General features: G+C 37.4%; 2 protein-coding genes across 4 annotated transcripts; both read right to left on the reverse strand.

Annotated features, from left to right (window-relative positions):
* Positions 1 to 12304: 12304 nt before the first annotated feature.
* LOC133304433 (probable E3 ubiquitin-protein ligase RHC1A) lies at positions 12305 to 15433 on the reverse strand. 3 transcript variants are annotated; one of them, XM_061504470.1, is made up of 2 exons: positions 15289 to 15433; positions 12305 to 13556 (listed from the first exon to the last, which is right to left on the reverse strand). In XM_061504470.1, exon 2 carries the CDS (start codon positions 13451 to 13453, stop codon positions 12530 to 12532), a length of 924 nt encoding a protein of 307 aa, XP_061360454.1. In that variant the 5' UTR covers positions 13454 to 13556; positions 15289 to 15433; the 3' UTR covers positions 12305 to 12529. The 3 variants fall into 3 exon arrangements, with proteins under 3 accessions (XP_061360454.1, XP_061360456.1, XP_061360455.1); XM_061504472.1 differs by having other exon boundaries at positions 15219 to 15305; XM_061504471.1 differs by having other exon boundaries at positions 15192 to 15305.
* A 13540-nt stretch (positions 15434 to 28973) lies between these two features.
* On the reverse strand, positions 28974 to 60074 carry LOC133304436 (uncharacterized). The gene is made up of 14 exons (XM_061504476.1): positions 60047 to 60074; positions 59118 to 59622; positions 59000 to 59034; positions 58801 to 58879; positions 58601 to 58679; positions 56678 to 56758; positions 56420 to 56565; positions 56012 to 56062; positions 55166 to 55325; positions 36573 to 36774; positions 36234 to 36341; positions 30352 to 30477; positions 30165 to 30216; positions 28974 to 29687 (listed from the first exon to the last, which is right to left on the reverse strand). Exons 2-14 carry the CDS (start codon positions 59604 to 59606, stop codon positions 29535 to 29537), a joined length of 1761 nt encoding a protein of 586 aa, XP_061360460.1. The 5' UTR covers positions 59607 to 59622; positions 60047 to 60074; the 3' UTR covers positions 28974 to 29534.
* Positions 60075 to 66908: the final 6834 nt, after the last annotated feature.

The raw sequence follows: 66908 nt of genomic DNA on the forward strand, positions 1-66908 counted from the left end.
AGGCAAGGCAAGCCGGTAGGCAACAGGTCCTACTCTGCCAAGAATCTGGTATGGCCCAATAAATCGCGAGCTCAGCTTCCTCACTCCGAGTGCCCGTCCAACACCGGTGACAGGTGAAAGTCTCACAAACATGTGCTCACCCTCACTGAACTCCAGTGGACGATGCTTGACATCGTAGTAACTCTTCTGGCGATTATGCGCATGCTTCAGCTTTTCCCTGATCATCTGGATCTGCAGGGTGGTATCTTGGACAAAGTCCAAGCCAAACAACTCACGATCTCTAACCTCAGATCAGTAGGTAGGAGTCCGACACCTCCTACCATACAACGCCTCGTAGGGTGCCATGCCTAGGCTAGCATGGAAGCTGTTGTTGTACGAAAACTCCACCAATGGAAGGTACCTATCCCATGTCGAGCCCTGCTCCAATGTGCAAGCCCGTAACATGTCCTCCAAGGTCTGGATAGTCCGCTCAGTCTGTCCATCAGTCTGAGGGTGATAGGATGTATTCAATCTCAACTGAGTATCGAAAGCTCCCTGCAGCGCCTCCCAGAACCGAGATGTGAACTTCGGGTCCCTATCACTGATGAAACTCTCGGGCACCCCGTGAAGCCTCACGATCTTGCGAACATATAGTTTGGCCAACAGCTCAGTAGTGAAGCTCACTTTCATTGGAAGAAAATGGGCATACTTCGTCAGTCTGTCCACAATGACCCATATAGAGTCACAGCCAACCCGAGTCTTCGACAAACCCACCACGAAGTCCATGGAAATGCTCTCCCATTTCCATTCCGGAATCTCAAGAGGTTCAAGTTTACCAGACGGCTTCTGATGTTCAATCTTCACCTTCTGGCAGATCAAACACTTGGACACATACACAGCTATGTCCTTCTTCATTCCTAGCCACCAAAAATTCCTCTTCAGATCTTTGTACATCTTTGTAGCACCAGGGTGAACAGTGAACTGTCCCTTATGGGCCTCCGCCATAACCTCTTCGGTCAAAGGACCTCGAGGAATCACAACACGCTTCTGAAACAACAGAAGTCCATCCTCATTCCAAGACACACTGTCTTGGTTCTTCACGTAGTCGAGACACTCTCTCTGCACTTGCGCCTCGTGGATCTTCTCCATAAGCTCATTCCTGACTCTCACAGTCTCCATCTCGAGAAGTGCACCCCCAAACAAGGTTGTCACCTTCAGATCGCGAAACTTCTCTATGAGGTCGAAGTCACCCATAGTCAAACTGGATAGACTCACAAATTTCTGACTCAAAGCATCAGTTACCACATTGGCCTTGCCAGGATGGTACTTCAACTCAAAGTCGTAGTCCTTCAGAAATTCCATCCATCTCCTTTGCCTCATGTTCAGTTCCTTCTGATCAAACAGATACTTCAAGCTCTTGTGGTCACTGAACACCGCAAACTGCATACCGAACAGGTAATTCCTCCAAATCTTGAAAGCAAAAACAATCGCAGCCAACTCCAAATCATGAGTCGGGTAGTTCTCCTCATGAGGCTTCAACTGCCTCGAAGAAAAAGCAACAGCTCTACCAGACTGGATCAACACACAAATGGAGTCAATCTCTCCTTCAACTCCTGAAAGCACGCCTCACACTCGTGAGTCCACACAAATGGAGTCTCCTTTCGGGTAAGGCGAGTCAAAGAGAGAACCATCGTGGAGAAACCCTTGATGAACCTCCGATAGTAACCTGCCAAACCTAAGAAGCTCCTCACCTCCGTAACTGTCTTGGGCCTCTCCAATCCAGCACGGCCTCAATCTTGTTGGGATCCAATGCAACTCCATCCGCTGAAATCACATGCCCTAGAAACTTGACTGATTTGAGCCAAAACTCACACTTAGAAGGCTTAGCATAAAGCTTTTTCTCCTTCAGCACTTGCAGAACAATTCTCAGATGCTCCGCATGCTCCTCCTCAGTCTTGGAGTAAATCAGAATGTCATCAATAAAGACAATCACAAACTGATCCAGATACGGCTGGAAAATCCTGTTCATGTAATCCATGAACACTGCCGGCGCATTGGTGAGTCCAAACGGGATCACCAAACACTCAAAGTGACCGTATCTCAAACGAAACACGGTCTTAGGGACACCCTCCGGCTTCACCCGAATCTGATGGTATCCGGATCGGAGATAAATCTTGGAATACACACAAGCGCCCCTGAGCTGATCCAACAGATCATCAATCCGAGGAAGGGGATACTTGTTCTTGATCGTCACCTTGTTCAACTGCCAGTAGTCGGTGCACAATCGTATTGTCATATCCTTCTTCTTCACAAAGATGACTGGTGCTCTCCAAGGAGACATACTCGGTCGGATGAAATCTTTCGCTGAAAGATCCTCATTATGCTTCTTCAGCTCAGCCAACTCCGGTGGCGACATCCGATATGGAGCTAAAGAAATAGGCTGCACACCAGGCAACAAATCAATGAAGAACTCTAACTTTCGCTGTGGCGGAAACTCAGGAATCTCCTCAGGAAACACCTCGAGGAACTCCCCCACCACAGGAATGCCAATGATATCCTCTTGTGTCCCACTCACCAAACCTCCCAACATGACATAACCAAATGCCCCTGCTCTCAAGGCCTTCCTATCATGCAACAATGAAATATATGGCGAGGAACTAGCTGTGGAATCACACGGAGACATCACCACGCGCTTTGCACAGCAATCAATCAGTGCACAGTTTCCAGACAACCAATCCATGCCCAGAATAATCTCCAAGTTGGCCATCGACAATCCTATCAGATCCACCGAGAACTCACGGCCGTCCCACTGAAACGCTACATCGCGATGTACAGTGGTAGAATCACATATTTCTCCGGTGGCGGTAGTCATCTGCAATGGTGGAGAAAGCACAGATATGGGCAACTCAAGCCCCAAAGAATCGGGGTAGCAACAAACGAATGCGTAGTCCCGGAATCAAACAATGCATCAACAACAATACCACCAATAGACACAGTACCTCTAACAAGGTTCGGAGCGCGGCCCGACTGCTGCCTATCGAAGGTGTACACACGCCTAACATAAGGTGGCACCGCAGGTGCCGAAGTAGAAGCCATCGGAACCATCTGCAAGGGAACTTCCTGAACAGCTGTAGCTCTCGCCGTAGACGACGGACAGTCTCTAGAGAAGTGGCCCTCCTGCCACACTGGAAACAGATCAACTGACCCGAAGCACAACGACCAACATGCTCCTTTCCGCACCCCGCACATCTCGGAGTGGAAGGAGGCCTAGCAGAACTCCCCTACTGTGAAGCATCCCTCTTGAATTGACCAGGCGCCTGCCTAGTCACCAACTGTTTACCTTTGCCCTTCCCAGTAAACTTCTTGTCCTTCCAAGAAGTAGGAGCAGGAGTGGAACTAACAGTCCCCTTGGTCTCGTCGACCTTGGCCCTCTTGGCCTTGCTCTCAATGCAGACATCCTCAATGTCTTTACACTGCTGAACCAGTGTACCAAAATCCCTCGAAGCAGCTCCAGCAATATGCTCAGCAATCACCTCACTAAGTCCTCTGTGGAACTTAGCAGCCAGAAACATCGGAGTAGGAGGAACCATCCGGAAGTGCGCAGACTTCACAAGCTCATTAAACTTGGCCAGGTACTCGTCAACAGACATCGAGCCATGAACCAATCTATCAAATTCCCCCTGCTTCCTCTCCTACGCATCGTAGGGAAAGTACTTGCCCAAAAACCATTCCTCGAAGAATGGCCACGTCATGACATGACCCTGCATCTCATAAGCACGAGAGGTGTTCGTCCACCACTCATGGGCATCGCCCTCCGGCATGTAAGTCGAGAACATCAGCTTCTGCGGGTCTGTACACTGCATGACCCGGAATATCTTGTCCAGCGCCTGTAGCCATCTCGCTGCAGCAATAGGATCCAAAGACCCATCAGACACAGGTGGTTTATGCTTCCTGAAAGCATTCAGCCGGCGATCAATCACGTCACGATCCTCAGCAGGCTCCACAAGGGTCTCCATCGTCTCAACGACATGAGTAGCACTGCCAATGTGACTCAGATTCTCATCCTGAACACTAAATGGAGGCGGCGGCGGCGGCGGCGGTGGCAGTGGAAACTGACCTACAGTAGGACCAGCCCTCATCTCCTCCAACATGACTCTCATCATCGTCATGTTCGCCATCATGTTCGCCTCGAGGACATCCTCTGTGGTCCTCCGGTTCGCTTCACGAACCTCCTCTGTGGCTATCCGGTTCGCCTCGCGAACAACGTCCATCATTGCCGCGTTGGCCAATCTAGTGGCCTCCTGATCGACTAACCTAGCCGCCTGCATCTCAGCCAATGCAATCAGGATAGGATCGGGTTGATCCTCAGAAGTCTCTCGTGTTCTCCCGAACCTTACCATGACTCTGCACAAGTTACACAAATTATGAGTTGATCAGGCCCACGCAATGCGATCACATATGCATTATCATAATAAAATTCGACCGAGTAAACACACAAGACAGACTCAACCAAACATCCTAGCTATTGCAATACATACAGGCTTTTCCCTCGAACCATTGCTCTGATACCATAAATGTAATACCTCGTATATATCCGGTAATGTTATCATGTTATCGTATTAAGCTGCGCTTAATTAAAATTGCGGAATATCTTTTTCTTTTCAATTATGATGTCATTAATCATTACCAACTTGATTACTTAACCATTTTCAAAACATCGCCTGTATGTATATTGCAATAAACAGCTGACTGGAATACCTCATTAATTAAATAACATAAGTATGTCTCTAGTTACAGAACTACCACACGTAGACCGGACCAACTAGCAGTATATACAACTCAACTCAAAAGTACTAACAACATGGTGGCATGGACAACTCCCATGCTCACCCCAAATAAGGCAACAAAGCCCACATAAGTCTCAACTCAATAGCAACATAATGATAAAGGCGGAAAACATAAACAACATCCAATCCAGTCATGCCAGCATAGAGAGGTGGACTCATGTCATGCGATTGAACTACATGTAAGTGTAGAATATGACTATTTTTGGATACTCTTTATGAAGAACTCCATAGTTAAGCGTGCTTTTTTTGAAGCAATTCTGGGATAGGTGACCTCCTGGGAAGTTTTTCCGGGAAGTGTGCGAGTGAGGACAAAGACAGCTGAAAAGTCTCGTGTTAGTGTGTGGGGACAGTCGTTGATCCTTGCAAGTTGTCGGGCATTACAAGTGGTATCAGAGCAGGGCCTCTCATCCAGTACGGTGTGGTTCGAGGAAGAACCAGACAGAAGCTGGTGGGCATGTAACATTCTGAGCGCTGACGAGGGCGGGGAGTGATCACCGGTGCAAAGAGGCACGAACAAGGAGCGACTCCTGACAGGCTTCCAGCGGGGGGTTACATGCATGAATGAATCGAATCGACACCCGAAAGAGAGGGATTCCAAAGGTTGTGCAGGTATAACACTGCACAGTTTGGGATAGCTTATAAGAATTAATTGGTACTACCTATGCTAACAAGATGCATCTGCTTTTCAGTAGCCCGGATCGGAAGAACTCCATAGTTAAGCGTGCTTGACTTGGAGCAATTCTGGGATGGGTGAGCTCCTGGGAAGTTTTCCCGGGAAGTGTGCGAGTGAGGAAAAATAACACTGAAAAGTCTCGTGTTAGTATGTGGGGATAGTAACATATAACATCAATAATCATCAGCTAAGCTCTGGCCTCCTGCCGCCAGAGGCATCAGTCACCATACTACCTGAACCTGAAATAAGCATTCCCCAAACGTGGGGTGAGATCTCTAAACAAGAAATCTCAGTAAGGCAAGGGGTCCTCAAGGATCCTCCACCCCAAGCTCACTTACATGTGCAATATAAGTTCAAAAGCAGTTTATCATCATCAGTTCTAAAATAGTGCAATACAACAGATAATCATGCCATGTGTGTCAATTCTATTCTACTGGCCAGAGAAATGCAAGATTTATATACGTCTAATACCCACAAATAGTGCAAGACGCTACTTGCATCCACCTCGGATCACCGTCTTGTATGACGCCACATACTCAGGCTTACCGTCAAGATGGAACAACACATGCATATTAAAAGCCATTACACATAAAGCTCAACAACATTTCAAATATCCAAAGCATATAACACAACATGCATATAACCATACCCCCATGTGACAGGGTGGAACCACAACATGGCTAAACCGAGGACACGAAAGCTCACCTCTTAGGCAATCAATCCAAGTCAAGAGTCCACAGCTCAAGTCCAACACACAGCAGATCACAATCTGATTTAGGACCAGCAAGCATATCAATATTCATAGCTCATAAGCATAAACATAAAGACTACGTTTTCCTTTTACGAATTATGTCTTAAGGCTTCACTCAAAGCCACAAGCCCTTAACCACTTAGGTTCTGACTTAGATAATTTATTACAAAAGAACCACTTCATCAAACTAGGGTCCACAAACCCATACAACACCTCTGTATGAACAGTACCTTACTGTTCATCGAAAACACAGAATATCTGGATATTCCTCGGGAGTATATCCGGATATCCATATTCGGATATCAGAGACCCCATATCCGGATATCCATATTCGGATATTTCACGACAGAATGCAGTTCTGCATTTCGTGAAGATATCCTTCAAAGGTACCACTTTTACCCATTTACATTAGCCTAAACATGCATTTCTAGGTGTTGTTAATGTTACCCACCCTTAAGTTATCAACTTAGCTCATTACATGCATCAAGATTCTATTTTTAAGCATTAAACTCAAGGTCAAAGGTTGGTATAACATACCCAAGCTCCAAAACTCATAAGCAAAGGCTCATGGAGCTCTCCAAATAGCTCTAAATATGCAGACCAAGAAGGTGCACGAAAATGCCACACCAAATGTTGGTTCTTTCTTCACAAAGGTGACACTTTGAAGCTCAAAATGCCATAACCATGGCTTCACAACACCCAACCACCCAAGGTCAGCACCCACACCCACTCACAATGGCTGAAAACTCAGAATGCACACTCACACTCCCTCACCTTGCAAGCTCTCACAAGCCCAAGGTATTTTGGAGAAGAAACCAAGAAGAAAAGAGGCTCATTGGCTCCCAAAATGGAGGAGAAGGTGGCAATGGATGGCTGACTACAAGGCTCAGCAAAAACTCACGTAGAGGCAACAATATGGCCTAGGGTTTTGTGCAAAAGTCATATATATAGGCCACTTAAAAATTAAACACACAATATTAACATTAATTGCTACGCTTAGCATTTTAATCCCAAACTCAGGATTCTTAACCTACTCAATTTTACAATTTTAATCCCAAACTCAGGATTCTTAACCTACTCAATTTTACAAGAATTATCATATTTTTCTTATATTTTTCGGAGCACCTTTCCGGTACGTGCTTTTCATAGCCAGTATCGGTTTCTGGCACCAGTTCTCATTATTTTAACTCGTTTTACAAGTCCTACATAATATTCTAGTAATTATCATGTACTTATTATAATTTTTTGGGATACTTTTTCGGTACGCATTTATACCGACTAGCAGAATCGGTATTTGCACTTTTCGTCAGAAAAACGACTTTCAGCATTATTACTCACTAACTATAATTATTAGAGCCTCATAATAATTATTAGGGTCAATTATGGATTATCTCATTAAACTCATAATTAACTGATTATTTTCCTTAATTAACGGTGCAGGTTCTTACATTCCTAAAAGCAAGGATTCGAATCCCTTATGAAAAAGATTCAAATCCTTACTGTCCAAAATGCATATAACGGCTATAAATGACTAGTTTTAAATAGAAACACTATATATGCATTCCCAACGGCTCTAAAACGATTTGGGTATCTTTTTTACACATCTTAAGCATATTTTGAGAGCTTCTACACCATCATTTGCATATTCATTCATATCTTTCAAAGATCACACATATTTGAGCTCATATTGTGAGAATTCACATACCCATAGTGCTTCAAATTGTATATCCACAATTTGAGTGTATATTTATTTCAAACCATTTCCTTTTGTATTCTTGAACTTAGAGGGTTGTGAGACCCATTGTATTTGAGAGGTCAATAAATACCTAAGTAAATTTGAAGTGAAATTGTAAAGCATCAAAGAGCCTGAAGTCTTAGAATGTTGTAGCGGTTTGTCAAGCACCCGTGAAGCTTGACCATTAGTGAAAAATTTGATCGAGCGGCTTCAGTCTGGACGTAGGTCACAAGTGGTGGTGACCGAACCAGGATATATCAAGTTTGCATTCTTCCTAACCCTTAACTATTTATTTCTAGCACTTTAATTGCTTCTTTGATGTTATGTATGTGCTAATATAAATTGTTAATTGTGGTAGATTGTGTATATTGATTTGATTTAATATATTGAAAATCTTCTCAAACATCAAAGTGTGGATGAAAAGGTAATTTAGAAATAAGAAGGGTGATTTTACGAAATTTTGTAATACTCAATTCACCCCCCTCTTGAGTATAGAAGTCGCATTCCTAACATCAAGTCAGTGTTTCCTATAAATATAGAAGCTCATTCACATATAAAAAGATTGCAATCATTGAAGAACCATTCCATGACTTCGTTGCGAGGAATCCAACAGGTCAAAAGGGTGAAACTAAGGTCCAATTGAGAGATCATTGGATCCGGTTGATCCCAAACACTTTTCCAGGAGTTAGAGACGACAAAGAGTGGCGATGCATGGAGTTGGACTGGAGCTACTGCAACACGTCTATTTTACTTTATCTTAGTTTCTATAGAGTTTTCTTCTTTATTTTTTTTCTTTTAAATATGAGTTAAATCATCTATGATTGGGTGATAGAACATCTATATTGTAATATAACCATGGATTCATATACTCTGTTATTGTTATTTTTCATTAGTTGTTTAATAAAGTGCTTACTTATAATATTTTTGACTAACTGTGAAGAAGTAACAAGTGTCTTGCGATTTGGGCTATAGGGATACATGTAAATTCAGATTCTTATTAAATAATGTAGATTAATCAAGTTAATTGAATCTAGTTAAGTTGTGGGTATATGGATAGTCCACACCATCTAGTCGTAGGGAACTTGCACTTAATTGAATCCAATAAATAATTTTTGCATAGGGATATTTGGATTAGTTGTTAGGTTATACATATAAAGTTGGTGAGAGCCCCTACATACAGTTGTGTTCTGGTTACTAATGGAGGATTGCTATAACATTGTTTTAACATTTTAGTGATGTTGCAATATCGTAAAATTAATCCCAAACACCCTTAATACTTGAATCTTATATATTTTAGTGGATTTTAATCTTAACCATTAATCTTAACTTAGTTTTATCATTAGTCTTAGTTTAGCCCTAGTTTTGTCCTTAGTTATTATCATTGTCAGTCTTATTTAGGGCTGTACGTGGGTCAGGTCGGGTCAAGTTTTTGTCCGACTCAACCCAACTTGATTTTTATAGGTCAGGTATTTTGACTCGACCCGCTTTAATTTGATCCAAGTCAGGTCTGACTTGGTTTGGATTTTGTTGAACTAGTTCAAAACTGGATCGGATCTGACCTGAATTGGTTTCTGAAGTGGGTCTGACTTGGTTTCTGAAGTGGGTCAAATCTGACCTGACCCGTTTTTGACTTGGTTTCCTAACAAAATTTCGTCAAAATTTCTACATTGCAAATGACGAGAATTTCGTCACAAAATTATTTTTTCGTCGGAATACTTTTTGTCGAAAAGCAACGAAATTTTTTCTCTAATGAAAATTTTTACAAAAATAAATTTTCTATCGAAATTTAGTTTCCCTCAAAAGTTTTGACGAAAATGATTTCTTCCATCAAATGTTTTAAACGAAAAAAAAATTCTATCAAAAATTTTGACGGAATGTTTTTCGTTCAAAATTTCGATGGGGATGTGTTCTGACGAAAATTTCAACGGAAATTATTTTGAGAAAAATGTTTCATTCGAAACTTTCGACGAAATTTAGATTCTCTAAAGAATTTTGACAGAATATTTTTTCCGTCAAAATTTTTTATCGAATTGTTTTTAACATAAATGTTTTCCGTAGAAAATTTTGATGGAAATAATTTTTATCAAAAAACTTGACGAAAATATTTAGTTGAAAATTTTCGATGGAAATGTGTTTCGCTAAAAATTTTGACGAATTTTTTTTTTTTGTCAAAAAGTTTAACGAAAATTTTCCGTCGAAAACGTTCGCCGAAATTTGAAATCTGTAAAGAATTTTGATGAAATTTTTTTGATGGAAATGTGTTTCGTCCAAATTTTCGATGGAAATTGTTTTGAGGGAAATGTTTCATTCGAAACTCTCGATGAAATTTATATTCTCTAAAGAATTTTAACAGAATATTTTTTCCGTCAAAATTTTTATCGTAATATTTTTTGTCAAAATTTTTTACGAAATTATTTTACAGAAATGTGTTCCGTTAAAAATTTTGATGAAAATATTTTTTATCAAAAAACTTGACAAAATATTTAGTTGAAAATTTTCGATAGAAATGTGTTTCACTAAAAATTTCGACCAATTTTTTTTTTTGTCAAAAAGTTTAATGAAAATGTTTCCGTCGAAAACTTTCGCCGAAATTCGAAATCTGTATAGAATTTTGATGAAATTTTTTTCCTTTAAAAAATTTCGATGGAAATGTGTTTCGTCAAAAATTTTGATGAATATATTTTTTTGTGAAATATTTTGACGAAATTTAGATTCTGTAAAAAAATTATTCTGTCAAATTTTTTTATAGAAATGTTTTTAGTCACAAATTTTGTTGAAAATATTTTTCGTCGAAAAATTTTGCGAAAATTTTTTATGGAAATATTTTTCGTAAAATTTTTTGACGTAATTGTTTTACGTTAAAACTTTTCTTTTAATGTAATTGTGATTTTTTTTTTTCACATAATGGGTATGGGTCAAGTTTTGGGTCAATATTAAAACAAGTCAGGTCTAAAACTTACCCGAATAAAAGTGGATCAGTATTTAAACCAGTTTAAAAAAATATAAGTATTTACGGGTCAGGTTAAGGTCGGGCCAAAGGCAGGGCAAGTGAACCAGTTTTTTTGCACACCCCTAGTCTTATTGCTTCACTTTGAACTCAACTTTATTGTTTTTTTTGTAGGATTGATATATGGACTTACACATCCTATATTGCTTGCGATAACGTGCATTTTACATTGAGATTGATTATTATTAATTTGCAAAATTGCACAACAACCACATCACTCTTATTCCGTAAAGACCATGCTAAAGTATCAATGACAAACCCCAGCTCCTTAACATAGATCCAAGTCTCAACGGGTATAAATGTTGACCAATAGTCCTTAAGGCTCACAAAGTGATGAAGAACGTATCCAATCAACACTTATGTTTCTCAATATAGTAGCACATACAATATAACTTGCATTTTGAGGTGAGCTCTCATTTAGGGTTTGTCACACTTCATCTTTCACTAAATATAACGTGGTAAACCACAAAAATTAACTTCAATCACTCATATTTTATACAAAATTCATGGTTTGTGGAACCTCCTTGTAATATCTCACGTTTACATTGATCTAAGGAGTGGGAGAAAGTGATAAAAAAGTATAAAAAAATTGTGAGCGAAACTGCTGTTATCTTAAGTTACTCAAGTAATTAACCCATAATTATTATATTTAAACACAACTTTTTGTTTCTCAATTATCTATATCTTCAATTTCTATACAAAGAAAAAGAAAATCAATTTTTCAAATGTTTCCAATAAATTCAAGTTTTTTCTTTCAATTTTCACACTCACCCCACGCATTCAATTCTCCTAAATAGAAAAGTTTAGTTTACGATTTCTCACCTAAAAAAGTAAAAAAAAAAAAAAAATGTTTAATAATTTAAAAAAAGTTATTTTTACAATTTGGCTTTAGGCCACAAATTATTTATATAAAATATTCATATAAGTATTGTTTCGATCAAACAAAACAAAATTTATTCATTTAACATGTCTAAATAAATATAATGACCTACATGTATATAAAATTAAAAAATACATTTAAATACTATTATTATTAATAAAACTAAGAAAAAGTAACACAATTATTAAATTTCAAATATAACTATATTATATTTCATTTAAGTTATAAAAATGTTTAGATAAATTTATTTCGTACTAAAATATTTTAACAAATTTTTTCCTTTGTTTTAATACAATGGCTTCGAGATTCAAACTTATACAAATCCCTCAGTGCTAACACACACCTAGTGGCTTCAAAATTTCTCTCTTATAACATTGATTATATACTTTTCTTAAAGCTACTGATTCAAATATACAATAAATATTTGTCAATTAAATAAAAAAACTGATAGTCATGAATATTAAATTTAAACAATATACCAAACACTAAATATTTATACAAAATAGTTCACACCTTCATAAAACAGATCCAGACTGGTAGACTCAGGTCTCATACCGTTTCACTCCAAGCAACCAGCATCAGTGCATAGCATTTCTCAATCACAAGGAGATTAATTTCAAAGAAAAAAGAAAAGAAAACATTGTTCTACTCACATATTCATTCAAATGGCCACCCAGAATACCCAGTATGATGGCTATTCTCATGGATAGTTGGTGTTGGTGAGCTACTTCCGGTTGCTCCATCACTACTGCTAGAATTAGAAGAACGGAAAGGCCACAAAAATGAGAACGGATTTCGCCTTCCCTGGTTCTCTCTACCACTAGCCCTTCCATTGCCACTGCTACTTCTACCATTTGAGCCATGGTTACCACCACTCAATCCTTGAGGTGGCAATTCTTGACGACAAACCGGGCAAGAGTTATGCTGAACCAACCAAGGAACAATACAATCCGAGTGATACACATGGTTACATGGCATTTGTCTTGCTTCAGACCCAAGTTCGAATTTATCTTTGCAAATTGGACAATGTGAATCTGAACGAAGATGCCTATGTGTGATCTTGACAGTAGGCATTGCATCTATAGAGGACCTTGATGCTGGTGGGGGTCCTTGCCTGTTATTAGCTGAAAGCTGTTCAAACAGTTCTTCAAGTCCAGGACCGATAAAATAATCGCCTGTGTTACCTCGTGTCATCCCGATTCCTGGAGTTCCATTAAAGAGAGCTTCAAAGCCACCATGTCCTGACAATCTGAAAGGAATTTGGCCACCAAAGATCAACAATGGAGCAAAACCTGGACTGTGTTCAGGAATTGAATCTGGCCGTGCTCTGATACCATGGCTATGGTTTCTATCTGCCATTCGATGCCTCATAAAGGGTGAGAAAGTTTCCATGAGTCCAAACCTTTGGTCACGTTCGTTGTTGTGGTCCAGTCCAAAGATGTCTTGAGGGTTAACGTTCACCATATCATCAAGTTCTTGAACAAATCCCTCATTACAGCTAGGACAAACCATACCTCGCCTTCCCAGTCGAACGGGCCTCCTGCAAGTATAACACCAATGAGTGTTCCTGCTATTTGACATCCTCTTGTTTACTTCCTTAATAGTCTCAAACAAGTAATTTCAAGGCTCCTTCCCGACACCGTGTTATCTTTGACTGTTACAACAGCATTATCACTGATATACCCTGCAAAATAAGTTTGATAAAAGTCAAGGAATATGAACTCTATTATAAGTTATTGGATATCACCCTGATTTAGACGTGAAACACTAATATTGAACTAAATGCCATGCAGCTCTCAACAACTAATAAATAGTGGTGAGAGTAGGAGACTATTCTAATTGTCTGTGAAGCTGAGTATTTATTAGTTACATAGAAAGTGTTAGTGCTTGTTTAAGAAGCATCTATCAAATTTATCAATGACTAGTGACTCTTCCAACAACTTTCTAAAAAGCCAGGGCGTGGACATAAGAGAGCAGCAGAAATGTAGCCGGTCTATGTATTCACAAATTTCACCTCTATACTATTGATGGGCAAGCGGAAAAATCATTTAAATCAATTCCAACCTCTCCTCTTTATACAAATATCATGAATCAGAATGAAGCTTTGATATAAGGATATAATATTTTGGTTAGTTCAACTGATCTAAAACTAGAAGATAGAAGAGATAGAGAGAATTTCAGTATCATATATTTCCATGACCACAAGTCATTAACAATCTTGCACTTAAGATTCTCCAAATCTGAGAAGACTTAAATAATAAGCTTTGAGTTCGATGAAAAAGTTAGTAATATTGAATTATCAGCTAAGAAGCAAGGACAACACAGCAAAAAAGAAAGGCATTTTCTGAAGTGCCACGACATATTTGACACAAACACGAGCACAAACCAGGAAGATCAATTAAATCAATTCCAACCTCTCTATACAAATATGGTGAATCAGAATGAAGCTTTTTTACATGGAAAATATTTTGATTAGTTCCCAGGGCAATGGGTCTAAGACTAGAAGATAGTGGAGATAGAGAAATATAATCTGTGTATCATTTATTTCCATGACCATAAGTCATTATTGATCTTCCACTTAAATTCTCCAAATCTAAGAACACTTACAAACTATGCTTCCAGTTCCACAATAAAGTCACAAATATTGAATGGAAAAACATTTTCGAACATGTTCTGACCCTTTGATTTGCGTGCAAAACTTTTCTTTTCTTTTTCTCTTTTTAATAAATGTGGGACCCACCACTAGTTGAGTCATAACATGAGAATTCAATTCTCATGCAACATGAGAAAATCAAATCTCATATTGACTTGCAGGATAAGAAGCAAGGACAACACAAAAAAACTATAGTTCCAATTGTTAGAAATCGGCATCAGTATATAAATTATAATTATCTAAAATCATATGTCCATGTCAAGGTGATACAACTACTGCTGAATTCTAAGCATAGCTTCATGAGAATGCGTAATTAGTAAGCAATTACTCTTGAAAGCTCCCCAGATTCAATTCAATTGTTTTCTCCATAGTCTACATTCAAAATTTAGTTTATTTAATTATTCTTGGTTAGGTTGGGGGCATATCTGATTTTGCAATCTTCGTATGTTTGGAAAATATAAGAAGTTTTTAGAACAAGTAAAGATTGTAAGATCTTTGAAATCCAAATAGAAATTTAAAATTAAACGTGAATGGATTAGTATCTAGAACCTTCCACAACCCCATCAATCATAATCCAAGATTAGCTAAAAATGAAAAAAAAATAAAAAAAATGCTAAGGTTTAGATGAAGTGAACAAAACAAATAGAGGGTACAAAAACATTTTACCACACACAAATCTGAATAGGAAATTACATGCTGATTAGAGATGAGTGAGTGAGTGAGTGTGAACAAAGGGGGCAAAAAAGAATGTAGAGAAACTCACAGCAACTTTCACGAGCCCTAACCAACTCACACGTTGATGGGAGCAGAGAAAGCAGATTATTGCTGAACCGACATCAAGCTGAGCTGGCATTCGCATCCTCCCATTCTTCTACAGTTCCTATTTCTAGAGCACTCCTTAGGTTGTATATTTTCTTTTTTCTTTTTTTTCTCTCCGTCCGTGTTCACTAAATTTGTTTTTTTATATGATAATTTAGGGACAGTGCCATTTTGTCATGTTTGGACAAAAAAAATTATCAGATTGCCACGCTAACAGTAAATTTTGTCAAACTTCTACGCGGCATAATTCGCTACATAGTGTAGCGCATTATGTATGCAAGTAATTCGCTCCACAGTGTAACGAAATATGCTACGTCAGAACCAAAAAGTGTCGTGAGTCAAAATTGTTGAAATTCGCTATCCTATGTAGCGAATTTCAACAATTCTGACAGATGACACTTTTTGGTAGGACAGTGATCAAAATGCCACGCTTTAGCAAAAAATTACCAAAATGTCATGCGAACAGTAAAATTTTCCAAATTGCCACGCGGCATAATTCGCTACACAGTGTAGCGAATTATGTATGCAAGTAATTCGCTACACAGTGTAGCGAAATATGCCACGTCAGAATGCACAGAACCAAAAAGTGTCATGTGTCAGAATTGTTGAAATTCGCTACATAGGGTAACGAATTTCAACAATTTTGACACATGGCACTTTTTGGTTCTGACGTGGCATATTTCGCTACACTGTGTAGCGAATTACTTGCATGCATAATTCGCTACACTGTGTAGCGAATTATGCCGCGTGACAGTTTGACAAAATTTACTGTTGGCGTGGCAGTCTGGTAATTTTTTTATCCAAACTTGGCAAAATGGTCACTATCCCCTTTTTGGTTCTGTGCATTCTGACGCGGCATATTTCGCTACACTGTGTAGCGAATTATGCCGCGTGACAATTTTGAAAATTTTACTGTTCGCATAACATTCTATTTTTTTGTCGACATTTTGTTAACTGTCCCGATAATTTATCCCACAATGGATGTGCTGTAAAGTCTTAATTGCAACGTCTCGCCTCCGGTTAGAATGAGCACCAATAAAATAACATTAAATGTAATTACCAGGATACCCTCGTTTTCAATGTAATTATCCTTGTGCAATTTTATATTTATATTTTTTGCTGGGCCATGTAGGAGGAGTCTTTTAATGTGTCTGAGACGCCAGAAAAAATCTACAATATCATTTTCGTATGTACAATTCATCAAGTATAAAATATCAGCTGACATATTTTTTTAGAAAGAGAGAAATCCATTGGATTTTTAATTGCAAGATTTTAGGTTTAAGTTTTTGTGAATATAAATTTTTTTTGGAAGAATTAATTCAATTATGATGTGAATATTTTTCCCTCGAATATAATTACCTTATGTGAAATATACATATACTTTATCTAAGAAAAAAAAAGAGGCATTTAAACTTCCCATTATCAACGACTAAATTTATACTGTAAACAACAACAATGATTTTAAAATCAAGTCAGTAACTAGTAAACAATTGGTTAACCAGATCAAGTCATATCTTAAATTTTTTACTGCCAAATATAAAAAAAAAAAGATTTATTTGAATGCTGTTTTTAAAAACAATTTTTTAATTTTCAGAACAAGAAAGTAAAATAATATGTTTGATAACGCTTGTTGTATAAAAATAGTTCTAGAAGCTATAACTATTTTTTAGTTCTTAGAATCAAATATAGAGAATATGAGCTTGTTTGATTGTGTTCTGGTTTATTTGTTCTTAAAACTGTTTTATAAAATAGTTATGGAAACAGTTGTTTTTTTATATTTATTTATTTTTGAAAATTAAAAATCAAAACAGAAAACAAAAACAACTCAGACATGTTCTCTAAATTTGATTCTAAAAACAAAAAAATAGTTATAGTTTTCAAAATATTTTTTACAAAACAGCCTTTACCAAACGAGTTTTTTAATTTTTTTGTTCTGAAAACTAAAAAACTGTTTTTAAAAACTATAATCAAACAGAGCCTATATTTCAGTTATTTCTCTTTTGTATTTTGACTTTCAATTTTCAAAAAAAAAATGCACACTTCATTAATTATTTTATAAAATAATTTTAAGAAAAGAAAAAAGAAGAACACAATCGAACATGCCTTTACATAATAACAATTTGACTAGACTTTATTCGATATTCCTATCAACTCCTTTAAACCATAAATTTGATTTTTAATGGTAGGTTAAATTCATTCTCTTTGTTTTGATAAAAATAAGTCAAAGTTATTATCAAACTTAAGGTCAACATTTGTGTTTTAAATCAATATTCAATCACGCTACTTGAGTAAACTATTTGAACAAGTGAGCTCGTATTAAGAGATATTAGCAAATTGCAACCTATTTAAATCTTTGAATTTCGGCCTAATTGTGCTTAATCAAGCCATTTCACTTAACCGCCCTTGTTAGTGTTTCAATTTTTATTTTTATTTTGATAACCTGGAGAAATCTCTATACAATCTCATTCAGCTACATTGTTTTCAGAGTGTAGCCCCTAAGGCTAGCTCCTCATTGCATTAAACCACTATCACCTGAAGAAGAGTGAGATTAATCTCCCATAGAGGGGGGATGTGGTTTTTCCTCTGACCCCTAAAGAATTTCAAGAATTTATTTTGGCTAATGTTTGAACTCTTAACCAAAGCAAACTCTTGGTCACTCAATTGTCAACTGAGCTTCCCTTGGGGGTTTATTGTTTCAAATTTTAAAACATTGGTACATAATACACATTTTCTTTATAAAATAATTTTAATGGTTAAAAATTAGATCAACAGAAACTTGTTTTAAGAATATTATTAGGAATATAACGGTAATTTAATTCTTTATAAAATTTTATCTATTAGAATAGGATGAGGTGTATATATTTTAGAATTCTTCTTTTCTTGTTGAGTTGTTCCATTACAACTCAATTGATGCATTGTAAAGTGTCTCACTTTTCATCAGGTTAGAAATATAATTAAGAATATATTTTTTCTCTCATCTTTCATTCTTTTACCTATATTTTCTCTTTTACAATATCAGAGCTCTCATTGTGGCTTGAACCAAATATTTTCCTATCAAATGGCTTCCACTAAATTCAAATATAGGCTCATTGCCCCTCACAAACCAATGCCTTAAGCCACTCAGCCATACCTTCAAGTTGTTGATCAGAATTTGATGTGCAGTTGGTTGCCCAAAGGGCTATCTGATCCGATCAACTGCATAAGCCGTAGCGCGTTAGCACAGTGAAACTCATCAAAAGTAACTTTGTCATCTGAAAAAACTAGTAGAAGTCACACCAACTCCAATGTTACCTAATCAACCTACAAATACCACATTGATACCTCACTGAGGAAGATCAAGTCAAACCAACTTACATTGAGTGTGAAACCCAATATCAGACACTTTTTTCATGGCTTATGACCACTCTATCAGAACCCATCGTGAATAAAGTGTCGGGTCTTGTTCATTCGTGGTAGGTTTGGGGGAAAATACATAAATATTTTAATGGGCTTACAAAATCCAAAGCTAGGAAGATATGAGCTAAGTAACTGAGTAGTAAGAAAGGAGGAAGAATCATTTATGAGTATCTTCAAGTCTAGGCAAAGGCTATGTATTTTTAATGGTAACTTTGTTCAGTTACCTATAATCCACACACATCTCATGTTTCCATCCTTTTTCTTGACAAAGAGCACTGAAGCTCCCCAGAGTGACACACTTGGTCCGATTAACTGCTTTGATTGAAGTTCCTCTATTTGTTTCTTCAATTCAACAAGCTCCAAGGGTAACATCCTATAGGGTGCAATTGGACCTACTCCAGGTATTAAATCAATGAAAAATTCAATATCTCCTTTTGAGGGTAAACTTGGATTAACATTTGGAAAAACCTCTAAGTATTCAGAGACCACAAGATTACTAATTATATCAGGTTTGTCCTTTTTTTTTTGAAATATTAAAGAGAATATATCATTGTGATCCTTCTAACATACTCTTTCAAAGTTGAGAGGTTGACAAAAACAAGGATTAATTGGAAAGTTCTAGTTCTTCTCTAAAAATTATATTTTTATTAGGACAATCATTGCCACACAATTGGCTAATAAATAATTCATGCCAAGAACCACATCTATGTTAATCAAAGGAAAATATACTAAATCTATATCAAATAACTTGCCTTTGATGTGAAGAGGGCAGTTTTTACAGACTTAGAATGTGGTTAATTTTTCTCTAGTAGGAATTCGTAACTTTAATTTATGAGCAGAAGATAGGGAGATGAAAGAATGGGTATCCCAAGAATCATAAAGAATCAAATAACTTGTATTAGAATCGTACCTTGAACCAAATTTGGAGCTTGAGCCGTTTCCCGGCCACTAAGGGTAAAAACTCTTTTGCTGAAGGTTGGTTGGATAAACTATGTCCTTGATTTTGAGGGCACTGTCTCATCATGTGTCCTAATTTCCCACACATATAACACACGCCTCGCCCTGCTAAGCACTCTCTAATATGATTTTTCCTGCACTTTGGACACACCGGAATCTGAGAATTCATCCAACTTACATTTTCTATCCCTTTATTTCTAACAAGGTTGTTCCCCGAGTTCTGTGATCGTGGATTTTTCCCTTTGTTATTTTTATTGTTCTTTTCTGATTTGCCAATCTGAGTTTCTCCATTTACCTTCTCAGCTTCCATCCTACTTATCTCAATGTCTTGGAAATTGTTTATTAATGATGAAGAGTTTCTTATTTGATGTCCTATTACCATGCTTTTAAGTTTAGATTTTAATCCAGATTCAAACTTAGTTGTTGTGAAATTGTGTAACTCTTCTATCAATCACACCTTAACGCTAGTGCACGTTGTCAACAAGTAATATAGGATGTGTGAGTCCAAATATCGTTCCCATGTAGAAAATTATAAAGTTATGGCCTAAGTAAAGCAATAAGAACGGTAATAAAAGTGTTTAAGGACTAACTAAAATCTAAATTAATTAGACTACTGACTAATGAATAAAATAAGCTAAGACTACTGACTAATTATAAAAATGCACTAAAAAGACTAAGTTTCAAGTATCAAAAGGTAGATTGATATAAATTTCCCCAATATTATAATTTCACCAAAATGCTGGAACAATACTATAGCTATCCTCCATCAGTAACCAGAACACATACTTGTATGTAGGGGCTTCCACCAACGTAAAAACATGTACCCAACAATCAAATCCCATATCCCTATGCAAAACTGATTATTAAATTCATTAAGTTCAAGTTCCCAATGACTATGTGGTATAAACCATCTCTGTACCCATAACTTAACCAAATTAATTTAATTAATCAATATTGTTTAATAAGGTTCCGGGTTCACCTATATTCCTATAGTCGAAACCCTAAAATACTTGTAACTCTCTCCCAGTAAGTAAACAAGATTAATAATGAAATAATTTATTAAACAATTAATATAAAAATAACAAGACAAAGTTTAGGCAACCATGATTACATTACAATATCGGTACTCTATCACCCAATCTTAACCAATTTAGCTTATTGTCGTGTGCACCCAGTGTATTACCATCAATTATGGCATTAAGCTCAGGTAGCTTATTTAAGTAATACAACAAAAATGCGAATAAACTTTTTCTTTAACAATATTAAGTTATTCATTCTCATTCGTATCCAATTCCTTAGTCAATTATTCACTTTATCAGATATGGTTAATTTTCTTTTTCAGGATTAAAAGCCATTAAATTATCTTTACACGGTTTTAAACTTCACCCACTTCGGAGCTCTCTAGCTTATAATATGCGGGTTTGATTGCGCTATGTGAAGTTACTGCCAGACCACTGCTCGTTGTAGAGCAGGCCAACATCTTGCTGAGTTGCTCGCTATAGTGAGCAAGTCAATGAGAAGAGGGGCATATTTCGTATTTGCTCGTTGAGTTACTCTTTGAAGCAAGCAAGTCAACTAGTAAAAGTCCCGAGAGTCAATTTTCTCCCCTGTTCTGATCGCTAGACTGCTCGCTGTAGTGAGCAAGCTTTGTAGGCTAAAAACGACAGCTTCCTTGTTGCAAATTGCTCCCCAAAACTTCTCCAAGTGTGCAAAGCACCACATAGAGGTCATACAACTGATATTCGTGCATAATCAACCTCAATTATACACAAACTTAACCATTTTAATTCAACATACGTTATTTGCAATATTCATATATCCATACACATAATAATCTTGGCATCTAGCCATTACATCATTTCAGATGACCAATACTCCATGGATATCTATTAGGTTTCAAGCCATCAACCTATTACAGCATATCCCATGACATACATATCAGCAAATTAACATAATAAATGTTTACAACATACTTCCAAAAAATATAACAATTGTACAAACTTTCATCTTTCATCCCATATGCCATAGTGTTAGGGATTACATACACAAGCTCATTGGTACTCCTTTTGACATAGGCATACATACGACCAAATTTTACATTTCTCAAAACACATGAGTTCAAAATACATCAAAATTATAGTCGTATCATGTTCCTATGTCAAAAGGATCAAAAATCAAAATATAAATGACATAAATCTCTACTCTGACTTCTTGCCAGGGGAAATCTCATCTCCACCACTCGGTGTACCTGAAATATAATACTCACACGGGGTAAGGTACAATCTCAATAAACTATGGGTCCTTGGAGACTTCTCCACCCATGAGCTCACTTTCATGATAGGTGGAATACCACAAAGAGAAAGTGTACCAATTAAAAAAGAAGTATTTGTAATTGATGTATGTTTTGTTATATGCAGACATTAAAATAATATTATGCAGCAAAATCTTATAATAATCAGTATGTATATCCATACTCAATACACGAGCCATTTCGTTGGCCTCTCACCAATATACAGGAATGCAGCTTATATGGCCCTTCCGAGAGTAAGTCCCAACGAGCTCCTCCTCTCAGGTGTTAACCATAATGAGTTTGCTCCACATAACTCTGGCTCCAAGGGAAGTCAATATATGATATGCAGTCATACATAGCATATATAAATATAATCATTTTCAGCCATAACACTCAATTTAAACAACCAATGCATATCATCTCATACAAACCATCTTCTCACGGAGTATGGTGGAACAACAAAGGGGAAAAACCCCCCAAGGTCCAAGAGTTTACCTCTTGGTGACAAGTTTTTCATAATTTCTCCTTTGTCCAATAACAATCCAATCACCAATCAAACACCAACACAATGCCTATGATGAATAGTCACTTCAATCAACACATACCCAATATATAACACATGAAAATCAACTCAAAATCATCAAGAACATAGGCTTAAGAACTTACCCTCTTTGCTAATTTTTGAAGAACCTTAACCAAATGATGGCTCCACTCCAAATCACCACTACCAACAACAATCCTATACACAACAACAAATATTCAAGCATCAAACACTAAAGATGTACACTATTTTCGAAAACCCTCAAAATCAACCATGAAAATCTAACCCCAAAGCTTAAAACTCCAAGGAACCCAAGGAAAATCACCAACTTACCTTAGGTAACCCAAGGGCTTGAAGAATCAACACTCTTAAGGTTCCAAAATAAAGGAAATCTCTTTTCTTTCTTCAACCCTAAGGATACCCGAATATAGCTTTGTGGAGAAAAGGATAAGTTTTATTCTTAGTGAGTTTCTAGGTGGTTCAATGGAGAAGATGAGTGCAAAGATAAAGGGTGTGGTGGCTCCTCAAGCCTCAAGCTTCAAGAACCACAATGGAGGAACTATGGATTTTTCAGAGATAATGAGAGAAAAATTAAGGGTTCTTTGGGAGAGAGGCCTGTTTTCGGCCAAAGTTGAGTGTGTTATAAGGATAAAGAGTGTATTTTGACCTATTTTAGCAATTTACGGGTCAGCTCACTGAACTGCTTGTTGTAGCGAGCAAGTCAACGAGTAGGCACCTGATGACAACTTGCATTTTACCCAAAATCATATATAAACTCACACTTAATTACACATTAATTCCATTTGATGAAATTTAATTATGCGGGTTATTATACTCATACTTGAAATAAAAGAAACACAAAAGAAAGAAGAATACTCCATAGAACTAAGATAAGATAAAGAAGTAGAATAATTTGAATATCTAGATAGTTCCTCAAATTTTGCCACATATTCACCAACAATCATTTTTCCTTGTTTTAATTCAAGAAATTCAATTTCTTTCATGTCTCTTATACTTTGAGGAAAATATTCTTACAAAAATACATCTTTAAATGTTTTCCAAGTAATCTATGTTTATTGGCTTTGGAAATGTCTTTTTGTACTTGTAATACCCCATATTTTTATTAATAAAATAATAATAATAATATAATAATAATAATAAACTATAAATTAGTAGTAATAATATATATATATATATATATATATATATATATATTTATTGGAAAAATAATTTTGATACTTTGTAATACTCTAGGTTATTAATAATAAAATAATATTAATATATATATATTATATGATAAATTATGATTAATTGATTTATTAATTGATTGATGATTTATGTATTTATGTTTGATTAGTAATGATTGATTAGTAATTTGTTTAGATATGATGAGTCAACAAACATAAAATTGCTTAGATATGATGAGTCAACAAACATAAAATTGTTTAGATATGATGAGTCAACAAACATAAATTGTTTAGATATGATGAGTCAACAAACATAAATTGTTTAAATATGATGAGTCAGCATTGAGTCAATAATGTGTAAGCCCTAAACTTCAACTATAAATAGAGGTCTAGCCTAACCAAACCAATTCACTCTTCAACATTTCTCCTATACTATTCTCTCTTCTTAGTTCAAAAACTTAGTTTAATTTATTTTATATTCTTCTGATTACCAACCGGTTCTCTGCCCCAAATTACTCTTTTCTTCTAGAAGTTAGCGAAAATGGAGACCAGGTAATCCTAATCTCTAGGTGGTTGTAGATTTGTTGTGTATGAAATTTTATTGGGTGTATCCTAATCCTTAGGTAGTTATATGTTTGATATATCTAATCTTAATCCTTAGAAAATTTTAGGATGTTTTCATATAGTATTTAAATTAAATTATTTTAATCTCTAGAAATTAATTGGATTAATTATTGGATTTTGGCTTTACTCTAATAGATGTGAATATTTGAATTATGATATGATGATTGGATTTGGATTTTACTCTTTGAATTCTGATTTCGAAAATTATGATATAATGATTGGATTTGAGTTTTACTCTGTTATATGTTGAATATGAAAATTATGATATTCTTGGATAATGGATTTGAAAATTATGATGGATTTGAAAATTATGATGGATTCAAAAATTATGATATTCTTGGATAATGGATTTGAAAATTATGATGGATTTGGAAATTATGATATTCTTGAAAAATTGAATTTGGAAATTATACTATTGATTAAATTGATGTGGAAATCATGAAAACTATTTGACAATTATGAGAATCGTGACAAGATTGAATTAATTGTGTGTGTTTGTAATAAATTAATGGTGGGAGGATAGCTTTGGGATGGTACCTCCCAAGGTGATGAACACAACTTTTGGGCTTTATGCCTCCGATGTGAAACTGATGTGAAAAAGATTATATCCGTTCTTTCTAAAGTGGTGTCTGGCAGGGTTTCCTGGGATACTAGTAGCAACTTTGGGAAGAGGTGTGCACACTAGGAAGATGTGAATTGATTATGGCCAATGTGATTTGTTTGTGACTGGCAGGGTTTCCCGGGTCACAGGGTAGACTGGCAGGGTTTCCCGGGTCTACCATGGTTCTCTTCCCACTAAATATAATGAACTTAAACATTATTAATGAAATTTGTTATTTGATTTGATTATGAAGAATGTCATTGAGTTGTGAATATTATCATATTATGATTAATGTTGTGCTAAATATATTAGTTGATAATTACCAAATACATTAAATGGACTTAATAAAGATAAATATTATATAATGGAATTTTGATTATTATATTGATATTTGATTTGATTAATGTGGAATTGATCTGAACACTATTTGATATTTGATTTAATTTGTTATTAATTACATTAATTGTATTTTGATTGGGATTACCAGCTTTGTTGACTTTTGTGTTTGTTTGACTGCAATGATCCTGCGGCTGCGGGGGAGCAGATTTTCAGTGAAGCATGTTGCAAAGGATGGGGCTAGCTGTGGGCAGTGAGGATCACGACTCAGATATTTCTAGCTAGTTCCTAAGTTTAGAAATTTTATGAGATTTAAATAAATGCATAAGACATATTTGTTTTATTTAAACTTTAGTCTTTGGTTTTATTTGAATGTAATAGAGTTAGCCTTGCACTTGTCCCTATACAAGTGCGGCGGTAACATTCCCTAAATTAGATTTAGATTAGCTTCCGCAATATTTCTATTATTATAATTGTTAGAAATTTGGGGTGTTACAGTACTTGTCCACAATAATCTGCTTGTCCCATTAGCATATATGTGGCAAAATTTACATAATGAATATTAGGACAATCAATTACCAGGAATATTTTCTCAAGTTCTTTCGGTCATTCAACAGCTGCTTTAAGGTTATAATCTCCACAAAAAGTGAAATGTTTATGTTTATGGAATTCAAGATTAGGTCCTCCCCGAGCATTTGCAGATCTAGGTTCATTTTCACTTTCAAAGTTATAGGTGCGGTTTCTAGTTGCACGGTCCTCCCTTAGCTCCTGAATAATATGCCGATTTGTTATAGTCTGTTCTTTGAGAGCTTCAACCATCTGAGTAAATGCATCATTTTTTGGGTTAACTTCTAGTTCAAAAGTGAAAGATGTTTGCCTTGCATCTGCTATAGATCTACATATTATTTCATGGTAGTAACTTGATCAAACTCATTACTAAATAATTCAAAATATGCATGATCTATAATAAAATACCAAGCAACAATTATACATATGCGTAGTTTAAGTCTTTTATTCACATGAACCGTTACTTTGATATCATAAAATATAACACCCTCTATAAGTAACTAGCATAGAGGATATCACATTAATTCTTAAATAGAAGTATAAAATTTTTTAAAAGAATAAAGGGATGAGAGGAAAAAAAACAACAGTCATAATCATAGCTTAAAGAATAAAGGAAGGCAAATGACAGAACACCCTTAAAGATAATTATACATTAAAGGTAAAGTTAAGTACATTTCTTTCAGTTGTCTATTAGTGGTAGTGGCATGCATGCCATCTAGTTAGTCTGCCTTAATTCCTACTCTTATTTATTTGTTACAATAAGTAGGAACATAATCTAAGCCCTGTTATATTTAGTCATCCAGATTGAAAGGAAAAGTTTCCACCCTATCAGAGTAGAAAACAATGGCTGCACCCAATGTATCTACTATCACATGGAACTTTGTCCTGTCTTCATGGTTCGTTATCAGCTTACTCCATCCTTCCCCGATCTTACACAGGCTAGCTAAGCATGTTTATTTTCTGGAAATGTTAGCATAAATATACACAAACGTGAGATAAACTTAGTAATATTGAGTTTTCAAACTATAACTGGTCCAGGCACTATAACGAAAAGATCATTTTCTCTCAACATGTTTATGGTAAAAATCTTTGTTTCAATAATGACTATAATAATAATAAGTATAAGAAAAAACATGCAATATTTAATTGAAACAACTAAATGTCCAGCCTCTGAGGGTCTGTCTGTGTATGTGAAAAGTTATTAAGTGGTCGAGTTCATAGCCACAGTAAGGTATCCCTTACAATATTATTGTCTGATCCCAAACTTTCTTGGGTCAGTTCACATCAGAAGTTTCAGTTAAAAATTTGCATATTCTTTAAATATTCATTTGGTATCAAAGGAATATAAATACAATTAATAAATCAATAATTTCATAGTCTTGATCCAATACCATTTTCATAATCAATATGAGTAGATCCGCCAAATCCATAAAACCAAAGTGTAGAAAAATCAATAAGAAAATGATTTGTCATGGTGATAATGCATCCAAATTTTTAGAAAAAAAGTGTTTCTCAAAACTAAAAGAGATAGAAGTTTAAATATAGAAATAGATTAAAAAAATTAAAACTATAAGAATGGAGTTCACTTCCAATATTATCTTTCCCTTGCTTTTTCCCTCTGTCTCTCTTTCTTTCTTTCTTTCTCCCTCTCTGTTTCTTTTTCTCTGTCATAAGGTTCCTTCCCCTTTAAGGGATTTTTTATAGATTGGTTTGTGTTTTTTTTTAATATATAATATAATAATATTATTTTATTAAAATAATATTTTTTTTTACTTGGAGTGGTGATCCCACTTTATCCCCCTCCATGTCCACACATTTTTCATAGTTATATTATTATTTTCTTATTTTTTATAAAAAAAAAATTATAATGTTACAACAAATCTGTGGGGGGATCAACATTTAAGATACATTGGACGAATCTAAATCCAAGAACCTTCAAGTAGTACATTTATATGACTTAGACATGAATATAAGGGTAGTTGATCAAAATTGAATAAATAAGCTCAAAGTAAACATGTTTTTCAAATCTTATCATCCGTAGCTTTTATATTCTTAAATTTTTTTTGAAAATCTCAAAGAAAATATTATTGACAAGCTTTAGAACTTTGAAATATTTTTTTCCAAGTCAAAAACATACGTTTAAGAATTGGAATCAAAAGCATGCTATTTGGGTAATTGGCTTCTACTAAGAAGGGTTTGGAATCTATCCTTCCTTATAAGGTGAATGGATTCAAATTCTTCACGAAAAGAATTTGAATCTCTCGAAAAAAAGGATTTGAATTATTACTAGCCAGTAAGTTTTCTAACGGTTAGTAACAACTATATTTTGGTTAAAACTTAGAATCCTTCCATGTTTTCCTCCATCTTTTGTAAGAAGAGTTGAGACAAAAAACTTGGATGTTACAAAAAAAAATCTTAGCAATGCAAATGAATCATATAAACTGAAAATAAAATAAAATAGACCAACGGTTTAATCCACTTGACCTACGGGCTAACCCATTTTAACTTGCATCAATACATAATATGTTGGGTTGGGTTGGATTGGCATGTTGAAATATTCAACTCAACCCATCAAAATAAAAAAGTGGATTAAATGGACTCACTCAATGAGTCAAATCTATTTTGCCATCCCTACCTATATTCAAATTTGAATTATAAAGACTAGTTGCTTTCGTATTAATGCTATATATATATATATATATATATATATATATATATATATATATATGAATGGAAATATGAGATAAAATTGATAAGATTTTTTTTTAAATTTTTAATTTTTTTATTATTTAAACAAATTGACCCACCAAATAGTAATAAAACAAGGCAGGTTAATATTTTCAATCCATTTAAAAAAGACGAGCCAACATACCCACCTTAATTTTTAGCAAGTCGGGATGGACCAACTTATTTTGTCACCTCTATGATACGGGATAAAAAATCCCAACCATTAACTATGTCTCATATTTATAGTTCCTAACCCACTGATACACTCAAGTAAACGCTGTTAATTAGGCAGAACCATCTATATTCCTGAAAAAAACAGATATATAACAACTTATTTTACTTTTTCTTTTTTGACAAATAAAACAAAACATGAAATATCTGAAACCCTGAACCAAATGCTCCAAATTCTAACGAGGAAATAAGGTGTACAGGTATTTCAAGGCAAAAAAAGACTAGGATTATATCTCCATGATAAAACCACAATACCATAATAAAGTTATTTAAGATATAACATGACTAGGTGGAAAACTCAAATGAACCAAAAAGCAAAAAGCACAGAAAATGCTGGAAGGCGCAGAATTTCCTCTATTTTCCCAATCTTCAGGTTCTCTAGAACTTTTAAATCAAGAGAAAATCATATGGTTTTGCAGTTTCTGCTCATGAACGCTACCAAGCTGAGCGCAAGTTTTACCATCACCTGTCAGAATGCTTCAAATATATCACCGCCAATTATGTAAGTATAAACACAGCTTCTTCCCAGTCGTTTGGTTATTGATGTGATGCCAATTTCCCACTATTTGCAGTAAAAGCCTCATAATATTATTGCACAACAGCATGCTGATTTTTCTAACGAAATGCATCCTTAGTTAACTCAGACAATAGAGTAACATGCATCTGATACATTTCATCCACTTGGCACAAACAGCAGGACAAAGGTGAACATGATTATGTTGATAAGACGATCCTAGTCTGCATCACCAAGCCCATCACTCCCGTCACCCCTCTTGGATATGGGAGTAAAATTTGGATTTGATTTCTTTTTCTGAGAAGCAATTTCAGCATTTTTTCGTAAAACGGCTCCAGGTGATGGATATGGTCGTTGTTGAAAGAGAGGACCCTGAAATTGATCAAGAAAGAGAATTTTTAAGTCATGTTGAGCCCTTGACGAAGGTCGGAAAATGAAACCAAAGCTATTGGTTATGACAGGCATATTTCAATATGTATTTCCTCTGTTTCTGCATAACAGGCATCATTGCTAGCCAATGGCGCCTGATGCCAGCAACACTAGTCACTAGAGGCTAACTAAATGGAACTCAATGTCCACCAATTCTACCCATAATTCACAGTAGTTTGGCCAACTTCGTGATTATTTACACACCAACCCATTTGTGGACATCTTCAGTTAATTACAAAATTCTCTTCAGAGTGTTAAGGCATCCATGGATACCAGATTGAAGGAACTCTTTTGGTTAAAAGCGCATTAAAAAAATATAAAGATCAAATACACCAATAAGAAAAGCAACTAAGGAGAAGATAGGAACCAATAACTTCTGAAATGAGAGAAAAAATAAAAAGAAGAAAAGAAAGTACTTACTGTTGCTGTTGTGTCAGCTGCTCGTGGCTGCACACCTTTCAGACCCACGACCCTGAAATGAAACATAAATTCATTTTTACTGATCAGGTTTTTCTATTATAAACCCAAGTTTATTACTATAAGCAATTCATTATCATACTCGGTTTTTGAATGGATTCAATTGATCAGTTCAAATACACACACATACCAGCCACCACGAGGAGCATCCGAATAGGAGCTGGGGTCCATGGGATCCAACTCATCGTCCTCTGCATTTGGGCGTTTCTTGCCCACTTTTTTACTTCTATTATCGCATGGAGGTTTCCAACTGGACCTGGAGAGACAAAACGGGATCAATATGTCCTTTATGGCTTTTGGCAAATGAAGGAAAAATCTCATAACTCAAGATCTCTTTGCCAATAAATCTTACATAAAATCCAAAGCTAAAGCTAAAGCATAAAAGATCTTAATTTTCACCATTTCTGGCGTGCCAATTGATTCAACCAATAATTCAGTTTTACAGAGATGTACTGTAATTGCAGTCCAATTTTATGGCATAGAAAAAAAAAATGCTAGACACCGCGTCCCAATAATGTTCGTTTTCTTTTTGGAAGTTCAATTGACATCTCATCTCTTTAATTTTCGTCAATCGTTCTCCACAGAATGCACCTTTCCCTATTGAACTCTACACAGTAATTTCTCAGTATCAAAGAGAACCTAACAGAAAAGTATACTTGCAATACAAGATTTTAATCACAAGCAGATAATAGAATTTTCATGATAGTACAATGTACAAAAAGAAATGTTCTAATGATGGATAGTTACAGTTGAAATTTAATTGTTATAGAGATACTTGAATATAAAATAATATGTTGTGTATTGATCTAATTCAGAGAGTTACAATATATAGAGACTCTAATGGGCTTATATGAAAGGCCCAGACCTAATACAATCAGAATAATTACAAACTCTAATCATATCTAATCAGACTAATCATATCTAATATATTCTAACACTCCCCCTCAAGCTGGTGCGTATATATTTTGAGCACCAAGCTTGTTACAAATATATTGAACCCGAGGACCTCTAAGAGCTTTAGTGAAGACATCCGCTAGTTGATCAAAGGAGTTGACGAAAGCAGTCTTGATTTCCCCTGATTGAATCTTTTCTCGAATGAAGTGACAATCAATCTCTATATGTTTGGTCCTCTCATGAAAGACAGGATTAGAGGATATATGTAGCGCAGCTTGATTATCACAAATGAGTGTCATGGGTTGTTTCTGTTCACAAAGATGAAGCTCCTGAATCAACTGCTTTAACCAGATTAACTCACAGGTAGTATTTGCCATTGCACGATACTCAGCTTCTGCACTAGACCGAGCAACTACAGGTTGTTTCTTGCTCTTCCATGAAATTAAGTTTCCTCCAAAGAAGACACAATAGCCGGAAGTACCTGCCCAATCAGCATCTAAATAACCACAAATTTCTGTATTTCCCTGATCTGAATACAACAAACATTTTCTTGGTGCTCCTTTGATGTATCGGAGGATCCTCACAGCAGCATCCCAATGTGAATCACAAGGGGAATCAAGGAACTGACTAGCCGTACTAACAGCGAAAGAAATATCTGGCCTAGTCACAATAAGATAATTGAGCTTCCCAATTAGCCTCCGATAACGTCCAGGATCAGATAACGGCTCCCCCTGTCCGGGCAATAACTTGACAATAGGATCCATGGGTGTATCAACTGGTTTACTCCCCAACATACCAGTTTCTTCGAGAATATCCAAGGCATACTTCCTTTGACAAATAGAAATGCCCTGTCTAGATTGCGCCACCTCAATTCCCAAGAAGCAATGCAGCTTCCCAAGGTCCTTTGTTTGAAATGCACTGAATAAATGTTGTTTTAATTGACGAATTCTGTCTTGATCACTTCCGGTGAGAATGATGTCGTCAACATAGACTAACAAATAGATGCACTTGTCAGGAGATATAATCCTATAAAATACAGAATGATCAACTTTACTGCAGATTAAGTCAAATGCCTGAACGGCAGAACTGAAGCGACTGAACCATGCTCGAGGAGATTGCTTGAGACCATATAAGGATTTTCAAAGACGACACACTTTTCCAGACTCCCCCTGAGCAACAAAACCAGGTGGTTAATCCATGTAAACTTCCTCTTGCAAATCACCATGAAGAAAGGCATTTTTTATGTCAAGTTGAAGGAGTGGCCAGTGACAAACAGCAGCAAGGGCAAGAAATAGGCGGACTGACGCCATCTTAGCGACCGGAGAGAATGTATCGCCATAATCAAGGCCAAAGATTTGAGTAAAACCCTTGGCAACTAGGCGTGCCTTGAGTCGATCAACATGGCCATCAGGTCCAACTTTTACAGTAAACACCTAGCGACAACCAACTATAGACTTCTCTGGAGGAGCAGAAACAAGGTCCCAAGTGCCATTGGAATGAAGTGCAGTCATCTCATCAAGCATCGCTTGGCGCCACCCTGGATGGGAAAGTGTTTCACCTGTGGTTTTAAGAATAGAAATAGAAGAAAGACTAGAAACAAAGGTGAAATGAGGTGAAGAAAGACGGTCATAGCTCAAAAAGGTATAAAGAGGATAAGGGTTACGAGTAGTACGTGTACCTTTTCTTTGAGCAATAGGAAGAGCCTCTGGTGAAGGATCCGGAAGGGAAGAATCAACTGCAGGGGACAATGAGTCAGCAGGAGTCGAGTCGACAGGAGGCACAGTTTTACGACGCTGATAAGTGAGAAGTGGACGGTCTGCAGGAATTGAAGCAATAGGTTGCTTATCTGGAATAGAAGTACCTGCAGCTGGCAAAGACAAGTCAAGAAAAGGGCCAGGAAAAACATGATCAACCTGTGACAACTGAGATGGGATAGAATGAAAGGGTTGTTGATCAAGAAAAGTGACATCAGGGGAAACTAAGTAACGCTTAAGATCTGGAGAATAACAATGATAACCCTTTTGAAGACGAGAATAACCAAGAAAAATACATTTAAAAGCTTTGGATGTTAATTTGTCCTTACCAGGGGTGAGATCATGAACAAAACAAGTACAACCAAAGACATGTGGGGATAGAGGATAGAGAGGAACATCTGGAAGCAATAAGTGATAAGGAATGTCATTATCAAGCACAGATGAAGGCATACGGTTGATGAGAAAAGAAAAGGCAAGGACTGCATCGGCCCAGAAGTGAAGAGGAACATGCATGTGAATAAGAAGAGTCCGTGCAGTCTCAATGAGGTGTCTATTCTTACGTTCAGCTACTCCATTTTGTTGTGGAGTGTGAGGACATGTAGTTTGGTGTAAAGTACCCTGTTTGGCTAAGAAATTAGAAAAGTCCACAGAAACATATTCCTTAGCATTATCACTACGTAAAATACGAATAGAGGCACCAAATTGAGTATGAATTTCAGCAGAAATTTTTTGATAAATAGAAAACAACTCAGAACGGTTTTTCATTAAATAGATCCAGGTACAACGAGAAAAATCATCAATAAAAGTAACGAAATACCGAAAACATAAAACAGACACACTATGACTAGGACCCCAAATATCTGAATGAATAATTGAAAAAGGAGCATCAGCTCGTTTATTGACTCGATTAGCGAAGGAGGAGCATATGTGCTTTCCTTGCTGACATGACTGACAATCTAAAAGTCTGAAGACCGGACAAAAGAGGAACCATCTTCTGTAACTTGGAAAGACTAGGATGCCCGAGGCGACTGTGGATGAGTTGTGGAGATTCTGTGAGAGAACAAGCAACGGAAGGACTCGACACAACCAGGTAGAACAGACCCCGTGACTCACGGCCCACTCCAATCGTCTTCCCCGTACCCGGATCCTGCACAGAAACAGAATGATTTGAGAAAGTGACAATACAGTTAAGAGAGTTGATCAATTTACTAACAAATATTAAATTGTAAGGGATGTTAGGAATGTAATAGAGAGATGTTAAGGTCAATGAGGAGGTTGGACAGATTTGTCCAATTCCATGAATAGGAGCCTTAGTGCCATCAGCAAGGGTAAAAAAGGGTAAGTTATCAGAATATGTAAGGGATGAAAAGAGTTCCTTATTACCACAGAGGTGATAAGTAGCACCTGAGTCAAATATCCAAGGGCCAAGTGATGCAGAATGAGAAACGCAAGCAACGGGATTACCAGTTTCTGAAGCAGAGGCCTGAGACTGAGGAGAGACCTTTCTGAGAAGAGTCTGGAATGCTGCATAGTCTTCAGAGGAGAGAGAGACTGTATCATTTGAAGCAGAATCCGATTGAGCTATATTAGCAGCATAAGAAGGTCGCAGGTGAGGGTACTTTATGTAGCAACGTTCCTCATAATGACCAAGTTGCTGACAGTAATTACAACAAGGTCACTGACCACGTCCGACTAGGCCTCCTGGGCCACGTCCTCCTGGGGCTCCTGGACCATGTCCTCTTGGGGCTCCTGAACCACGTCCTCCCGGGCCTCTACCACGACCACGTCCACCTCCAATGTTCCCGCGAAAGTCAGTACGGGAAACTAGAGTAGTAGAATCAACAGTAGAAGATGATGCAGGAGCAAATTTCTTATTCAGATTCAGAAGACGCCGATACGTCATTGAAAGATCAGGCTCCCCACTAGTCAAGATAGTATCCCGGAGATTATCATATTCTTCAGGGAGGCCAGACAGTGTGGCAACCATAAAGAGACGTTCCACCTGTTTCCGATATGCAGTAGCATCAGTAGTGTAAGGCAACATATCCAAATATGCCTGCATCAAAGATCGACTCTTGCCAACATATGTCTCCATCTGAATGCCGGATGATTTGCTCAGTTCCATAAACTGAGAGATGATGAAATAGAGCTGCTGAACATCATTAGTGTAGAGGTCTTTTGCTTCCTGCCACACTTTAGTACAAGTTTGAAACGAATAGAAGATGTCCAAGACAACTGGATCAATAGATTGCCAGAGGATGCTCAGAAGCTGGTTGTCGATCTTTTCCCAATCAGACTTTTCCTCCTTAGGGACATTAGTAGACTTAGTCGTGAGGTGGCTCCCATGTCCTTGTCCAAAGAACCAACCTCGAACAGAGGTGACCCAGTTCTTGTAATTAACAGAACCCTTCAATTTTGAAGAGGTAATGGACCCAACATTGGTAGAGATGATATTGGGAGAATTTTTGACAGGAAGAGGTGAAGAATTGACCTCCGAATGAACAGAACCATCTGCTGCCATAATAAGAAATCAGAAAGATATAAACCGAGTAAATAGGAACGAACCTGATCACCGATCAAGAAGCGGTGCGCGCAAAAAGTCAGACCCACACCAAAACAACCAGAGATCCAGAAAGAGCAGGAGAAGGCGAGCTTCTCTGTCCAAGACCGGCCGGAAAAGGGCTCACGCGCCGGCAGAAGGTGGCTTGTGAGGCCCACGCGCAGAGGAGCTTGGAGGCGCGTGAGAGCCCGTGGGAGGTGCGTTGCTGATCGGACCTCCACAGACCTGGTTGCCGGGAAAAGACGGTCCTGATCGCGTGAAGTTTGGTCGGAAAAGTCGCCGGAAAAAGTCTCTGGTGGCCTGAACAGTGATTCTGGTGGCGGGCGGTGGTTCCGATGGCCGTCGGAGGGGCTGACGCGTTTGGAAAAATTACTCAGAGGCTGTTTACAGCCCTAGATGGCTTACCGGAAGGACGCACGGCAAGAAAGAGGACTCCTAAGCAGTAGGCTTAGGTTTTAAAGCAAAAACAAGGTTTCTAAGCGGAAGCGAGGGTCCCCAGAACGAAAGAGCTCTGGTACCAACTTGAATATAAAACAATATGTTGTGTATTGATCTAATTCAGAGAGTTACAATATATAGAGACTCTAATAGGCTTATATGAAAGGCCCAGACCTAATACAATCAGAATAATTACAGACTCTAATCATATCTAATCAGACTAATCATATCTAATCATATCTAATATATTCTAACAGAGATCATGCCCCGAGGATAGCATCAATAAAATTAGTTAGAAAACAGGTAATGAACAGTGATATTATTTTGGTATCAATGTAACAGTACTGCACGTAGAAGGAAAATTACCTCTGTTTGCTAGCCTTTTTATCAGAGCTCTCATGGGGATGTGCAGCACTGTTTTCCTGATTATTCAAACTTGAGGACAAATACTGACATTGTGGAAGATTCAGAACTCTGCATTTGTTCATTTTTGGAAACAGATAAAAACCAAAAGAAATATTGGAGATAAACATTTGTAGCTAATGGTGAGAAAACAAAAATATTAGTGTGCAGGTGATATACTTAGCCAAATTTATGGAGAGAAAAAATCTTTTAACATTAATTTTTGTGTCAATGCATTTTCAATAAAAACTAAAAATGATGTCCAAATTAAGTCCTAAGTAAGCAAGAGTCACCGATCTCTACCTTGTGCAGTGATTGCAGTAACCCCATGTTTGCACAAGGCCTAGACCCCAACCGCCACAGCCCATGCACCTCTGCAAACTAGATGATTGATCATCCCCACCAACAGCCGACAACTCTGAGTAATCTGACACAACTTCCTGAGCTGAATTAGGACGCTCCCATTGTGATACATGACTTCTTGTATTATAGTAATACTTACGACCTTTGACATAAAAAAAGAGTTAATAAGATACCTTACAAAGTTCATAAATTAGGGCAAAAAGGGAAAAGAGAATTTGACTTCATTATGCTTCTAATAAAATATCCAGGAATGGTAAATGAGACAATTGCAATCAAGTCATGGGTAAACTGACCCAACAAACACACTACTTCTCTGAGTACAGAGTGGAATATATACTACACTGATGGCAAATAATATATGTGACAGTGAAAAATTGCCAAGTTTTTGCAAAGTGAATTTGCATGAGGGAACAGGTAGATTTACTATTTGCATAACACAAACATGCAAAAGGGCCAAATGAATAAAATGTCAAACATCAGAACATATAAGATTAGTCTGTCATTTTTATTTATAAATTTAAGTAGTTAATTTTAGAATATGTAGATGATATCGTGTAATATTAAGATTAATCTTAATATAGTTTAGAGTATCCTAGAGGATCACTTAGGGTTAGTTTCCCTATTTCCTTATATATCATTATTTGCTTCCTTATTTTAGCAGTCCCTCATTTCGCATATATAGGGTTTAGTGCTTTGTCTTTTGAATCACTTAATCACTTGACAGCACATCAATATAAAATATTATTAAGTCCTCTTTTTTCTCCATCTATACCCAAATTCCTATTATTTCAATATGGTATCAGAGCAGTACCGTCTTCCGTCACCTGTCCTGTCATTTTTCCATTGTCAAGTTCCTAAAATACGGAGCTCTACATCAACTAATTTTCCGTCAACCTTTTCTCAGCAGTCTATTGTCTTCCGCCTCATCTTAGGCCACCTCCGCTGTCATTAGCCTCCATCAAACGTCACCAACCCAGGGGTCTAGCATGCTTATAGTCTTTCCTCGTTTGATTTGCATCGCATTGAGAGGGAGAAATTTGCAAGTTTCAATCTGGCACGTCGGATTTTGTTAGATGCAATTTAGCCCTAGCCACCTCTATCATCTCCCTAGCGTGAAGCTTTGTTGCTTCTTTAGTATGTTAGCTTTGTTTCACAATTGTCCTCCTCATTCACTTGGTGAGCTATTACTATAATACAAGAAGCCATGCATCATAGTTGTCGAATGTCATGTTGCGTGGTGAAGCTGTCTAGGAAAAAGCAATAAAAAACACACCAAGTGAAAAGAATAAATTGGGGTTTGTCACCAGCTCCATATTAAAGCATTGTAAGAGCCAATTTGGTTTTCTAGTTCGCAAATAGGGCAATTGTTACCTCTACTCTCCAACTTGTGGGAGAGTGCTAAAATATTTAGATGTTAACGGATATCAAAAGCATATTACTTAGCTTAGCTTACTCTTATCTGCTAATTTATATTGTTTTTGTTGCACTAGATATATTCTTTGTGGCCATTATGTAGACGGTTGGCTTAGTTGTAACTGACTCGATGATGAGTCATCAATTCTTTTATAAATAGAGAAACTACTGAATCAGATCTTCATCTTTGACGATAATACAAGTTCAGTTCACATTACCCTCTCTTACTCTCTTTTCTTCTCTCTCCCTTTCTTTCATTTTGCATCACATTCTTCTTGGTATCAGAGCTCTCTCTTGAGGGCCTAATACAAATCATCTACCATTTCTTCCGCATCGTTGCAAGTCAATCGTGACACAACAGTGGAGAATAAAACTCCATTGCATTTCAATTACCATATCTCTGTCAAACTCATGGAGAACAATTACTTGTTATAGAACAAGATTGCCTAACCTGTGATAACATCGCATCAATTGCATTCATTCCTAGTGAACCCTAAGATCCCTTTTCAGTTTAAATCTAAGCAAGATCGGATTGCTGAGAATGTTGACCCAACCTATTAAATGGCTTTGACAAGACCAAATGCTTCTGTCCTGGTTGCTCTCGATGATTTCAAAATAGATTGTGAAAGAGAAACTTAGCGTTCGTCACGCCTGGGAAAAAGCACCAAATTTGTTTCATGGAATGAAGCGCTCAAAGGCACATCAGCTCAGAACTGAGCTTCGAACCATCAAAAAAGGTGGCAGATCTGTGGCTTAATACCAAAGGCACATAAAATCTCGTTGCGATGAACTTAGAGTTATCAAAAATCCAATTCCTATTGACAAGCAAATAGAGCTGATTCTGGATAGGTTACCAGCTAAGTTCAATGTGTTTGTTGCTTCAATTCATGCACGTGAAAATCCCTATGCCATTGATGATTCACGAGTGGAATTGATGGCGCATCAACTCTTGCTAGCCTAGCAGAATGAGTCGCTTTGCCCAAAAGGTTGAGTCTTGAAACTTAGAATAACACCTTTGGTAACAATGCTCCGTTGGCCCCTGTTTTGCTGAACCGGGAACAAAACAGCCTAACGAAGTCTTTCTATAGTGGAAATGGCAATTCAAATCAAATTGAAAAAGGAAGAGCAAGATCCTTTGGACACAGTAATCAAGGTATGGGGCATGGTGGAGGGAGAAACCTCCAATTTGTTACAAATTTGAACACAGGGTCCAAAATTGTTGATATAGGCATGACGAAAACTCCGTCCTTGTGCTTCCACCACCTGAAGTTCCTCAATACTTCACTCCAGCACCTCAGAGCCTCACACTACGAGACCATTGAACAAAAATCAAGCCATGCTTACTGCTTCTACTGCATAGTGCCCTGTTCCTTCTCATTCACAGCTAATATCGCAATGCAATAGTGATTGGTACCCAAACTTTGGTGCCTCACATCATGTCAAGACTGATCCTCAAAATCTGCTGCAAAGTACACAGCTTTCAAATTCTGATAAGATCTTCGTGTGAAATGGTCAAGGTCTGAATAATCGAGCTACTAGTTCTTGTTATTTTTCCACGTCACTTAAACCACACACTAACATTTATCTTCACAATTTACTCCTTGTTCCTTCTATTACAAAGAACTTAGTGTCATTCAGCCAATTTGCCAGAGACAATAATGTTTATTTCAAATTTCACCCATTCCCTTGTTGCATGAAATCACAAGACTCTCATGACATGCTCCCGAAGTTGGAGCGAATCTTGGGGTCTAATGGCTTATATCATTTGAGTGGAGTAAAGCTCTCTAACACGCCAAGTCAAAAAACCTACCTAGCTCTACTCTTTGTAGTTTCGTTTGTAGTGCAGTGTATGCTTGTAATTCATCTTTGACAAATCTGTTGTTGTAAGTTCACCATGTACAAATAGTTCAGAATCTAAGACTGAAAAATCTGTAGTTTAGAATCATATCTACTCTCCTACGGCATTGTCACCTAGGTCATCCTCGTAGTGGTGCTTGTAAAGTTGTACTTAACTCTTGTTAAATTCTCATTCAAAATAAAATTTATCTTAACTTTATTTTCCTGTTGTTGGGGAAAGGCCCATAGACTGCCCTTTTCTCCATCTACTAAAAAGTATGATAAACCATCTGATCTCATATAATAAAGGGACCAGCCCCATTTAAATCCACTATAGGGTTTATTTACTACATTTCCTTTGTTGATGCTTTGATACAAACGCAATTAGTAAGTGGTTCAAGAAGGTGTACACAAGAAAGAGGCGCAGGGGAATACTCTCACCTAGCACTAACGATGACTCAGCAGTTGATTAGACGTAGGCACACAGCTTGCTTGGCCACTCAACATGCACTCACACGGTTACAAAAGATTGGGGCTGAGAGTGGATGAAATTTAGTGGAGGTGGGTGATGGTCACCATGTCTCTTGTCAAGGCATGTGTAGACGGGTGTCTATCGAGTTATAGGGGCACATGATTACCCAGGACTTACATCTGTTTGACCTGGGTGGTTTTGAGGTTATTCTCAATTTAGATTGGTTGACTGCGTTAGGGGAAATCAGAGCCAACTTTAAGGAGTTAACTCTCAAGTTTGATTTTCGAGGAGAGGAGATTATTCTCAGGGGAGAACCTTCCCTTTCGAGGTCCTTGGCTTCACTGAAATCCATTGTGAAGGCTTTGCAGAATGAAGGCACTAGATACTTGGTTGAACAAAAGAATGATGCGGTGAAGGGTAATGGAACGTTTTGGAAGGAGCTGGAGGAGTTGTTGCTCGAGTTCCAGGATCTGTTCAGAGAACCCAAAGGATTGTCTCCAACCAGAAAACAAGATCATGCAATTATCCTGAAACCAGGTAGCCAAATCCCCAATTTTCGTCCGTATAGGTATCCCTATTATCAGAAATCTAAAATAGAAAAACTTATATCAGTATTGTTGAGTAAAGGTTGGATTAGGCAGAGAACTAGCCTCTATGCCAATCCTGTAATTTTGGTTAAAAAAAAAAGATGGAAGTTGGCGTGTTTGTGTAGATTATAGGGCCTTGAATTAATGTATTGTGATTGATGAGCTCCTTGATGAATTAGGAGGGTCAAGAATTTTTTCCAAATAGATTTAAAATCAGGGTTTAATCAAATCCGTATGGTTGAGGAAGATATCCCTAAAACAGGGTTTAGAACCCATAAAGGGCATTATGAGTACTTAGTGATGCCTTTTGGCCTCACTAATGCCACCTCTACCTTTCAGGCCCTCGTGAATGAGGTGCTTAGACCCTTCCTTCGAAAGTTTGTGTTAGTGCTCTTTGATGATATTTTGATATTTAGAGGAAGCAAACAAGACCACACTGATCAACTCCGAAAGGTATTCGAGGCACTTAGAAGTAACCAACTGCTGTTGAACAGAAAAAAAATGTTTTGGGCAGCTCCAAATAGAATACTTGGGGCATATTATTTCAGCAGATGGAGTTATGGCAGACCCAAAAAAAAATTGAGGCCATGATGGAGTGGCTTGTTCTCGAGAACATAAAAGGGCTTAGAGGCTTTTTGGGGCTCACAGGCTATTATAGGAAGTTTGTAAAAAATTACGGGAAGGTGGCAAAACCTTTCACAGAGCTACTAAAAAAGGACAGTTTCAAGTGGGATGCTGCAGCTCAAGAAGCTTTTGATTTGTTGAAAAAATTGATATTCTCTGCCCCAGTTTTAGCATTACCTGATTTTACCAAGGAGTTTATAGTTGTAACTGATGCTTCAGGCAAAGGAGTAGGAGTTGTATTGATGCAGGACAGTAGGCTAATCGCTTATATCATCAGCAAAGGACTTTCTCCTAAGGCATGGGAGTAGGGTTGGTTGAAGCATTAGAAGGATAATCACCTACTATCAAGGTGTGGGCAATTCTCCTTCTAATGCTTCAAGAAACTTAATTTTGTAAGAACCAAGGATTGGTCAAATTTAAATATACCTAGCAATGCTTAAAGTCATATTACTGCAAAGATAGTGCAGGCTAAGTCTCACCTCGTAATTTTTATAGCATCAAATAGCAGTATAGACAGTAATAACAACATTAATGATAAAAAGTTGGTCATGGATAATGAAAATAAAGATGAACAGACAACTTCTCTAGACTTCAATCTTGATATTCTAACACTCTTCTTCAAACTAGAGCTTACTAAGCTTTAAACTTGTTTAAAATAAACCCTTTATAAAGGCAAATCCCGATGCACAAGGCTTCTCGACTTGCGAGGTTAGGGGTGAGGGTCAGTTATAAGCAACCTTACCTTTCAAATAAACCCTTTAAAAAGGGAAAACCAAATAATATAATTTGGGATCCACAAAACATGGTTGAAAAGGCAACTCAGGAATGCTAAAGAGGCAAGAGAGATGAACATTGGCCAAAAGGCAAATACTAAAAGATAGCTAGAATGACTATCATCCCAAAGAGCTGATTGAAATATTACATGACCAAGGAAGAAGAGACTTCACTGGAATGATCATCGACAGAAATGTCCTGGCAAGCAACTATACACATCAAGAACTTAAAATTTATCCTCCGAGTTCATCAAGAACATCATTTGGAAGCTTCAACCACACAAAAACTTAGGGGACCCAAAGCATCATTCATAGTATATAGATGCAGAACATCATTTGAACATTCCGCACAAGCAAAACAAATTTGTGTGCTTAAGACAAGAATATATGTTAGGGGAGCACACAAAACCTATAACAGATAGGTTTAAGTCACGGAAGCAATAGAAGCATTCTCTTTTCTTGTACAAATCAAAGTCATTATCTATCTTCAACAACTTAAAATGAGTTGGAAGATAATCTAGCCTCTCTTCTTCCATCGTTTACCATTGTCTTAACCACTTTGGTAAGAACTCCATTTTTCCCACCAACACTTCACCAATTCAAATTCTTTTGGAGTTCCCTCTCCAAGAAGAGCTAACTCTACAAGGACTTGTACAGGTTCCTGTCTGATCAAGAGAACAGCTTGTCATGTGACAATGATCCAAAGGTAATTATCTTAACTATTTGAGGCATCTGGTGCTTTTAACCAAAGTTGGATGTCAAAATTAAAAACTTTTTTTTTTATATCTTTACTATGTGAATGAGAGATCAAGGGTTTGAATCCAAAAATCAGTCTCTTTGCACAAGGGTAAGGTTGGCTGCATAAAAGAATTTCCTCCACCTTTACCCTCGCAAGTCGGGGTTTCATGGGGAGTGGTTTTAATCTTTATAATGTTTAGACAATGGTAACTTTCAGGGGATTTCCTAACCAAATAGGAGCAGAATTGTAGCCAAGTTTTTTCTTCTATCTCCATTAATCAATGCCTTCTTATGTTTTGTTTAAGAGGCTGCTTTATTCTAATATTTTGTAATTGTCTACAATCTCTGGTCAATAAAATTACTTTTATGATCAAGAGTTCCCAAAATGAGAATAAAGAAGAGAAGGAATAAAGAAATACTGCATGCCTTCTTAGATCTCTAGAATCAAGGCATTAATTTTTCCACTACCAAGGACAGGTTTCTTTGAAGTGTAACACTAAGTCTAACCAACTACATGTATGTGTGTGCTTGTTTGTGTGTATATTCCTCTTTTTTCTAGGATCAAGATCCCCAAATGATGGCTATAGATTGTGGTTGATGCACTTGCAGAAAAGCACAGGAAGAAACAATTGATGCATACTGCAATTGAAACAAAATGCATGTCAGTGGCAACCACAACAGCCACAAACCATTTGTAATTGCAGTTGCGGAGCAGAATCTAAAACCGACTTAAGATGTAGAAGTGTCTATACTAATATAAACAAAATAATAACTGTGACAACTCTCTGAGTTAGGAACTCCTACCAAACTACTAGAGAATATATTGAATTAAAGTAGTAAATTAAAAGTCTGTCAAAACTCCAGTTCCTACCCAGCTGTAAGAGAAAATGTATATTGCACTACTGTGCCTATGACTATAGGATTGTTTATCTGTTATGATTATCAGTTGTTCTGTGACAGTGGTCCCAGTCAGTGAGCTTGGTAGCTCCCTGTATTAGATAAGTAGTGGTTTACTTTCTGCTATTGTACACATGCATGTATCAGATCCTCATCTCCCTTTCTGTTATAGCTTTCTGTTATAGCTTTCTGTTATAGCTTAGTTAGCTTACTGGTTGTTTGTTAGAACTGACTCACTTGCTGAGTCAGCATTCTCACACTCTATATATTGATAGAGTGTAGCATTGTGTAAATTGTGTTCTTCATAATAAAGATTCAGATCCAAATATTCCCTCTCTCTCTCTCTCTCTCTCTTGCATCAATGGCGTCTCTCAAGAATTCTATTATGGTATCAGAGCACTCATCTTGAGGGTCTGATCCATCATCGTTCTTCACTATGTCTTCCGCATCCAACTCTGAAGATAGTGCTACAGCTGGTAACAGTGCTCCAGCATCCTTGAAGTCGAACAGAGAAGCAACGTCAATGGAAAATCGTGCTCCTCTTCTCTTCAATCATCAAGTTACAGTGAAGCTTACAAATGACAATTATCTGCTCTGGAATCAGATAGTTGAGCCGATTATAACATCGCATCAACTTCATCGTCACCTTGTGAATCCAAAAATTCCTATTCAATTTGAGTCTGAAGAAGATCGTTTGAATGAGATTCAGAATCCAGCGTATATTCAATGGCTCACACAAGACTCTATGCTTTTATCTTGGCTCTTGTCCACTATCTATGAATCTGTTTTGAACGAGATACTAGGAGTACAGTATGCTCACGAAGCTTGGGATAAGATCCACAAGCTTTTTCATGGAGTCATGAAGTCCAGATCTCGTCATTTACGTTCAGAACTCAGATCTATAAAGAAAGGAACTAGAACTGCCAAAGATTACTTGTCTCGCATCAAAAGCCTCTGTGATTCTCTCAAAGCCATAGGAAATCCAGTTACGAACGAAGATAGAACTGATTACATACTGGAAGGACTTCCAGTTGAATACAACGCGTTTGTGACTACTGTTCATGGAAGAGAAAATCCCTACTCGATTGAAGATCTAGCCATTGAGTTAATGACGCATGAACAGATGTTGTTAAAGCAGAATGAATCTCTTCTTGATTCAGTCACTGTGAATGTTGCTCAAAAACAGAGTAACACGTCTGGTTCTACTCCTCTGTTTGCCCTTGTTTTTGCAACTCAGGAACAGAGCACTGGTCAGACCTCTGTACAGAGGGAAGGTGATGATTCTCTTCGTTCTAATGTTTCATATAGAGGACGAGGACGCTATAATAGCAGAGCTAGCAGAGGTAGAGGGCGTGGAAGCAGACAAAACGTGTATTGTCAGTTGTGTCACAAGTATGGTCATGACGTAAAGAGTTGTTGGCATCGTTTTGATGAAGACTTTGTGCCCACTCTTCCTTCTCCAGAAACTCAATCAAATGGACCATACTTTGCTCAGAGACAGCCTCTACAGACTCAACAAAGGTCGTATCAGTATGTTAGGCCATCTCCTCAGGTTATGATTGCTGCACAATCTGGTTTGCTTCCAACTCCGTCTTCTGCTCCAGCTCTTGAGTTGTTCCCAGATTCAGGTGCCTCTCATCATGTGACTTCGAGTCCTCTGAACTTACTACAGAGCCAACAATTGAGTGGTTCAGATCAGGTCATCATTGGTAATGGGCAAGGTTTGGCTATTCAAGCTGTTGGTTCCACAAAATTTATTTCACCTTATGATTCTCACAGATGCTTACATCTCAAAAATCTATTACTTGTTCCCTCTATCATGAAAAATCTTATGAGTGTTAGTCAATTTGCTAAAGATAACTCTGTCTACTTTGAGTTTCATCCAAGTGTTTGCTTTGTAAAATCGCAGGACACTCATGACATTCTTCTTCGTGGAGTACTTGGCAATGATGGTCTTTATCGTTTTTCAGACATTTCCCTTGCTTTGAGTCAAGCTCATTCTCTCAAGTCTTCTATCTGTTCCAGTCCTTCAACTGATAGCTTTCACCACTGTACTTTTGTTGAAAGTGATAATAAAGCTGTTGATCAGCCTTGTGTAGTGTTAGTCAAACAAGTCCTTCAATTGTTAATACAGATAATTTTCCTCACTGTAATTTTGTTGAGAGTGAAAATCGAGCTGTTGATCAGCCTTATACTGTTAGTCAAACTTGTGTACCTTCAAATTCTACATACTCTCTATGGCATTGTCGTTTGGGGCACCCCAATCATGTAACCTTGACAAAAGTGCTTAACTCTTGTAATATTTCAATTTCTAATAAAAATGTTAGTGATTTTTGCTCTTCATGCTGTATTGGAAAAGCACACAGGCTTCCTTCCTCCTCATCACAAATTGTGTATGACACAACTTTTGCTCTTGTCTATAGTGACTTATGGGGACCAACTCCTTTTAAATCTACCTTGGGATACACTTACTATATTTCTTTTGTAGATGCTCACACCAGATACACTTGGATTTATCTGTTAAAACAAAAATCTGATGCTCTTTCCATTTTCAAACAGTTTCATTCCTTGATAACAACTCAATTTCAACTTCCCATGAAAGCCTTACAAACTGATTGGGGTGGGGAATTTAGACCATTCACTGATTATCTCAAACACCATGGCATCATTCACAGACTTGCTTGCCCACACACCCATCATCAAAATGGTGTTGTAGAGCGCAAACATCGTCATATTGTTGAGCTAGGTTTAACCTTGTTGTCTCATGCCTCCCTACCATTATCCTTTTGGGATTATGCCTTTCTTTCAGCTGTGTTTGTTATAAATAGGCTTCCAACAGCATCCTTAAATTTTGCTGTTCCTTATACCAAGTTGTATCATCATAGTCCAGATTATCAGTTTCTTAAAGTGTTTGGATGTGCTTGTTTTCCATTTCTTAGACCTTATAATCGTCATAAACTTGAGTTTCATTCACAAGAGTGTGTATTCCTGGGTTATTCCACAAGTCATAAAGGATATGTTTGTTTAAAAAAGATGGCAGAACCTATATTTCAAAGGATGTTCTTTTCAATGAATATAGGTTTCCTTATGCTCTTTGGACTAACACTACAGCTGATCCTTCCCCTACTATTCCAGTTTTTGCTCAGATACCTTTAATGTCTCCATTGATGTCTGAGTCTTTTTCTTCACCAGTTTCTTCTTTCCAGCAATCTCCCCAGCCATCTTCTAAGTCCAGTTCACCCATTTCTTCCTCTCCCTGTACAGCTTTTGTATCATCATTGCCGTCCTCTGTTCCTGCGTCACATAGTAGTGTTCCTGCAACTCCAATGCAGTCCTCTAATTCCTCTTCTACAGCATCTAACCCACTGTCCTTATCTCCTGCTTCTGAGTCTTCTCCCTCCTCAGGTTCTGAGTATTTTCCCCCTTCTTCTCTAAGGGAATCCTCTCCTCCTCATTCTATTATGACTAGATCCAAATCTCTGGCCAGATCCACTGCTCTTCTTGCTTATACAGAACCTTCTACTGTGAAGCAAGCCTTAGCCAGTCCACATTGGGTTGATGCCATGAAGGCTGAATACAATGCACTTATGAATAACAATACATGGACTCTTGTTTCTTTGCCCTCTAACAGGAAGTCAATTGGTTGCAAGTGGGTCTTTAAAGTTAAAAGAAAATCCTGATGGCACAGTGAACAAGTATAAGGCAAGGCTAGTGGCAAAGGGGTTTCATCAACAAGAAGGTTTTGACTACAATGAAACCTTCTCACCAGTGGTCAAACCTGTTACCATTCGGATCATGCTTACTCTTGCACTTACTCACTCTTGGTCCCTTAGGCAACTTGATATCAACAATGCCTTCCTCAATCGTGATTTGCTAGAGGATGTGTACATGAGTCAGCCCCCTGGTTTTGAGAATTCAGATAAGAACCTTGTGTGCAAGCTCAACAAGGCTTTGTATGGGCTTAAGCAGGCCCCTAGAGCATGGTTTGATAAATTGAAAGGTGCTTTGATGTTGTTTGGCTTCAAGTCCAGCTGCTGTGACCCTTCCTTATTCATCTCCAAGACTTCTTCTCGCTGCACTTATATCCTTGTGTATGAGGATGACATAATAGTCACTGGTACTGATGCTGCAATTGAATCTGAAATATATTGTATATTCAAGTATGTAAGTCTGTACAAGGAGGCTCTCTATTTATAGAGACTAAAAAGACCTAATGGGATGACCTAATGGGCCAAGCCCACAATCTAGACTATTCTAGACTATTCTAATAATAATAAAATAATATTATTTCTAACACTCCCCCTCAAGCTGGTGCGTATATATCAAAAGCTCCCAGCTTGTTACAAATATGATCTATTCGGGGACCTCTAAGAGCTTTAGTGAATACATCCGCAAGTTGATCATTGGAATTGACAAATGCTGTCTCGATCTCCCTTGACTGGATCTTTTCTCTAACAAAATGACAGTCAATTTCTATATGTTTGGTCCTCTCATGAAAGACTGGGTTAGAGGATATATGCAAAGCGGCTTGGTTGTCACAAATGAGCTTCATAGGCCTTTGTTCATAGAGATGGAGTTCCTTCAGCAATTGTCTCAGCCAGATGAGCTCACAGGTTGCATTTGCCATTGCCCGATATTCTGCCTCCGCAGTGGATCTGGCGACCACAGTTTGCTTCTTACTCTTCCAAGAGATCAAATTTCCTCCGAAAAGAACACAATACCCTGAGGTGGATCATCTATCTGAAGGAGAACCTGCCCAGTCAGCATCTGAATAACTAGAGATCTCTGAACTCCCTTTATTTGTATATAATAAACCTCTTCCTGGCGCCTTTTTAATATATCGGAGAATTCTAATAACTGCATCCCAATGGGAGCCACAGGGAGAATCAAGAAATTGACTTGCAACACTCACTGCGAAGGAGATATCTGGCCTTGTCACAGTAAGATAATTCAATTTTCCAACTAGTCGGCAGTAGCGACTAGGATCTGGCAGTGGCTCCCCCTGTCCTGGTAATAACTTAACATTGGGGTCCATAGGTGTATCAATGGGTTTACAGCCTAACATTCCAGTCTCATCTAGGATATCCAGTGCATACTTCCTCTGACAGATGGAAATGCCCCGCCTAGACTGTGCAACTTCGATCCCCAAGAAATATCGAAGTCTGCCAAGATCTTTGGTTTGAAATTGATTGAATAAATGCTCTTTCAACTGATCAATCCCGATCTGATCATTGCCTGTAATGATAATGTCATCAACATAGACCAGGAGATAAACGCACTAGCCAGAAGAGCTATGCCGGTAAAAGACAGAATGATCGGCTTTGCTTCTGATTAAGCCAAAGGATTCAACAACTGAACTAAAGCGGCTAAACCAGGCCCGAGGAGATTGCTTCAGGCCATATAAAGATTTCCGAAGTTTACATATCATTCCAGAATTCTCCCCCTGAGCAACAAAACCTGGTGGTTGCTCCATATAAACTTCTTCCTGCAAGTCACCATGTAGAAAAGCATTCTTAATATCAAGTTGGAGAAGAGGCCAGTGATGAATGGCGGCAAGGGCAAGAAACAGGCGAACAGAAGCCATCTTAGCAACAGGAGAAAAGGTATCCCCATAATCAAGACCAAAGATCTGTGTGTATCCCTTGGCCACTAAGCGAGCTTTAAGGCGATCAACAGTGCCATCAGGACCAACTTTAACTGTGAACACCCATCGACAACCAACAACAGACTTCTCGGGAGGAGCACGAACAAGATCCCAAGTGCCATTAGAGTGAAGTGCCTGCATTTCATCAAGCATCGCCTGGCGCCACCCTGGATGAGATAGTGCTTCACCTGTGGTTTTAGGGATGGAAACAGAAGAGAGACTAGAAACAAAAGTAAAATGTTGTGAAGAAAGTCTGTCATAACTCAAGAAAGAATAAAGGGGATGAGGATTTCGAGTGGATCGAATACCTTTCCGAAGGGCAATGGGAGGAGTCTCTGATGGAGGATCCGGAGGAGAAGAGCCGACGGGAAAAGGCGATGAGTCATCAAGAGGCAAAGTCGGAGGAGGTGCAGGCTGACGACGCTGGTATGTGAGGAGAGGACTATATGCAGGTATGGAGGTAATTGGTTGCTCCTCTGGAATAGGGGCACCTGCAGCTGGTAAAGACAAGTCAAGAAAAGGAACAGGAAGGACCTGATCAACTTGTGACACTGGAGACGGAGTAGAGTGAAAAGGCTGCTGATCAAGGAAAGTGACATCAGCAGAAACGATATAACGCTTGAGATCAGGTGAATAGCAACGATACCCTTTTTGAAAACGGGTATACCCAAGGAAAATACATTTGAAGGCCTTGGATGTCAACTTGTCTTTACCTGGAGTAAGATCATGAACAAAAAAAGTACAGCCAAAAATATGTAAAGGCAGAGGATAAGAAGGTGCTCCGGAAAACAAAATACTGTGGGGAACATCATTATTTAGCACAGAAGAGGGCATGCGGTTGATAAGGAAACATGAGGTGATAATAGCATCTGCCCAAAAACGAAGTGGGACGTTCATATGAATGAGAAGAGTACGTGCAATTTCAACTAGATATCTATTTTTACGTTCAGCGACTCCATTTTGTTGTGGAGTGTGGGGACAAGTAGTCTGGTGTATCGTCCCATGTGTATCCAAAAATTTAGAAAATTCAAGAGACACATACTCTTTTGCATTATCACTGCGCAAGATTTGAATAGAAGCACCAAATTGAGTTTTTATTTCTGCACAAAACTTTTGATAAATTGAAAATAATTCAGAACGATTTTTCATTAAATAAACCCAAGTGCAACGGGAGAAATCATCAATAAAGGTTACAAAATACTGAAAACTCAAAACTGACATAGTCCGACTCGGACCCCAAATATCAGAATGAACAATAGAAAAGGGAGCAGCAGCTCTTTTATTGACTCTACTAGCAAAGGAAGAACGAGTATGCTTTCCCTGCTGACAAGACTGACAATTCAAAGACTTAAGACCTGACAAAAAAGGAACCATATGCTGAAGCTTCGAGAGACTTGGATGACCCAGACGGCTATGGAGAAGCTCAGGAGACTCTGTGAGAGAGCATGCAACTGGAGCAGAGGGTGCATGCAGATAGTAGAGACCTCGTGACTCACCGCCCGCTCCAATCGTCTTCCCCGTACTCGGATCCTGCATAGAAAAAGACTGTTTAGAAAAGGTGATAGAGCAAGAAAGAGAATGGGTCAATTGACTAACAGAAATTAAATTAAAAGGAATGCCAGGGATGTAATAAACAGAGGTTAAAGTCAAGAAGGAGTTGGTTTGGCTTGCCCAATGCCACGAGCAGGAGCCTTGGTGCCATCAGCAAGAGTAACAGAGGGAAGATTATTAGAAAAGGTAAGGGAAGTAAAAAGATCCTTATTACCACAAAGATGATCAGTAGCACCTGAGTCTACTATCCAGGGTCCAAGAGACGATTGAGAAAAACAAGCAACATGATTACCAGTATCTGGAGCAGGTGGCTGAGAAGAACTCTTCTGGAGAAGGGCCTCATAGTCTGCAGCGGAAATAGTCACTGATCCGGTAGAGGGCGGCACAACATCTGTTTGAGCAAAGTTCATATGTGGTGGCTTCAAGTAAGGGTACTTTCTATAACAACGTTCTTCAATGTGGCCCAGATATTGGCAATAATTACACCGAGGCCTTTGTCCTCGGCCACCCTGTCCATACGACATCGTCTGTCCGCGCCTGCCTGGGCCATATGAAGTCATGGGCCCGCGACCGCCTTGTCCGCGGCCACGACCACGACCGCGACCACCATTGTTCCAATTACCACGAGAGACTAAAGCAGCAGAATCAGACAAGAGAGCAGTAGAGTCAGTAGCTGTGACGTGTGCGGGAGCCACCTTATCTTGAAGATTCAGAAGGCGCTGAAAGGTCTGGGATATGCTGGGAATCGCAGTACTGGTTAGAATGTTCTCACGAACACTTTCTAATCCGTCAGGGAGACCAGAGAGAGTCACAACCGTAAAGAGACGCTCCACTTGCGTCCTGTACACTGTAGCATCCGCAGCATGAGGTAACATAGCCAAAAATTCCTGCATCAAAGAACGAATCTTACCAACATAAACTTCCATACGAGCTTCGGGTGATTTGCGCAAATCCATCATCTGGGAGACAATGGAATAAAGTTGTTGAATATCATTGGTGTAGAGGTTTTTGGCTTCCGTCCACACATCATAGCAGGTCTCAAAAGGAATGAAAATATTGAGAAGAGATGAATCAATGGATTGCCAAAGAATACTGAGGAGCTGAGCATCAACTTTCTCCCATTCAGTCATCTGATCTTGGGAAATATCAGTCTTCTTAGTGGTGAGATGTTTGTCATGGCCTTGACCGGTAAACCAGATCTTAACGGAGGTAGACCAGGTCTTGTAAGTGGCAGATCCGGTCAATTTCAGAGTTGTGATAGATGGAATAGCACTTGAAATGATGCCGGAAGAATGTTTACTGGTTCCTTCCATCAGGAACAGCGATCAGACAACCAAAAAATTGTAAAAATTACGCGAAAAAGGAACAAAGTAGCGACTTTTGCACTAGAAACCTCGAACGGAAGAGACCCACAACGATCGGTCACTGGATCTGGAAGGAGGAGGCAGAGGCGAGCCTGTCTGCCTTGGTTTGGTCGGAAAAGGTGGCCGGAACAGTGCAGACGCGCCGGAGAGAGGTGGCGCGTGAGGCCCACGCGCAGACAGCTGTGGTGGCGCGTGGAGGCGCGTGCGGCGGCCGTTTGGGACGGGTCTTGGACAGAAATGGTCGCCGGCGTGAGGGGATCCTGATCGCGTGGTTTCTCGCCAGAAAGGTGGCCGGAACAGTGATGAACAGTGACGGAACAGTGTTTCTTGCGATGTGAACAGTGTTTTCTGGTCAAACAATGAAGGAGGATGACGATCTGAGATCGAAAAAGGGTCTAACAATGTTCGGAGGGTTGAAAAAGGTTGCCGGTATGATGCACGGCGGTAAAAAGGTTTGCCGGTATGATGCACGGCAGTACAACGAAAGGAAAAAAATATATATATGCGGAAGCAGAGCCCTCAGATCGAGAGCTCTGATACCAAATTGAATCTGAAATATATTGTATATTCAAGTATGTAAGTCTGTACAAGGAGGCTCTCTATTTATAGAGACTAAAAAGACCTAATGGGATGACCTAATGGGCCAAGCCCACAATCTAGACTATTCTAGACTATTCTAATAATAATAAAATAATATTATTTCTAACAGCTGCCTACATTCAATTTTTGATTACTCAACTTCATTCTCAATTTGCTCTCAAAGACCTTGGCACCTTGGATTTCTTTCTTGGAATTGAAGTAAAGCCTCATGGTTCTGGTGGTTTGATTCTGTCACAAGGCAAATACATTCGGGATTTACTTACTCGAGCTGCCATGTTTGATGCAAAAGGCATCTCCTCTCCCATGCCCACTAGCTGTAAGCTCTCACGTTTTGGCTCTAATTATTTCTCAGATCCTCATCTCTACAGGTCAGTTGTGGGTGCACTTCAATATGCCACCATAACCCGTCCAGAAATCAGCTATGCAGTCAATAAGGTCTGCCAATTCATGGGGCAGCCACTAGATGATCATTGGAAAATAGTTAAAGAATTCTCAGATATTTAAAAGGGACTGTTACATATGGTCTTGTGCTTCAAAGGGCTGTTCCTCAACATCCTCTCTCTATTACAGCATTTTGTGACGCTGACTGGGCTAGTGATCCTGATGATAGGCGGTCTACATCTGGTGCTGCTCTCTTCTTGGGTCCTAATCTCATTTCTTGGTGGTCCAAGAAACAAACCTTGGTAGCACGCTCAACAACTGAAGCTGAGTATCGAAGTTTAGCTCTTACTTGTGCTGAAATTTTGTGGGTTCAATCCCTCCTTCGTGAGTTACAGGTTCCCTATGTTACTCCACGCATTTTCTGTGATAACTTGAGCACTGTTGCCCTCTCTCATAATCCTGTTTTACATGCTCGAACTAAGCATATGGAATTGGATATCTTCTTTGTTCGAGAACGTGTGCTTGCTCATGAGCTTGTTGTCTCGCACATTCCTGCTTCAGATCAACTGGCAGATACTCTGACTAAGGCTCTTTCCCCTGGACGTTTTGCTGAGTTAAGAACCAAACTCAGGGTTCTTGATTCCCTGCCTCAAGATCCCTGAGTTTGCGGGGGTGTATTAGATAAGTAGTGGTTTACTTTCTGCTATTGTACACATGCATGTATCAGATCCTCATCTCCCTTTCTGTTATAGCTTTCTGTTATAGCTTAGTTAGCTTACTGATTGTTTGTTAGAACTGACTCACTTGCTGAGTCAGCATTCTCACACTCTATATATTGATAGAGTGTAGCATTGTGTAAATTGCGTTCTTCATAATAAAGATTCAGATTCAAATATTCTCTCTCTCTCTCTCTTGCATCAATGGCGTCTCTCAAGAATTCTATTACCCTGCAACAGAATCAAACTCTGTTAATCTGTTTCAATATTCAGTTATGTGGTTAATCAGGATCTATCCCTATAAATATTGTAAGACATATTAACAGCATTGTGTGAATGAAAATCAGAAGTTAGTTCAGATTATTTTCTCATTTCTTCAAACTTTGCTTTCTCGCACTTTCTCAAATTTTCTATCCTATTCTTGGATTCTATCATCTGCCAACAGGTACACTCGTTAGAGACTTCTCTTGATGTTAGAAATATATAATAAACATAACTCATAGAAAGACAAAATGCAATGATGTGGTTCAGCCAACAAAGGTATATAAAAGGGACACCCAGCATGTTGACTTAATGGCTGACTCAGCAATTCTGTTACAACAGTAGAGGAATAAATAGAATAGGAGTGGCAGAAAGTAAAGTGCGAGAGTTTTCTTCCAAGAACAGAAGTAGAGTTAAGAGAGCTAGGGACTCTCGAATTTCTCTTTCTTCTGTATTCAGATTCTCTTGTAATAAGTACTCTTGGTGCTTCTGTAAATTTGTATCACGAGGACTATGCCTGTATCTTTGAATTCTTAATCAGTAAGTAGTACAAGCATCGATTAATTGTGTTCTTGCCCATTAATTCTTGCACTATTAATCTTTTCGTTCTTGCTGGTCTGTTATCCTTTGGATTGGTTTTATCATGCAACCATGTGATATTTTATATGTGTCGAACCTGTTGTTTCATCCAATGCCTCCACCCAATGTTCTGGAAGATGTAAAGATGATGGTGATTGCTCAGTTAAGGATGCTTCGTGAGGTTTTTCCCATTGACTCTTCCCAGTACTCTCATTATAATAATAGCATGCACCACTTCCTGGATCTTTTGCCTCCACCTACATGGAAAATTAGTAATTAACATAAGCTACAAAGTACTAAGGTCTTAATAAAATTAAAAATCCTAAAGAAAGAAAGGAAATGATGGAAGCCTGCTCATCATTTGACTTTAGAATGGGAGATGACGGTAATTATATACCTTCAAATCTATCTTTAAACAGATATTATTTCATTATTAAAGTGATAACCACAAGGGCAAGCCTTGAGCAACGATAAGGTTGCTACTTTGTGACTGGAAGGTCATGGATTCAAGTCTGGCAAACAGTCTCTTTGCAAAAATGCAAGAATAAATTTGCCTGCAATCGACCCTCACCCTTACTCTTGCAAAGTTGGGGAGCTTTATCCACAGGGTTTGCCCTAAAGTAAAAACCAAATCTGACTTATCATCTTTCAAATTTAAGATGGGCCATATTCTTCCATAATCCATATATATACCAAAATGCTCACGGTCAATAAGACTTGCTTAACCTTTTTTTGTTTTTCAAAAAAATATACACAATATAGCAGTGATCACTAAATATGCAGCAGCTATGATGCCCAAATCTTAATTCTAATTTTTTGTTGTCAAAGCTAGGATCACATTCAAGAAAGTCCAAGACTGATAAGGAAATTTAGAATAGCTATTTGCAAGGCATATGCAAAGAAATTTTGCATACAGTAAACGTTTATAATAAGTAATACACACCCATCCCGGAGGCAACTTTTCGTTTTCCGTAAGTCCAGCTGAAGTACCTTTCTGAAATTAAAAAAAAAAAAGGGGTAATCTGTAAGGGGATTGAACAAAATAATTTACAGTAAAATATCTATGCCCATGAGAAGTGAAAATAGAATTCTAAATTAAAGGTGCAGCACAATAATTTTAAAAGCTTCACTATCACTGAGTTCAAACCCAAATGAAACTCGCAATACTATATTTTGGAATGCAGCCTCAGAAACAGATTACCACCCCCAGCGTCCAAAGGAAAAATACACACATGCTCGCGCACACACAAAGATGATAAATAAACCCATAAACTGGTGGAGCATAGAGAGAGAGAGAGGGGGGGGGAGGAAGAAGCATGGCAACAAAGAAAAACTAAATCAATATTCTTACAAGATCTTTACTATGTGTATCATTTTTAAGAATACCCCTAGCTCTCAACTTCTGCTTGAGGTACTCAGGCAATTCTTTAGCTGCAGGTTTCTGCTCTGAACATCCATCATGTTTAGATTCAGGCTGAACGAATGAATTGCTACCTACTACACAGTACCAGAAGCAACAAAGTTAAGGTATACTCACTGTCTCAGTTACTGCAATGTTAAAAGAGCGCTGCAGCATGCATGACTCAAATAATTTTGGAAGTAAACTTACCTGTAGTAGCATTAATCTTGGGAGCATCATAATAGGCACCTCCTCCAGGTACACCATATCCATTACCTATTTCTGTGTTACCTGATATAGAAGTAAAGGCATATAATCCCAAAAGAAAGCATACGGATTCATTGATAACAAAATTATAGACGAAATAAACCAATGACAGCAAATTAGTAATGTTTGAGAAAAAATATGAAAACATAGTGCTTTGAACTGAAAACCACATGCCAAAACATATTTTTCTAAATCATATCAAGGTTTTATTTTCTATTTTTCCTCTCTTAACAGTGACCAGAGCACAGACGTAGCTACTGTAGACCATATGTTCCCTCCCTACTTCATGGTTTTAAGTTTAAGAATGTTGTACGCAAAGTGTGATGTAGTATAAAAGCCCTAGGACAATGTCTCTAGCACTCAAGACATATTAGGAGAGGAAAGAATGCACAAAAGAGATCTGAAATCATCTGATAAAAGCCAAAAAAAGGCTGGTCTCTTAGTTAGCAATAAGGAAAAAAGAAGAAAACTTCTGTCAAAAAAAAAACCGTATCCATGTCCTTACAACCTTGAAACCCAATTATACAGGATAAAAACTGTAATTTCAAACCAAATTCTAGCCCTTAGAATAAATCTAATCCTAGCCATCTAAGGTCCTGAATCCAAAGAAAGAGAGACATAAGTAAAATATGAAATTACACTGCCTTCAGCAACATTCTCATTAGTACCTAAAATAATGTCAAATCATATTCATGAGGGTATCCAATCAAACTTAAGAGATCATATTCATATATAAATACACACAACTATCAACTAGTACCCGATAATCTAATTTTGACAGAAAACATTGAATTACTTTTCTCCAACTTTATTTGCTGATATAAATATTTCTAATCTATTAGGATATTTGATTCTTCAAAATGGAAGACCATTTCTTTGACTTGATGAACAAAGATATTAATCATTGTTACAATAGTAGGATTGCTAATCATATTGTTAATGGGCTTGGGCTTGAACTAGTAGTACTAGTATTTAACCTAATTATTAGTACAAATAGGAGTATTAGATTAGGGTATTATGTCAGATAATGTTAGAGTATGCAACGCCTAGTCAGTTAAGACTCTGATAGCAGTTGTTTAGATTTTTGTTCAGTAACTGCTGTATTCAGTTAAGACATTCCTCTCTATTGGCTGCACTCTTTGTTAATATGGCAAGCTAGGAATGATAAACATCTATTTACCAGCTTAGGGGGACTATTGGATTCTGATCTCAATCCCTAAAGTTTAGGCATCAGTTTCAGTAGCGATTAATTGTATTTTTCTGATTTAATTCTGTTAATTTAATTATGTTTCATCATTTTGTTTAGTCAACCATTTTAATAAAAAGATTAGGAAGGCTGTTTCCTAAAATCTCTCTAGCCTGATTTTTGTTACTTGATTAAGGAGATTTAATGCTGGAATTAAGGAAAAAATAGAGTTACTCTTCAATTGAATTCCAATTTGAATCCAAACTTAAATGTGTATTAATGTTTTGTTCGAAAACTACGACAATCCAATTTGGGCAGTGGCAGACCTATTGCCATGTCCTCTCCTATATATTCCTCTCCTTTTAGGCATTTTGAGTAAGAAGAATATTGAAGTATTTTCCTGTCTGAAAAAAAGACAACTAGTAGTAATCATCATATTCATGACAGAGAAAAGAAAAGTCCAACAGAGTTGAGCATCCTCAAGTCCAAAAGAGCAGAAAGGAGAGGCAACAACATACAAAGAAATTAAGTCATAAACGAAGGAAAAAGCTAAGAATAGAGCAATATAACCACTCCACCAATAACATCATGCAATGCCACATTATCACTGAGCTGAAGAAAAAGAAAAAATATCTGGCAAAGAATTAAAAATACTTGGTTAAAGTTATTAAACTACAGACCTTCTTCTTGGCGTGCAGCTTTCCCACGCTTAACAGCCATTTCAGCCCTATGGTCTGTGGCCATTTTCAACAGATGTTCCTGTTTTTTTTAAAATAAAAAAAAAAATAAGAAAAGAATAGAAAAATGGGATTGCAAACTGTCTACCTCTTATATTCTTCAGAGAAATAAAACTAAATCCAATAATGTGTTCATCACGCACCTTCAAAGCATTGGGGTCACGTCGTTCTGAGAATATGTCTAAATTATCCTTGGCAGGTGAAGCCACATTTCTTACCTCTCTGGATTGGCACAACAAAAACATCGAGCGTTGTAATCTTAATTTCTCAATTCCCTAACATGTATCAACTATTTCAAAATCAAGAAAGTATTCTACAGAAGAAAAATAAAAAAGTTCATACCTTTGACTCCTTATGATATTTTGGGTGGTGATTTCCTATCAGCGAAGACAAGTCCAAAATAATCAGAATGATTAAATTAAAATAACAAAATAAAAATGAAAATACAAGAGATACAGACTTGTTCGCGTAACACAGCATCCTGAGCAGCAATATCAATGTCACTCGCACTGTTTAATTGTTTAAAACCATTCACTGCAGCTTCATCCACATTCTGAGTAAAATTGACACCAAACTCTTGCAATGCAGCTGAATTAGCATTCTCAACGCTCTGATGTCCTCCATCAACATTGTTCGAAGACTTATTATTTTGTTCATGCTGCTCTGTTGATTTCACATTGGGAGGGGCCTCCAAGGTCAATGCTTGAGTAGTAACAAATCCAGACTGAGAGAAGGGTCCTTGTTGAAAGTTATAAGGGGTATTATAAACAGATGTATGAGGAGCATTGGGAGAAAACTGATATTGAGGCAAAGGAGCAGCGACATTCGGCGAAAATTGATAGTATCCAGAATAGTTTGAATGATTCTGAGGTCTGTTCTCACCAGGCTGTGAATAATTAGGCCAAGAATGAACACCTGGAGGGAGTGGCTGATCTTGGGAATTCTCCATATCTTTTCAATTAGCTCTGTTAAGACTTCAAAACCTTTAATTTCTAACTATACCAACAATGAATAAAATGACAATCTTATTTTAATATAGAACATTCTACAAAAAGAAAGAAGGAAAGAAAAGAACAAAAGAATCCCTTAACAATAAGTGTCAGATAGTTCAAAAACTGAAAGCATAATTAAGAACAGTGCAGGTTTCAGACAAAGGAAATTCAATGGGAATATTTGCAACAACTAAGCAATCGTGTTTGGCTTGGCACAACCAATATCTATGTTTCTTTTTCTTTTTCTTTTCAAATGAATTTCGTAGTAACAACAGTATAGCATAATCGGCCCATTTTTTTTTTTGAAGAAAGTAAAATTTGCAAGAGCAAGAATGATTTCAAATAAAAGAATAACAAATAGAGTGAATATAAAATCGCAAAGTGTTGGAAACTGTACAAGAATTATATTGCTGAAGCTGCCAGAGTTGTCAAATGGAGACACCTTGTGTCGAATGAAAGTGTGGTAGTAACCGCAATAACTAACGACCGAAATATGAATATATAAAACATGAAAGATTTGAGGTTAAGGAGAAAGAAAAGCTTTGGTTAAGGCTTTACAGTGTTTATATGGTGGGCGAAGAACACAGCTGCGTCTCCGTCACGCGTTGGCAAACGATGCTGGTTACTTCTTAGAGTGCCTTCGTTAGTTGGGCTTTCGCGAATCATGGCCCAAAAGGCCAAAACTAATAGAGCGTCATTTCAAAAAATGTAAAGAAAGCGATAGATAAAAAAGAAAAGAGAGTTGAAAAAAAAAAGTGTAGATGACACCTTTTTGTAAGAATAAAAAAGTATAAGTTGTGTCGTTTAAAAGGATAAACATTTTTTTCAACTAAGAAAGTCAAAATTAACAAAAAAATTGGTAATTAGTAAATCGTATAGGTGAGGATGAAAGTATGTGTCTGATCCTTTTCAATATTATTTTTAGAAGATTTAAAGCCTTAATTTCGGGACCAGCCCAAATCAAACTAGTCATGAAATCATAAATCGATTAAAATATTTCAAAAAAAAATAAAATCAAGATTTATTTAAAAAAAATTCAAGATTTTGATAAAATTTAAGGTTGGTTAATGATTAAAACAAGATGGTAACTAAATGGCATTCACCCATTCAAAAGTCATCGATTTCATTATTAATAAAAAAAAATTAGTAAAATCACGTTGACTCTAATAATTTTAAATTAATATTTTAAAGTTTTAACAACCTTACATTATTTTTTTTAGTATAGATATTCTCATAGAGATTATACGAAAACCTCACGTGGTTAAAAAAAAAAAATTGTGTATTGAATGGTGGCCGAAATTTTTAAGGGCACATCTTAACATTTGCATAATTTCTGCGAAAAATTATTTTGTGCTAATAATAATAATTTTAAAATTACTAAAAGAGGTTCATAATTTAGTGTGGAGAAAGAAATAAAAACTAATATGCATGCCTAAATATGATTTAAAATTGACCCATTGCAACATATTTTTTTTCTCCTAATTCTTGTGATTTGATTTCTTCTTCTATATGTGAGGAAGGTATTAGAATCAAATATTGTAATCCAAAGTTTATTGAGGTTATGCACTACTTCAGTCAACTAAATTGGGTTATTCTATATGTTTTGCATTTCCTTCATACGTGGTGTATGACAATTCTGTCTACCCCCCTTATGCACGGTGTTAGGAATGTGCGGGTATTTGGTTGAAGGTTTATTTTAGGATTGATGGAAAAGTGTAGGTGGATATTAGAAAATATCACGTTTGGTTCAGGTTTTTTCAAGAAATACCAGGCAAATAGGATAGATGAAAAAATGACTTTTGTGTTGATTTTTGGATGAAATTCACTGTTACAGAATACCACTTGAGATGTGGTATTTTGAGATGACTGGGCAAGTGAAAAAACAGGTGCAAAATTTCTCCCGAACATAGATTTTGCATATTTAAATAAATTTCCCTGGTAATATTTGGGTCAACCAAACAATTTTTTTTACATTTTCCTATCAAACTCACTTTCCAACCACTTTCCTATCAATTACATTTCCCTAGTAAAAAAAAATTCTCCCGAACCAAACACTACCTTAAGAATAAAGTAAATTGAATTGGGTTTGGATTTGTCATTTAACATGATACAACAAATTTTCTTACACACACAACATTGTGTGGGACCCAAATCTTTTCAAAAATATCCCTCTTTTTTTGTTTTAGATATTAACTTTAATTCTCTCTTACAATTAGGCTTCCACGGTATCTCCAAACTTCGACTATTTGAGTCGGCTATGAGACTAATCTTGAGTTTGGGACGGGTCAAAGATTAAAGTTTTATGCTCCTCCCCAAGATGATATTAGTGGGAATCGAACCGAGTTCCTTCCCTACCCACTCAATTCATTGAGTCCCTCTTTCTTTTTTAAGAATGATATTCAAGAATCTTTATATACAATAAATGAATGCCTAAGATGAAGAATAATATTACAACAATGAAAATAACTATAAAATAAATAACTCATCATAGCACCAAGAACACCCACTAAACTAAATGTGATGAGTTATAAGATCAATATCTTTTAAGTAAATAACGATCTTTATAATATAGGAATGAAAGATCAATGTAAAAAAGAACTCAAACCAATTAAAGCACTTAAAATCACAAGATTTTAGCAAGAACATAAGCAAAAGCAATCAAGAAAGCACAAGAAATTAAAAAGATAAGGGAGAGTGACGCAAAAAGATTTATTTTAGTTCATTCACCAACCACTTGCACCTATGACTTTCCTTAGACAAAACACCAAAAAATTTCTTCCACTAATCTTCCAAGATTTAAATGGGTGATTGAAAAATGCTACAACCACCAAAATTATGAATTATTGGCAACCTTACATAAAATCCACCAATTTACGTGTATTGGCCACCTAAACAAAATCACTAGGGTATTTCAAACCTTTTAACAGAATCATAATATATATAAAGTATTTGTAATCTGTATAATCTTTCAAAAGAGTATATAATATAAGTTTAAGCACTACAGGAATATGATCAATAACAATGTAAGCTCAAGAGATGAAGAAGACGGGCGTTTGGTACGCGGGATTTTGAGGGATTCCCGGGAAATTGATTTTTTCTAAATTTTAAATTTTCAGATGTTATCGTAAACTGAATGCAAAAATCATATTTTTGAAAATCGAGATTCCCGGACAAATAAAAATTTCTCCTGTACCAAACGCCTTAGCGTAGGAAGGTTGCCTAAGATATGTAACAATATTTGATTCTTCACCTAAGAGACGTAGGAAGGCTATATATGAGTTAGAATTAAGAACAAGTTATTTGAATCTATTTTTGACTAAAACCGAACATATAGATCCTAATATCTAAGGTTGATATCTAAATATGATCTCTCAATGATGTAAACCTTGCCAATAATAACGACACATGTCAACTAAATAAGTAATGTTAGGACCATTTGTATATTGAAATTTAGATGGGTAACCACTAGGGGTGGAAATGGGTCAGCCCAACCTACAGCCCGGCTTACATTGAGTCTGGCCTAACCCGGCCTTTCAGAGAGTGTATAGTAGGCTTAGGCTTATAAGAAAGTCTTTTTAACAAATAGGCCATAGGCCAATTTTATCAAGCCTGGCCTAAAGCCTTGTAGGCTGGCCTATTTAATTTATTAAAATATAATAAAATAATAATATTTATTTTATGTGGCAAAGTACCAATACCAACCCTAATTTTTATATGCACTGCCGCTTCTTACTCTCAGCTTCGTCTGGGGTATTATGTTGACTTTTTTTGTTTGTTATTTTTTTCTTATGAGAAGTACTAATGCATGTATGAATGGAACTTTCTTTGCTTTATACAATTATTTTCTTTGCTTAGTATCTACAGTGGAAGGCCTATAAGGCCTGTAGGCCATGTCAGGCTTTCTTAATTTAAAAATAGGCCGGGCTCGGCCTACAAATAAAGCCTTTAATAGGCCAGTAGACCAGATAGGCTGATTTTTTTTTTACGCAAGCTTGGGCCAGGAAGGCCAAAGCCCAGCCTAGCCCAGCCCATTTACACCCCTAGTAACCACGACCTATTGTTTGGGTTATATATGTTTCTCTCAAAGAGTATAGGTGATTTAGAGAGTTAGTGGGATATACTAATGCTATATGGTGGAGTCACTATGAGTGAGTCTCATATGAAGGTTGAGAATTAAAGGGGATTCTGAGGGCATAGTGGCTCTGAGTGGTTGAAATCTGACAAAGTAAGTGAATATGCAAAATTTGTCTTTCCTATAAAGGAGATGAGAATTTATAGTAGGAAAAAGATTCTCAAGTAAGAGAGAGAGAACCATAATTGTTCTGCCCTTGTTAAGACCCATTAGGTGTGGACAAGCATTCCCACCTGTGTGTAAGGTGCATGTGCTTGGTGAGTGATACCTGGTGAGGTGAGGAAACACTTGCCTTATTTTAAGGGGTGTAACCCCATTGATGGGCCTTAATGGTCAGCCCAATGAATTAGGCTTGTGTGGCCAATTCAAAATAGAAACCCCTATCTTGGCAGTCTAAAAAGTCAAAGTGCCAAGATGTATAAAAGCTTCATCCGACCACCTTAGTATGATAGGCGATTTATAGGATATGTGCTGAAAAATCTTTTGGCCAACCAACATTGTTAGCAGATTGTCATGATAAGTGCCCAGATATTGAGTGTCGAGCAACATCACGTTATGATTTGTTTGTTGGGCATTTTGAGAGAGATCCGACTAATGTAGTTGGTTACATGTTGGAGGCATTAGTCTCCGTGTTATCCTTTTAATTGCTTTTTACAATTATTCGGTGATTCATTGTGGCTACCTGTCACTCGCTAAGTGGGGGACATGCCTCACGTCTCATGTCATCGTACATCATGAATTATTTTTTTGTGGTTGTAGTTTTTTTCGAAGAATTTGATACAGTGCTAAATGTCCATCTTGTATATTGTGAAATTACTATATTACCCTTTTGATTTCCACATGATTTTTGAATTGGGGGTATACTCCCCCTCTTACCCTTGAAATTGAAATGTTTCAGGGTCTATTAATGGAGGAAGAAAAACCTTTCATCCTCTTCACTTTTGCTTAGCCGAGCTAAAACTTACTGAAATGGATACTACCCAACTGATTTGCATCTTTATTGGCAAATCCCTAATTGTACTAGGACTTGGAGAATTGGAGAATGCCTAATCAAGTTGGGTGTTTCTTGGCAAGTGTTTAGCCCAACAGGTCTTGGAGAATGCCTAACTACATTAGAACTTGGATACTTGAAGAATTCCTTTCGAGAGTGCTTAGTTGTGCTAGGACTTTGACGATCAACAATTTAATATATCAAAATTATCGGGTAGTGGGTGAAGTGTTCATGCAAATAATCATTCGAAGAAGAAGTGTAAAGCAATAATGAGCTTGAAGTTACAACCATACTTGTCAATAGCAGTAAGTAGCACCGTTAAATCGGTACAGTAGCGGGTAGCAGCGGTCGACCGCCACAACCTGTGATGCCGGCCGGTAGCGGAGGTGGCGGCATAGCGTAGCAGCTTTCACAGGCAGAGAAGATGACGCTATAGGGACGCTACAGGAAAAGATGACCTTTTTTTTTAATTTGCTGCTCCTTCAAAATGGCGTCGTTTTCCCTTTGAAATGGGGGTATTTTGGTCAAGCCAAAATTTTATTATTAAGGTCATAAATGAGGGACCAATTTCCACCACAAAACATGTGCCAAAAGGAGAAAGAAAACGTGGCACCAAGAAGGGGTTGCAGAGAACGACATAGAGACAGAGAGCTTTGAATGTGTTTTTATTTTTGTTCCTTCCTTCTTCCACTCTTCTCCGGCGAGAGAGCCTGTATTTTTCGGTAAGTTCTCAACATTTCAAGGCTTCTTTGTTCCTTCCTCCTTCCACTCTTCACTCTTTCTTTTATCTTCACTACCCATTCTTCTTCTTCTGTTTTGTTCTATGTAGTGTTCTTTTGTTTTGATGGAGGCTTCTTCTTTCTTTCTTTTCTTTTTTCTTTTTTACTTATTTTAATGCCACTTCTGGCTTTACTTATTTTACTTTTTTTATGTAATATACGATGCAGATTTTTTATTTCCGTGTATAAATACTCATGTTTATATGTTTAAATAAATAATAATGTGGGGATTTCCTTTGCCTTTGTCAGTGATATAAATGAAATTGAGACAAAAGATTATTTATGAAAATATATTTTATTATTTGGTGTTGTTGATAAATAATGGTAAGCTTCCCATTATTATTTGGTGTGTCAAATTGTTGGTGCTGAAGTGTATGTCCGAAAAGTGACCATATCACGAGCCTTGATAAATAAGATTTTTTTTAACCTTGATTGTTTCAGTTAACTCCATGGTTAGTGCATTTTCTGTTGACGCATCACCTTCGGTTCCACAACAGAACACTGCACCTTGTGGTTTGTTTAAACCCACTGGAGATAACATTGATATTGCATGGCATTGGAATAGCTTGAAGGACCCCAACAACAGGAGATTCTTAACTTGCGATTATTGCCTGACAACTACAAAGGGAGGAATAACTAGAGCCAAAAGACATCAGATTGGTTTGAGAGGAGATGTTCAGGCGTGTAGAAAAATTCCAGCTGATGTAAAAAAAATGCTGAAGGATGCAAATATGCAGAAACAAGCTGAAAAAGATGCTAATATGGTTGTCAATCAAGATGATGATTTAGAAGAGCTGGTTGAAATTCATAATATCAAAACTGGAAAAAGAGCTGGAAGTGATGTCTCTACCACTGCTACAAAGGCTATGAAAGGTCCTTTAGATTTGCATTTTTTTAAAGGGCCTAGCATAAAGTTGGGCAAAAAGCAAACAAACATAAATAATGCTTGTGAAAAACAGGCAAGGGCAAGAACCATTCAGTACATAGACATATTTTTGTGTACAAATAGAATACCATTTAATGTTGTACGCTCAAGAAACTTCAAGCTAATGATTGAGGTTGTTGGAAACTATGGTCCACATTTGAAGCCACCAAGCTACCATGAGTGTAGAGTTCCTCTTCTTAAAAAGGAGATAGAGTATACAAAAGAGTTATTAAAGGATCATGAGGTACAACAAGCCACTTATGGATGTTCGATTATGTCGGGTGGGTGGACGGATAGAAAGAATAGGACCTTGATTAATTTCTTGGTCAATTGTCCATCAGGGACCATGTTCATGAAGAGTGTTGACGCTTCATCTTATGTTAAGACTGGGGAAAAAATATTTGAGCTTTTGCACATGTTTGTTGAAGAGAT

Source organism: Gastrolobium bilobum, unplaced genomic scaffold (assembly GCF_033153095.1).
Source record: "Gastrolobium bilobum isolate Gb01-03AN ecotype WA unplaced genomic scaffold, APGP_CSIRO_Gbil_v1 utg14467, whole genome shotgun sequence".
Classification (NCBI taxonomy): domain Eukaryota; kingdom Viridiplantae; phylum Streptophyta; class Magnoliopsida; order Fabales; family Fabaceae; genus Gastrolobium; species Gastrolobium bilobum.

Excerpts from the sequence above, each read along its gene's own strand:
- LOC133304433 (XM_061504470.1), bottom strand. The coding sequence starts at position 13,453 with ATGTCAAATAGCAGGAACACTCATTGGTGTTATACTTGCAGGAGGCCC.
- LOC133304436 (XM_061504476.1), bottom strand. The coding sequence starts at position 59,606 with ATGGAGAATTCCCAAGATCAGCCACTCCCTCCAGGTGTTCATTCTTGG. Across the intron at positions 56,759-58,600 it reads AGCTGCACGCCAAGAAGAAG|GTAACACAGAAATAGGTAAT; the intron begins GTCTGTAGTTTA and ends CTTCTATATCAG. Across the intron at positions 29,688-30,164 it reads CAGCTGACACAACAGCAACA|GGTCCTCTCTTTCAACAACG; the intron begins GTAAGTACTTTC and ends GATCAATTTCAG.